Source organism: Dendrobates tinctorius, unplaced genomic scaffold (assembly GCF_039654945.1).
Source record: "Dendrobates tinctorius isolate UK_male_01 unplaced genomic scaffold, ASM3965494v1 ptg000060l, whole genome shotgun sequence".
NCBI lineage: Eukaryota > Metazoa > Chordata > Amphibia > Anura > Dendrobatidae > Dendrobates > Dendrobates tinctorius.
In genome coordinates this window covers 9,885,712-9,957,800 of record NW_027361728.1, presented here as the reverse complement: position 1 = coordinate 9,957,800, position 72,089 = coordinate 9,885,712, and the positions used below count along the sequence as shown (strand labels likewise).

General features: G+C 43.6%; 2 long non-coding RNA genes across 2 annotated transcripts; both read right to left on the bottom strand.

The window, feature by feature from the left end:
• Nucleotides 1–12,158: 12,158 nt before the first annotated feature.
• Nucleotides 12,159–18,266, bottom strand: LOC141092746 (uncharacterized). Its single transcript, XR_012232888.1, has 2 exons — nt 18,214–18,266; nt 12,159–12,757 (listed from the first exon to the last, which is right to left on the bottom strand). It is a non-coding gene; the product is annotated as an uncharacterized lncRNA (long non-coding RNA).
• Nucleotides 18,267–29,672: 11,406 nt separating this feature from the next.
• On the bottom strand, nt 29,673–53,996 carry LOC141092745 (uncharacterized). Its single transcript, XR_012232887.1, has 4 exons — nt 53,892–53,996; nt 40,185–40,300; nt 35,174–35,932; nt 29,673–29,807 (listed from the first exon to the last, which is right to left on the bottom strand). It is a non-coding gene; the product is annotated as an uncharacterized lncRNA (long non-coding RNA).
• Nucleotides 53,997–72,089: the final 18,093 nt, after the last annotated feature.

Genomic DNA, 72,089 nt, shown 5'->3' with positions numbered 1-72,089 from the left:
TGTCCATAGGATGTACCAAACGCCTATGGATAATATAGCAAGTTAATGTTGTGACGATGATAGTTATTACATATACATAACCCATTCCCCCTCTCATCCACTTTCAGAAGTCTGGTTTAGACTAGGACTTTGACGTAGGCTTAAAAGTTGCAATCAATAACAAGCTAGGAAATTATGGTTGGCTGTTAAATCATTGGACATTTTTAGACAGGGCAAAACTTGTGATTGATCAGTCAGTGGATTATCATGTAAAAAGCTCCTAAGTGTCCCGTGTTTATACACAAAGCAATAAATGAGCCACTGACATGTCAACATAAACCAGTATCTGCTAAAAATGGTCTTCATTCTTCCAGCTGGGTCTTGTCCACATCAAAAATTATCTGTATTATGAATGATAACACATTGGTCAATGGACAAAAGAGCGTATGGGCAGTTTGTGACTGCTTGGCTGAAATGAGGTTAAATTCTTGACAATGACCATGAACGCTTGGTAAGTCACATGGTAAACTTGCACAAGCCCATCTCTTTTCATTTTCAAACTAACAGTAGTTGAGGAGGTGGGATACAATGAGTGGGACATGGGGTCTTGTTTCATTACCAAAAGAAAACTCCATTCTGTGCTTTTCACGCTACAGTTCTTTGATTATTACTTTCAAGGTATCAAGAAGGAAAAATGAAAAAAAAAAAGTTGGCGTCATCTATCCTGCCTAATACGCTACATTCACACAGATAATCTGTCGAGTGAGTGAACAAACTATCTATTCTTGTCTGTGCTATTTTCCCATGTCAGAAACAGACTGTGCTGAAAAATTTAGGTTTCTTCTTTCATCTTCCCTTTCACGGACTCCCTGAACAAACTGCCTTTATTTCCTCTATTCACTGCAGAGATCTTGACTGAGGCAAGAGAATGAGGATCTTTCTTTTTTTAATATGTTTAGGCCCTGCCAGTGACATGGAACTGTAGAAGCTCTTAATTACCCAGGAAGTGACAATGTCAAGGGGCTTTGAATGCTGCTTCACTGCTCCACTCCATGGTTTCCCATCATTGTCGCCACTCCAGGCTTCTCTTCACAAAGCAGACGGTTCTCGCATTTACTGTTTGCACAAACTTTTTCTTATAATTAAGAATATAAATAAATCAATAAGTAATAAATTAAACAATGAAGTCACTTCATAAGTTGGAAATTAAGCATGTTTCTCTTAAAATGTAGATATTTTCAACCACTATGAGTATAGTATTAGTATTACTGTTAGGGGGCTTGTCTAGAGCTACATAAATCTGTATGTTCAGGGTTAACTGTAAATCAACCTAACCTTCTATTTGTTTCTCTAATGCTATTTACAATGGTATAGGGAGCTGAGATATTTCTTGCTATATGGAGGTATGATTTCTAGAACACAGCTGGATGAGACACCATTTCTTGAGGGCATTTCAATGGTGTATAATAAATAGAAGTGTAAGTTCAAAGAGAGTGGCAGAGTAATTAAGGTGGAACCTGTCTTACAACTCATTCTGCCCAAATCACGGACCAGAGCCTGGCGTCTCTCGATTACAGTTAGGTATATTCTTCTCTGAAATGTTTCATTGTTTCAGAGAAAATATAGTTGAAGGATTTGTCCGGGGACCATAGCCGCAAACCAGACAAGTCTCGTTATTGACAGGTTTCTCTCATACTGAGAGACCTGTCAATCACCTTGAGCAGGGCTGTTCTCCTTGCTCAATCACCTGCCTGTCCAATCTCCTGTCTCTGCGGCATGTTAGATATTACATTTTTGTGCCCATTTTACTTTTGTGACAAGTAGGTAATATTTGAATTTGCATTCAAAGTGTATTTAAAGTGATATTCCTAACTTGAAGATGAGTTTTTATGTGTCCATTTGAATACCACTGTAAGTATTATATGCAGGGTCAGCATCACCAGCCGGCGCACCCGGGGAAGGGTCGGGGCCCTGAAATGTGGGTGTACCTACTCGCGATCTGGGAACTGGTACGCCATGGGGGCCTGGTGCCTGTGCCAGCAGAGCAGTCGCCAGTGAGGAGAGGTGAGTATTTCATTTTTTTATGTTTGAAGCATTATATGAGGAGCATCATATGAGCCTATTATTGTGATGGTCAACGTGTGACTGGACACACCGCCTCCAGCAGGGCGAATTTCTATGGCACACGTGACCCTGGATACACCGCCTCCAGCAGGGCGAATTTAAATAATATACCGTGCAGCCGGATACACCGCCTCCAGCAGGCGAATTTCAGAATTACACATATAACGGGATACACCGCCTCCAGCAGGGCGAATTTAAATATTAAAGGGAAACACCAGGGAAACTGATACAATGGAGGGCCCTGCGCTAGGGAACGGGGACGTGGAGACCTCCTGCACTCCCCAGAGTCAGTGTCTCTACACTCCTAACGATCCCTAGGCCGGTTCCGCACCGGGCGCCGATCAGGAACCTAAAAACCCTAGCTTGCCCTGCACCTAGCCCTTTCTAGTGAAATGGACGGTGCAGAAACTAATCCCACCACTGCACTGAAACACACAAAAGGAGTCCACCACCAGAATTCAGCTTCCACCTAAAGCTACTACACCAGACCTCTGCCTGAGCTGCAAGTGATAATCACGTGCACTAAACTAAAGTAACCAGAGTGCAATGACCCTACCGGCCACCGGGGGCAAAACTAGAACTGAAATCACCATAGTGCAATGACCCTAATGGCCACCGGGGGCAAAACCAATCTTAAGCACACAGCTTAAGGAAAAAAAGGTTACATGTGCCTTTATCTGTCATCATCCAACCCGGATAATGACAATTATAAATGGAGAAACAAATGGGGCCCATTATATATGGAGCATTATATTGGCCCATCACACACTGGAGCATCATATATGGGGATCATCCTATACTGGAGCATCATATGGGACCCATTATATATGGATCATCATATGATGCCCATTATATATGGAGCATCATATGGGGCTTATTCTGTATGCAGCATTATTTGGGGCCTATCTGTATGGAGCATTATATGGGGACCAATATGTATGGAGCAATATATGGAGCCCATCATATACTGTATGGAACATTATATGGAACTCATTATATGGTATGGAGCAATATATGGGGCTCATTATACCGTATGGGGCCCAATCTATATTGTATGGAGTATTATATGGGCCCATTATATATGGTGCAATATATGGGACCCATAATATACTCAAGCATTATATGAAGCCCATTCTGTATGGAATATTATATGGGACCCATTATGTATGGAGAATTATATGGGGCTCATCATACTGTTTGGAGCATTATGTGGGCCCATTATACACTATGGAGCAATACATGGGGCTTATTATACTGTATGGAGCAATATATGGAGCCTATTATATACTGTATGGAGCAATATATGGGGATCATTATACTCTATGGAGCATTATATGGGGTCCATTATTCTGTATGGAGAAATATATGAGTCTCATTATACTGTATGGAATATTATATGGGGTCCTTTATTCAGTATGGGGCAATACATGGGGCTCGTTATGAACTATCACTGACATTGGTCTGCAGGCCACAGCAGACTGAAATAGCCCCATAGAACCCAAAACGAGGCAGAGAAGGTTAACTCCCACATGACCAGACCGGGGAGAGAATAACAAGAAACAAACCCCGCCTGGATCATGACAGCGGCCATTACACATCACACTGGTAACGATTACACATCACATTAGTAACTCCCCCTTCATGTAAAACAAACTCTGGGGGCAGAGTTATCTCGAGGCACCGTCCGCCCCATAATCTGGAAGAAGTTATTTACATAAAGTGATAAAAGATGATTTATCAGCAACAAGGCATCTCATATGAGAACACAGGGAGCACTGTTTTCAGCATTCTGTTACCTGTATGCCCTTATCAGTAGTTTAGATAGGTCAAATGTGGTGACAGATTTCATTTAAAACAGTTCATTGGTTATCCAAAGAAATAATATTTTATGCCTGGCCATATACAGGTCTAAATGATTGTGCTGTAAAGCTATGTCCTGGTACATCGTTATAGCCTAGCTTGTTGGGTATGTGGTGGTGTGATAGTATAAGGTTACATTACACCTGATACGATGATGCTTGCACTTTAGCATGTTTGTAGAATAGTTACCCTCCAGCCCCAATGATCATGATGAAATGAAAAGAAATGCTTATTTTATAGTCACATGCTCCAAATATGTCAGTTAATCTTGAAATGACCTTGGCAGAGTCACCGCATGGCATTGTTCTAACATTATGTTTTTCTCCTATTGTTCTATTGTTTGTCTGTTCTCCAGGCATGCGACTTCATCTAAATCAATGCTAACCTGCGATCACTTCAAAGACTTGCTGGACATCCGCATTGAATCTCTATATTTTAGTGAGTTGTTTATTTGTTAATTTTTGTAACTTAGTTAATTAATTTGGTGGACGTGGTATATACTTGTGGTTAGTTACATTTTGACATAAATGTGCACTTCTTTGTCACAAATGCTTGTGCAGATAAAAATGACCAAGTTCTGTTCCAAGGATAATTTCACACTTTTAGTTCAGCGAGAAATCTGTCACTCTTAGAGATGAGCAAATTGATTTGATGCAAATGGAATTAGTTTCAAATTTTTAGGAATTCACTGGACCCGACAAATTCAAACAATGGCAATTTGCTTTATACAAGCCGAGAAAAATGGCCCCTGCCATTTTACACATTGCAGAAAATTGCATCAGCCAGAGAAGGCTCATCTGACCTCGGACTTGAATTGGCAGTCATCCCCATAATGCCTTGCAGCTATCATTTCACATTGTATAGGACAGCTAAGGAAAAGGGTCTATCATAGCCTGAAAAAAAGAAGAGCCATTTTGGGATGAATCTGGATAGTAAGATAACATCCATATATACTGTATTTGTAGATTATTAGACAACAGCTAATTTACTTTTTGCAAGCTGAGTTCAGTCCAAATTTTCAGAATTCATTGAACTTTCTTAAACCGTATAATTGTCTATTTGTATTTTGGCCAAATCATTTAAATGGCCGTCGCAATGCAACAAACAGCATCAGACAGCTCACTTTGGGCATGGCCTTGCTTTTAATGCACCTTATATCACAATCATTCATGAGGGACTGTAGGTCAGAGGTCTTTGATTTCTAGTGGCCAATATAAAAGCCCAAGAAGAGCTCGGTCAGAGAGATATAGTACACAGAATGCATGTAGATTGAATTACAAGAAATTGATAGGGAAATAGAGATTGAGGTTCCTGACACTATGTTAAATAGGTAGCTGCTGCTGTCAGTGCCGCAATTCACTCAACCAGTCTACTAAAAAATGTCTTTTAATTTTTCGTACCTGTGCAGTGTTTGATTGGCTACATCCAATGTTGCTGTATTATATGCATCAAACTGCTGGAACTTAAACGTCACGCCATCAGTAATTCTATTTTAGCTTGTGACAAGTTAATGTGAGTGCCACAGCACTTATAATTGGACCTGTGCGTCATCTGCTTTTGCCGCATGCAATAAACACCCCACCATTCAGTCTGTTCAGTAAAACTCATATATTAGATAGAGTTATTACAAACAGTGAACTATTTTAAGTGTTTATTGTTGTTAATGTTGTTGAGTCTGTCCATATGAGCACAATAAGTCGTACACTCCATAGAGGTGGACTTTATGGGAGGGTGGCCATAAAAAAGCCTTCACTTGCAAAAATTGTAAGACTCATTTTGAGTTTACCAAAAGACATGTGGGAGACCTCACAAATGTATGAGGGAAGGTGCTGTGGTCAGATGGGACCAAAATTGAACTTTTTGGCCACCAAGGTAAAGGCTTTGTCGGGCCCCAAAGCATACTGATAAAGTAACGGTCAACAGTCGAGTGGTTTAAGGGGAAACATGTAAATGTTTCTGAGTGGCCTATTCAAAGGCCAGACCTTAATCCAGTTGAGAATCTGTGGTCAGATTTGAAGATTGCTGTTCACCAGAGGAAACCATGTAACTTAAAGCATCTCAGCAGTTTTGCCTTGAATTGGCAAAAATCCCAATGGTAAGATGTGGAAAGCTCATAGAGACTTATCCAAAGCGACTTGCAGCAGTATTTACAGCAAAAGGAGACTCTACAAAGTACTGACTTTAGTGGGATGAATAGTCATGCACACTGAAGAGCTGATGCAAACCTTAAAAAAACAGTGAAATTCCAGGTTGTAAGGTAGAAAAACGCAAAAAATACCAAGGGAAGGTGAATACTTTCACAAGCCACTGTAGGAGTCACTCACACTATATTAAGAAGGGAGTATGTGCTGCAATTTACTCAAACACTCTTGTATGGCACTCATTTTTTGCACCTGCACAAAGTCTTTTTTTACTGCATCCAATATTTGTGTATTTTCTGCAACAAACTAATAACAGTTAAAGGGGTTGTCTACTACTAGGACTACTAGGAATTTCCCACACAGCTTTTACCATAAAGTGAGACTAGGGACTTTTTTTTTAAGTGGCGGAGGAATACAGTGCGGAAGGATACCTACCTTCCGTCATTGGATTCCTGCAGCCCGTAGAGAGCGGCAGCATCAGCTGATGCTGCAGTTCTCTACCCAAGATCGTCGTGGGACACACTCGTGGACTGCTTCGGATCATGGGTGAGTATTTTTGTGGTTTGTTATGTTAATATTTATTCCGTAAAAGACAATGGCTTCGGGGAACAATGTGACAAGTATTGGTAAGTATGTTACTCTATGTTATATGTACTGTATGTCTATGTATGTCTTGTATGAATGTATTGTATGTAGCATGCATGTAGTATGTATGTAGCATGTATGTAGCATGTAGTATGTATGTAGCATGTAGTATGTATGTAGTATGTATGTAGCATGTATGTAGCATGTATGTAGCATGTATGTAGTATGTATGTAGCATGTAGTATGTATGTAGCATGTAGTATGTATGTAGTATGTATGTAGTATGTATGTAGCATGTATGTAGTATGTATGTAGTATGTATGTAGTATGTATGTAGCATGTAGAATGTAGCATGCATGTAGTATGTATGTAGTATATATGTAGCATGTAGTATGTATGTAGCATGCATGTAGTATGTATGTAGCATGCATGTAGTATATATGTAGTATGTATGTAGCATGTAGTATGTATGTAGTATGTATGTAGCATGCATGTAGTATATATGTAGTATGTATGTAGTATGTAGCATGCATGTAGTATATATGTAGTATGTAGTATATATGTAGCATGTAGTATGTATGTAGCATGCATGTAGTATGTATGTAGTATGTATGTAGCATGCATGTAGTATATATGTAGTATGTATGTAGTATGTATGTAGCATGCATGTAGTATATATGTAGTATATATGTAGTATGTATGTAGTATATATGTAGTATGTATGTAGCATGCATGTAGTATGTATGTAGTATGTATGTAGCATGCATGTAGTATATATGTAGTATGTATGATGCATATATATAGTATGTATGTAGTATGTATGTAGCATGTAGTATGTATGTAGCATGCATGTAGTATATATGTAGTATGTATGTAGTATGTATGTAGCATGTATGCAGCATGCATGTAGTATATATGTAGCATGTAGTATGTATGTAGCATGCATGTAGTATATATGTAGCATGTAGTATGTATGTAGCATGCATGTAGTATGTATGTAGCATGCATGTAGTATATATGTAGCATGTAGTATGTATGTAGCATGCATGTAGTATGTATGTAGCATGCATGTAGTATGTATGTAGCATGTGGTATGTATGTATGTAGTATTTTTTTTTTTTTTTTTTTTTTTACATTTAACACATTAGCCGGATGATGGGACTACTACTGTCCCATCATTGGCTAATGTGTCAATCACTGTCATGGTAGCAGGCATCGCCCGATGGGACTTGTAGTCCCATCGGACGATGCCTGCACAGACTACCGGAGCCTGCACAAACCCCCCGGCAGGCCGGCACAGCCCCCCGGCAGGCCGGCACAGCCCCCCGGAGCCTGCACAGACCACCGGCAGGCCGGCACAGACCACCGGAGCCTGCACAAACCCCCCGGCAGGCCGGCACAGCCCCCGGGCAGGCCAGCACAGACCACCGGAGCCTGCACAGCCCCCCGGCAGGCCGGTACAGACCCCGGGCAGTCCGCACAGCCCACCGGCAGGCCGGCACAGCCCCCCGGCAGGCCGGCAGAGACCCCCGGAAGGCCCGTACAGACCCCTGAGAGGCTGTACAAGGGCAGGAAAGGGTTTTTCCAATTCCGATACCGGAAGTCTCATAGACTTGAATGGGACTTCCGGTATCGGCATCGGCGATACCGATACTTTTTTTAAAGATCGGCCGATCCATTCCGATCCGATATTTTGAAGTATCGGACGGTATCGCTCAACTCTGGTGACAAATGATACCTAATCAGCATGATCTCAGTAGTGTTTCATTTAAAATTGACTGATAAAATAAAGAGTGTCAATGTCTAATGAGTGATGCAAAATAAAAAAAAAACACCCGTACAACGTCATATGCTAATAAAAATGTGGGAGACTATGGTGCCTAGTAGTGGCAGCAGCACTGTCAGCACTAGTCGTTCAACCACTACAGTATTAGCTGATGCAGACCATATTTGCCTCCGACAGGTGTATTAATTAATAAAAATGTAATATTTTAAAAAAATGTTCATTTTATTTAAAAAAAAATAATATTAATTTAAAATGTTAAAGGGAACCTGTCAGCTGTTTGGGCCGCTATAAGATGTGGCCGCTGCCTTTCAGGGCTTATCTACAGCATTCTATAATGCTGTAGATAAGACCCCAGTCCGACCTGCAAGATAGGAAAAATAAGTTTTATTATACTCACCGTGGGGGTGGTCCGGTGCGGTCCGTTTCGATGGGTGTCACAGGTCCAGGTCCGGCGCCTCCCATCTTCTTGCGACGCCGCCCTCCTGCTTGCTTCCTCGCTCCCAGCATTGCACTTCTGCGCAGGCATACTTCTCTGCCCTGGTGAGGGCAGAGCAAAGGACTGCAGTGCGTAGGCGCTGGGAAAGGTCAGAGAGGCCCTGCGCCTGAGCACTGCAGTACTTTGCTCTATCCTCAACAGGGCAGAGAAGTATGCCTGCGCAGAAGTGTGATGCTGGGAGCGAGGAAGCAAGCAGGAGGATGGCTTCGCAAGAAGATGGGAGGCGCCGGACTCGGACATGCGAAACCCATCGGACCGGACCGCGCCGGGCGGGCCCCTCCCCCTCCCGGCAGTGGCCCCCTCCCGGCAGTGGCCATATCTTATAGCCACTAAAACAGGTGACAGGTTCCCTTTAATATATTTATCTTTAAAGTGCAAAAAAAGTCCAACAATACAATCAAAGTTTAAAATCCATTTACCCGTAGCCATATACAGTGGGGAAAAAAAGTATTTAGTCAGTCAGCAATAGTGCAAGTTCCACCACTTTATTAGATGAGAGGCGTCTGTAATTTACATCATAGGTAGACCTCAACTATGGGAGACAAACTGAGAAAAAAAAATCCAGAAGATCACATTGTCTGTTTTTTTTTCATTTTATTTGCATATTATGGTGGAAAATAAGTATTTGGTCAGAAACAAGCAATCAAGATTTCTGGCTCTCACAGACCTGTAACTTCTTCTTTAAGAGTCTCCTCTTTCCTCCACTCATTACCTGTAGTAATGGCACCTGTTTAAACTTGTAATCAGTATAAAAAGACACCTGTGCACACCCTCAAACAGTCTGACTCCAAACTCCACTATGGTGAAGACCAAAGAGCTGTCAAAGGACACCAGAAACAAAATTGTAGCCCTGCACCAGGCTGGGAAGACTGAATCTGCAATAGCCAACCAGCTTGGAGTGAAGAAATCAACTGTGGGAGCAATAATTAGAAAATGGAAGACATACAAGACCACTGATAATCTCCCTCGATCTGGTGCTCCACGCAAAATCCCACCCCGTGGGGTCAGAATGATCACAAGAACGGTGAGCAAAAATCCCAGAACCACGTGGGGGGACCTAGTGAATGAACTGCAGAGAGCTGGGACCAATGTAACAAGGCCTACCATAAGTAACACACTACGCCACCATGGACTCAGATCCTGCAGTGCCAGACGTGTCCCACTGCTTAAGCCTGTACATGTCCGGGCCCGTCTGAAGTTTGCTAGAGAGCATTTGGATGATCCAGAGGAGTTTTGGGAGAATGTCCTATGGTCTGATGAAACCAAACTGGAACTGTTTGGTAGAAACACAACTTGTGGTGTTTGGAGGAAAAAGAATACTGAGTTGCATCCATCAAACACCATACCTACTGTAAAGCATGGTGGTGGAAACATCATGCTTTGGGGCTGTTTCTCTGCAAAGGGGCTAGGACGACTGATCCGGGTACATGAAAGAATGAATGGGGCCATGTATCGTGAGATTTTGAGTGCAAACCTCCTTCCATCAGCAAGGGCATTGAAGATGAAACGTGGCTGGGTCTTTCAACATGACAATGATCCAAAGCACACCGCCAGGGCAACGAAGGAGTGGCTTCGTAAGAAGCATTTCAAGGTCCTGGAGTGGCCTAGCCAGTCTCCAGATCTCAACCCTATAGAAAACCTTTGGAGGGAGTTGAAAGTCCGTGTTGCCAAGCGAAAAGCCAAAAACATCACGGCTCTAGAGGAGATCTGCATGGAGGAATAGGCCAACATACCAACAACAGTGTGTGGCAACCTTGTGAAGACTTACAGAAAACGTTTGACCTCTGTCATTGCCAACAAAGGATAGATCACAAAGTATTGAGATGAAATTTTGTTTCTGACCAAATACTTATTTTCCACCATAATATGCAAATAAAATGAAAAAAAAACAGACAATGTGATTTCCTGGATTTTTTTTTCTCAGTTTGTCTCCCATAGTTGAGGTCTACCTATGATGTAAATTACAGACGCCTCTCATCTTTTTAAGTGGTGGAACTTGCACTATTGCTGACTGACTAAATACTTTTTTTCCCCACTGTATGTCGATGTCACTTTGACATCATTAAGGCCGTGTCTGTGCTAAATAGTTAGAAAAGGATTGGACTCCGTCCTAGGAGACCTCAGACAGTCATACTCATCAAGGCAATTGGTGGCCTTGGACCACTCTCATTTTCCGCTGAACCTTTTTGGTCCAAATATTTTTTTTCTGCCTATTCCAACAAGTTGATTCCAAAACGACAAACAGTGTTGTTCATTTGCAAACTCTGTCCCTTCCCGACATTGGATGTATGTAGGAGCTGAGCCCACATCATTGATGACAGACGGTGGCTGTGTTTTCAGTCATCGTTTTCCTCTAACATCAGTGAGAGGAGCTAACTTCTGCCTGTTGCTGTTAACTCCTTAACTTCTACTGTCAATCTTTGACAGTAGCATTTACAGCATGGACTGGGGACCATGACAGGAGATCTGCTGAAAATGGCGCTTCGTTGAAGTCCAGTCTGTGGCTAGGCATTATAGGAGTCCATGATTTTTACTATATACTGCAATACTGTGGTATTACAGTATATAGTACAAGAAATTAGACAATAGCAGTTTGAAGTCTAAAAGGGGACTAACAAAAAATGCATTCAAAATAAAAAAGGGTTTTAAAAGGTAGAAAAAAATTACTTTTTCCCCATTAAAAATAAATAAAAATGAAAAATACACATTTTTGCCATTACTGTGTCTGCTAAAATCTGATCTATCAAAATGTAAAAATAAATAGGTTAATCAAACAAGTGAAAAAAACCCAAAAATGCCAGAATTGAATTTTTTGGCCCCTGCAACACTGCAAAATATGCAATAGGAAGCGATCCAAATGTTGTATGTAAACCAAACTGCTCACCATGCAAACATAAAGCTCTCACGCAACTCCACCGACTGAAAAATGAGAATGTTACTGGTCTCGAAAAATGGTGACAAAAGCAAATTGTTTTGTTCACACATTTTCAATTTTTTTCAGCACTATGCAAATTTGATATTGCTATAATTGTGCTAACCTGAGGAAACATATTGCCAGGTCAGTTTTACAGCACAATGACATAAAAACACCCCTTCCCCCACAAAAAAATTGCGGAAATGTGTTATTTTTACAATTTCACCATATTTGTTTTTTTTTTTTTTTCAAACTTTTCAGTAAATTGCATGGTAAAATGTATGGTTTTATTCAAAAGTACAACTCATCCCACAAAAAGCAAGCCCTTGTGCGACTATATTGATGGGAGAAGGAAAAAGTTATGGTTCTTGGAAGAAGGGCAGGAAAAAAAGAACGTGAAGAAAATGGAAAATCGAACTGTGGGGAAGGAGCTAATGTAATAAGATGTGTTTTTAGTGTGCAGTTTAGTTATGTGTATGTTTCCTGTATGTATTTCACCTAAAAAGGCCTTCTGAGATGCCAAAGCTCCCGGAACCTGCTACTCAGCAGCTCCCAGCAGCAGCTCTGTGCTGCCTTGACTCTTGGCCAAGCTTGGCCTGAGTCTGCCGGCTGTGGAATGTGTGAGAGCCATGTGTCACATCTCCAGACTGTGGGAAAGTGCTGCTCCAGTGAACTCCCAGCAGCTGTCCTGCCCCAGTTTGGTCGTGCGTCCAGAGAAACAGGAGCTCAAGTTTACAGCACTTGGAACGACAACTTCCTTCACTGGTTTCCGCACATCTTCTTCCAGCCACCACATCTGGGAATGACAAAGAACATCTGAACAGCTCTTCTTTGTGGGAGTTCACAGACTCTGCAGTGTTTTGCTGGCCTCCCTGTTAGTAAAAAAGGTTAAGAGCGTTTGTAAAAGAGCCAGTCACACCTAACAGACTGAAAAATCTTTTCGTTCTGGGAATCCTGCCTTCTTGAACAACTGTGTTCAGTTCCTCCATTAGCAGCTTCTTGATATGTTTTACAGAAGTGAATTTTTGTATAAATATGTGGAACAACTACGTTTTACCAATAAAGTTGAATATGTCATGTAGAAATCCCCACACAGACATACAGTCATATGTTAAAGTTTGGGCACCCCTATTAATGTTAACCTTTTTTCTTTATAACAATTTTGGTTTTTGCAACAGCTATTTCAGTTTCATATATCTAATAACTGATGGACTCCGTTATATTTCTGGATTCAAATGAGGTTTATTGTACTAACAGAAAATGTGCAATCTGCATTTAAACAAAATTTGACCGGTGCAAAAGTATGGGCACCTCAACATAAAAGTGACATTAACCCCTTACCTACAAATGACGTAATATTCCGTCCATGTGACCATGGACCTAATTACCATGGACGGAATATTACGTCATCGCGATCAGCGGCGCCCACGTGGTGAGCGCCGCTGATCGCGGCCGAGTGTCAGCTAATTATCATAGCTGACACCCGGCACAATGTGTCAGGGGCGGTCACGGACCGCCCCCGACACGTTAACCCCTTGCACACCGCGATCAAACACGATTGCGGTGTACCGGGGTTAAAGGGAAGCATCAGCAGGGAGGGGGCTCCCTCCGTGCTTCCCTGAGCCCCCCACGGCAGCGCAATGTGCAGCACTGCTGCGGGGGACTCCTTTCCTCCAGGCCCCCGAATCCAAGATGGCGACGGGGACCTCCGGGGGCCTGCAGGAAGCTGGCTTCCTCAGTGCCTGCAAAGCGCAGGCATGAGGAAGCCTGTGCAGTGCCTGTGACAGATTGAGGAAGCCTGTGCAGTGCCTGTGACAGATTGCTGATCTGTCACAGTGATCTGTGATGTGACAGATCAGCGATCTGTCACAGGACAGTGATGTCCCCCCTGGGACATTGTAATAAAGTAAAAAAAAAAAATACAAAAAAAGTGTAGAAATAATTAAAAAAAAAATCGCCAAATAAATTAAAAAAAAAAAAAAAATATTCCCCAATAAATTCATTTTTTGGAAATAAAAAAAAAAAAACCAATAAAAGTACACATATTTGGTATCGCCGCGTCCGTAACGACCGGCCCTATAAAACTATCCCAATAGTTAACCCCTTAAGCGAACCCCTTAAAAAATAAAAATAAAAAACAAAGCAAAAAATAATGATTTATTATCATACTGCCGAACAAAAAGTGCAATAACGCGCGATCAAAAAGACGCATATAAATATCCATGGTACCGCTGAAAACGTCATCTTGTCCCGCAAAAAACGAGCCACCATACAGCATCATCAGCGAAAAAATAAAAAAGTTATAGCTCGCAGAATAAAGTGATGCAAAAATAATTATTTTTTATATAAAATTGTTTTCATTGCATAAAACCGACAAAACATAAAAAAACGACCTAAATGAGGTATCGCTGTAACCGTACTGACCCGAAGAATAAAACCGCCTTATAAATTTTACCGCACCCGGAACGTCGTAAACGCACCACCCAAAAGAAATTCATGAAACGCTGGTTTTTGTAAATTCTGCGTCCCAAAAAACGAAATAAAAGCGATCAAAAAATGTCACGTGTCCGAAAATGGTACCAATAAAAACGTCAACTCGTCCCGCAAAAAATAAGACCTCACATGACTCGGTGGGTCAAAATATGGAAAAATTGTAGCTCTCAATATGTGGTGATGCAAAACTATTTTTACAATAAAAAGTGTCTTTTAGCGTGCGACAGCTGCCAAACATAAAAACCGCCATAAATAGTAAATCAAACCCCCCGTTATCACCCCCTTAGTTAGGGAAAAATAATAAAATTAAAAAAGTGTATTTATTTCCATTTTCCCATTAGGGTTAGGGCTAGGGTTATGGCTAGGGTTAGGGCTAGGGTTAGGGCTAGGGTTAGGGTTAGGGCTAGGGTTAGGGCTAGGGTTAGGGCAAGGGTTAGGGGTTTCCACTATTTGCGCACATCAGGTGCTCTCCAAACGCAACATGGCATCTGATCTCAATTCCAGCCAATTCTGCGTTGAAAAAGTCAAATGGTGCTCCTTCCCTTCCAAGCTCTGCCATGCACCCAAACAGTGTTTTACCCCCTCATATGGGATATCAGCCTACTCAGGACAATTTGCAAAACAACTTTTGGGGTCCTATTTCTCCTGTTGCCCTTAGGAAAATAAAAATTTTGGGGCAAAAATATCATTTTTGTGGAAAAAAAATGTTTGTTATTTTCACGCCTGGGCGTTATAAACTTCTGTGAAGCACTTGGGGGTTTAAAGTTCTCACCACACATCTAGATAAGTTCCGTGGGGGGTCTAGTTTCCAAAATGGGGTCATTTGTGGGGGGTTTCCACTGTTTTGGTACATCAGGGGCTTTCCAAACGCGACATGGTGTCTGATCTCAATTCCAGCCAAAAAAGTCAAATGGCGCTGCTTGCCTTCCGAGCTCTGCCATGTGCCCAAATAGTCATTTACACCCACATATGGGGTATCAGCGTACTCAGGACAAATTGCACAATAACTTTTAGGGTCCTGTTACCCTTGGGAAAATAAAAATTGGGGGTGAAAAGATCATTTTGTGGAAAAAATATGATTTTTTAATTGTACCGCTGTACATTAAAAACTTCTGTGAAGCCCTTGTGGGTTCAAAGTTCTCACCACATATCTAGATAAGTTCCTTAGGGGGTCTAGTTTCAAAAATGGGGTCACTTGTGGGGGGTTTCCACTGTTTAGGTACATCAGGGGCTCTCCAAACGCGACATGGCGTCCGATCAGAATTCCAGCCAATTTTGCATTGAAAAAGTCAAACGGCGCTCCTTCCCTTCTGAGCTCTGCCATGCGCCGAAACAGTGGTTCCCCCCCACATATCAGGTATCAGCGTGCTCAGGACAAATTGCACAATAATTTTTGCAGTCCAATTTCTCCTGTTACACTTGGTAAAATAAAAAAAATTGAACCTGAAGTAATTTTTTTTGTGAAAAAAGTTAAATGTTAATTTTTTTTAAATATTCAAAAAATTCCTGTGACGCACCTGAAGGGTTAATAAACTCCTTGAATGTGGTTTTAAGCACCTTAAGGGGTGCAGTTTTTAGAATGGTGTCACTTTTGGGTATTTTCTATCATATAGACCCCTCAAAGTGGCTTCAAATGTGATGTGGTCCGTAAAAATAAAATGGTGTTGTAAAAATGAGAAATCGCTGGTCAACTTTTAACCCTTATATCTTACTAACAAATAAAAATTTTGGTTCCAAAATTGTGCTGATGTAAAGTAAACATGTGGCAAATGTTACTTATTAACATTTTTGTGTGCCATATCTCTGTGATTTAAGGGCATAAAAATTCAAATTTGGAAAATTGCGGAATTTTCAAAATTTTCGCCAAATTTCCATTTTTCTCATAAATAAACGCAAGTTATATGAATTAAATTTTACCACTATCATGAAGTACAATATGTCACGAGAAAACAAAGTCAGAATCACTGGGATCCACGGAAGCGTTTCAGAGTTATGACCTCATAAAGGGACAGTGGTCAGAATTGTAAAAATTGGCCCGGTAGTTAACGTGCAAACCACCCTTGGTAGTGAAGGGGTTAATATTTCGTAGATCCTCCTTTTGCAAAAATAACAGCCTCTAGTCGATTCCTGTAGCTATTAATGAGTTCCTGGATCCTGGATGAAGGTATTTGTGACCATTCCTGTTTACAAAACAATTCCAGTTGAGTTAAGTTTGATGGTCGCCGAGCATGGACAGCCCGCTTCAAATCATCCCACAGATGTTCAATGATATTCAGGTCTGGGGACTGGGATGGCCATTCCAGAACATTGTAATTGTTCCTCTGCATGAATGCCTGAGTAGATTTGGAGCGGTGTTTTGGATCATTGTCTTGCTGAAATATCCATCCCCTGCGTAACTTCAACTTCGTCACTGATTCTTGCACATTATTGTCAAGAATCTGCTGATACTGAGTTGAATCCATGCGACCCTCAACTTTAACAAGATTCCTGGTGCCGGCATTGGCCACACAGCCCCAAAGCATGATGGAACCTCCACCAAATTTTACTGTGTGTAGCAAGTGTTTTTCTTGGAATGCTGTGTTTTTAGCCTCCATGCATAACACCTTTTTGTATGACCAAACAACTCAATCTTTGTTTCATCAGTCCTCAGGACCTTCTTCCAAAATGTAACTGGTTTGTCCAAATGTGCTTTTGCATACCTCAGGCGACTCTGTTTGTGGCGTGCTTGCAGAAACGGCTTCTTTCGCATCACTCTCCCATACAGCTTCTCCTTGTGCAAAGTGCGCTGTATTGTTGACCGATGCACAGTGACACCATCTGCAGCAAGATGATGCTGCAGGTCTTTGGAGGTGGTCTGTGGATTGTCCTTGACTGTTCTCACCATTCTTCTTCTCTGCCTTTCTGATATTTTTCTTGGCCTGCCACTTCTGGGCTTAACAAGAACTGTACCTGTGTTCTTCCATTTCCTTACTATGTTCCTCACAGTGGAAACTGACAGGTTAAATCTCTGAGACAACTTTTTGTATCCTTCCCCTGAAAAGCTATGTTGGATAATCTTTGTTTTCAGATCATTTGAGAGTTGTTTTGAGGAGCCCATGATGCCACTCTTCATAGGAGAATCAAATAGGAGAACTACTTGCAAGTGGCCACCTTAAATACCTTTTCTCATGATTTGATATACCTGGCTATGAAGTTCAAAGCTCAATGAGGTTACAAAACCAATTTAGTGCTTCAGGAAGTCAGTAAAAAGTAGTTAGTAGTGTTCAAATCAAGAAAATGATAAGGGTGCCCATACTTTTGCACTGGTCAAATTTTGTTTAAATGCAGATTGCACATTTTCTGTTAGTACAATAAACCTCATTTGAATCCAGAAATATAACTGAGTCCATCAGTTATTAGATATATGAAACTGAAATAGCTGTTGCAAAAACCAAAATTGATATAAAGAAAAAAGGTTAACATTAATAGGGGTGCCCAAACTTTAACATATGACTGTATAATACTAGTTTTAATATAAATACTTTTATAGTTAAATTGCTTTAATTCAGCATTCGGTATTTCAGAAAATCTAACAATCTTGGACATGTTTCCAGAACAGAATTGCATTATAAGGTGGAATTTCACACACAACTAAAAGCAAAAAAAATCAAGAAGCAGAACCATTGTGTAGGCCACAGTTCTCAGACTGTTCCCCAATCCTGTACCCTTACACTTTTCCCTAATTGCACAATTAATAATTTTATTTCTATAGCGCCAACATATTCCGCAGCACTATACATTTCAATTCTAACCCCTAAATAAAATTACAACCCAGACGAAACCTATATGTACTGACCTCATCACTTTCAGGTTCTTTTCAGTTTCAGGTACCTTGACCTGAAGAGGTGCCTAAGAAAAAGAGACAGCAAAGAACATGAAATGTGGCTCTGTGGGTGTTAGAAAGGAGAAAAAGCGTAGCAAGGCCTCTATGGGGCTTTATTACATACAATGCTTAAGGTTCTTGAAAGGGAGAAAGAATATATGAGAGTTTTATGGGGTAGGGACAGAGTAAGCATTAGAGAGTCAGACTAAAGAACTGAAAACAAAAATCACTCTACAGAAACTGCTGCCCGAACACAGACGGTAGCTTCACAAGCTCCCTGACCTCCTTCCCATGGAGAAGAGTTAGTTTAAACGTGCTTACTGTGTGACTGCATCCCTTCTTGCTGATGCTGCTCCTTTACTGCCTTTGGATTCACATTACTGCAACATCATATTCCTATGAGGAGGAGGGAAGAAAATTGTCAGGAATTAAAGGGAATCTGTGGTCTATACCCGGAAGTCTTCACATGCAGGACACACTTCCGGGGCATAGCCCGCGCTGGAAAATACAGGTGCATGCTCAGTAGCGATTATGGGCAAAGCATACTGCGCAGGCGCCGGAGGCCTTTACAATATGCAAGCGTGGAAAACAACATTATCTGTGATATTCACAGATGAAGATTACGTTCAGCAAGGCGAGGAGGGGGGAAAGAAGGCGACTAAGCCACGCCCATCGGACCGGACTGCGGCGATTTGCATCCATCCCCAACAAGATTAAAAAAGGTATTTCTGCCTCAAAGGTGCAGGGTCAGGGGGAATAAAAAATCCTAATAGAATCCTTATGGGATGCACAATTGGGTGATATCTTTACATGATATCACTATATATGGGTGACAGATTCCCTTTAAGATGCTCCATGGGCTGTGGGGCCTGGTTTAACTTTTGAGAATGTTAATTCTGAAATGTAATGATGGCTGGCTCCGAATTAGACTGAAATAGACTACGGTGCAAATAGTAAGCAATGGTAATTAATTTCTTTTATTTTCACTTAGCCTCCACCCAATCCATCTAAAAAATAATTCACTATAGGTATTGGTTAGAAGAATGCATTTTATTTTGTCTTCCTTGAGTTTCTCTACGCATTGAAGCAAGCTTAACATTTTTCTTGCAAATCCCATAATACAGAAGATTTAATAATCAAGCATCTATTTGATCCCATCAGTGCTGGCTTATAGCAGATCTGTCCCAAGATTTTCTATTACAAGCTGTTTAGATTATTAAACAGTTAACCTAGACATGATAATGCTGTTGTATACTTACTGTGAAAATCCAGAAAATCCATGTAAGAATAAATGTGTATAAAGAAATAAAAAATAATTTTAACAGTTCATTTGCAATCTCCTCTCACCTAGATTGACTGATAGTCACTGTCCCTCTTCCCTGGTGCTGCTGAAATTTCACACTGCTCAGTACAAGCTGCAACTGTCAATCAGGCTGAGTGGGTGAAGAGTGAATATACTTGGACTCATAACCTCTCTTATTTAGTTAAAATCGTTAAATGCTCATTCTAGTATGATAGTTATGCAACTATTTTAATACGAATTTTAAAAGTAAGTACAACAGCTTTATCGGGTAAAAGTGTTGTCCAGGGTTGTGTTTCAAGTTAACAGTCACTCTGTGTAACTGTAGACTTATGAATCCTCACAGAATGCCGGGTGCACTCTATTAGGATTCTCCCGTGCAGGGAGCAGACAGGCAAGAATGTGATTTTCATACATGAGGTCACATGCTGACTAGATGTGTGCAGCCTTGCTCAATACAAGTGAATTGAGCAATGCCAGACATGTCTAGTCACAATGTGGTCAGAAGTATGCAGATTGCAAACTTGCGGTCACATGACCACCCGCTCGCAGCATCGGCACGAGAGAATCCTGACAGCATCCAGTGTGTGTGATTTGAGGACTCACAAGTCTGCAGTCATATAAAGTGTGACAACCCCTTTTAATGCTTATAGTTTTTGTTGTAAAATCTGGTGATGGAGCTGCTCTAATGAGCTTACAAGCATTGGATGGCCTCCCTGAAGTCTCATGTGATGGGACAGACTTAGAAGGAAACAATTATTTACAGAAATGGACGTCGAGAAAATTGCTTATTGTTTAAATCAGGTTCATTTGTTAAATGATTTGTTTTAAAATGTGTTAAATTTCATACTGGACACTAAGTCTAATGCTAGACTTTTACTTCTTATGCTCTGCTAATGACTTTTCAGGAGTCTCAATATCATTACAGGAAGGATTACAATGTTGCAATGACAAATAACATCTCTACAGCATATACAGTCAATAACACAAGATCCACCATTCATAATAAGTGAAGATCATCACAACTTACCTCTTTCACCCTTTCTACACAAAAGAACTTTGCCCGAATTAGAGCATGCTTAGAAAGCTTTCCTGGAGAAGCCAGTCTACTTAACCAAATATCCACGTAGCTAATTTAAAATGTAGACTGAGATTCAATTGGCAGTATGCAAAAAAAAAACTTTCCCAAAGTGTTCAAATTCACATTTAACTGAGGATTTCAGGAAACTCAACCCAAACTTGATCCTCCAGTGATCCTTCCGCTCATCTGTAGTGACCACTTCCAACCTCTTGTTTGACAAACAAATGAAATTGGGTACCGAATGTTGCAGGAAATTGGACGTTTGGGGTACAAAATTCTAGAGGATGTGTGATGCTCAGAGAAGTCTTGAAGGTGATTTGGTGAGGAGCAGATGAGAGGAGGACTTGTGAGAACCTGAGATTATGTGTGAGAAGATATTGGGAGATTAGTTAAAAAATATGGAGGAGACAGATTATTGACAGCCTTGCAGGTTAGTGTTAGCAGTTTAAACTGTATCCGTTGGGAAATTGACAGTAAGTCGTCAGTAATTTTGATTATCAGGCAGTATCAGTGGAGTGGTGGGGTCTGAAGTCAGATTGAGTTGTGTGTATTACTAAAAAAATAATTTACTACAATTAAGGAAAAAATATATTCTATTTTAAAAAACAAACACCATAACCAGAAAAATAGGTTGCCGTATACACTTATGGCAAATAGTTTTGACACTGGTACAAATTTTGTTTTTCAAAAAATTTGCAGCTTTAGTGTTTTTAGTTCTTTTAGTCAGATGTTTCTATGGTATACTGGTATATTATATGGAATGTGATATATTTCCCAATACTGGTCCTCTGGAACTAAAAACTATTATTTCTTCTTCCTATCATTCCCCAGCTACTAAAAATCTCTGTAAACTCTCTAACCTAAAATCCATTCACTTGACCCTCGCTCCTCCACTCCCTCTCCCCGGAGCACTATGGAATGCTCACGCCATCTGTAATAAACTATATGTCATTCATGACCTGTTTAATCTACCCTTCATGGGCCTCACAGAAACATGGTTAACACCCTCTAACACAGCCTTCCCTTCTGAACTGTGTTATGGTGGCTTTCACTTCACCCACACTCCTCATCCTCAGCAAATAAACATAGTGTTTGAGTTGGCCATTCCCTAACAAATGCATTTTCAACCCAATCCCACCTCTACCCTTCCTTAACCTCCCTTCTTTTGAAGTGCACTCAATCCATATCCACTCTCCCTCTGAGCTCCATGTAGCCATCAAATATTCACCCTTGAGCCCTGCCACCTCCTTTATCAACCACTTCTACACCTGGCTTCTACACTTTATTTCTGCTGACATTCCCACTATATATACTATAATTATGGGTAATTTCAACTTCACCATTAACACCCACCAGTCCATAGGCTCCAAATTCTTGTCACTTGCCTAATCCTTCAGTCTAATAAAATGATCCTCCACATCCCCTCTTAAAGATAGACATACTCTAGATCTTATATTCATCTACCCGTTTCCTATCTAACTTTAAAACCTCATCTCTCCTCCTGTTTGACCATGGTGTACTTACCTTCTCATCCCTGTCCCCTGCAACTGCCTCCCAAGTCCAGCAGTTAGCACCTTTCTGCAGAAGGCAAGAAATCAATAGACAAGGCTGGTATACTAAACTCATAAAAAGGCTGTGACAAGTGTCCAGCATTGCAGGGTGGTGCTGAAAGAAGACTCACTCACAGGAAGACTCTACCACATTTAAATAACCAATTTTGTATTCAAAATGGTGCTCACTTCTGCTAAACAGGAATATTTGCAACTCTCATTTCTTCTGTATCCCATAATCCCAGACAGTTATGCATTACATTTAGTTTGAAACTCCATTCACAATTGCCCCCTCGGACCTCCATAATTTCTTCTGAAGACATTGCCTTATACCTCAAAAAAATCGACCACATCAAAGTTTTAATGTCCAACCACCAAAACCCCTATATATTCAATGTATCCCATCCCACCTCTTCCCTATTCTTATCATCATGCTTATCCCAGCCCTAGCCCGTCTCTTCAAAGAATCGTTAACATCTGCTCTCTTTCCTTCTGCTTTCAAACACATAGCAATCTCACCTTATTCTGAAGAAGACACCCATTAACCAAAACTCTGTGTCCAGCTATCAACCCATATCACTACTTCAGTTCACTTCCTACCTCCTCAAACTGCATGTTCATATTGAACATTTCTCCCAGTTCTCATCTAACACACTCTTTGACAATCTAAAATCCAGCTACCATCTTCACCACTGAAACTGCCCTAACCAAAATTATTAACAAAAAATGTTTTATACTCCTCCTTCTTTACCTGTTCTCTGCCTTCAAAACAGTTGATCCCTCCCTCCCTCCTACAACAGAACCTTGATACCCTTGACATCAGAGACCTTGTTATCTCCTGGATCTCTTCATACTTTACTAACCACTCATTTAGCATTCCAATACTGCATCCCTCTCCCATCCTCTCTCTGTTTGTGTCCCTCAGGGCTTTGTCTTAAGATCCCTACTTTCCTCCATCTATACCTTTAGCCTGGGACAACTCATAAAGTCCCGCTCCTTCCAGTACCACTCATATGCTGATGACACTCAGATTTACCTCTCTAGACCAGATGTCACCTATCTACTGTCCAGAATCCAAGAGTATACAATATATCAGCTATATCATTCTTCTCATTACGTTTTCTAAAACTGAATTTGGAAAAAAACAATCTCATAATATTTTCCTGCATCAGATATTATAATCACAGCTTCCTAGGCATTATTTATAGCCTGCATATAGTACTGGTTATGGTGGGACCATTATGCTGGCTGTGAATAATATTTTTTCAAATAGAAATTCTTTAAGTAGTGCTACATTTCATTTTACAGGTAACCTCTCTTCCACACCCACCCATATCATGCTCTCCCCTAGTGTGTAAAAAAAAAATAATTATTTTCCTGCACCACCTGAGTTATTGGAAAAGAGCAGGACTTGAAGCCAAGAGTGGCTTCCTGCAGCTGCAACTTCAATTTCCTACTGCAGGAAGTGGAGCTGCAGGAATACTCCCTGGCTAGTGATGCGTGCCGTTAATGGTGGCAAAATAGACTATAATAATACTAATACTCGCATTCACACTTCGAATAACGAGTATAATGGGAGTCAATGGTACAACAGAATGTGGCGCCCCCAGGAGTATGGTCACCACAGTGGCTTTGCCTTCCTCCAGGGGAGGGTAATGCCAGGCTTGGAGGCAATGATGGGTCTCTCTCGCAGTCAATCCATACATGCAACACAGTTCCACTCCAGGTCAGCAGGGGGAACTCTGAACCAGGAATGAAGAGGAGGGGTGCTCTCTGAGGGCCAAGAGGAATAAGTGGTCAGTGAGTCTGCAGAGGGTGAAGTGTGCAGACGTGTAGAGAGAAGCTGGAGGTTGAGCTGCGGAAGGCGAGCTCCCTCAGCTTGAGAGCGCACGAACTGGAGCCTGGTCTCCACGGCTGTATGGATACTAACGGTCCTGCAGCAGATACCAGAGGAGTAGGAGGCTGTAAATGCCCTACTCCCATCTAAGACTTGAGGCACAACAGCAGCTTGGATAGAGAGCCAGGACTCAAGAGTGGAGTCCCCGAGAGAGGTTACAGCTGTCTGCCGTGCAAGTAAGGTTCTTGGGAACATCTGACAGGAGGAACTTCAGAGTAACTTAGTACTGGAGTACTTCATTCAAACAAGCGCTAGGAAGGAGACTGCACAGCCCGTCTGCTGAGAGAGAATCCCTGAGTTGCTTCCAGGCTAACCTGCTCTGTTACCATCTGTAATCAGGACCCTGGACTGCAGTTATCAAGGAAAGGTACAGAAATTGCACCCCGCTGTGTCTTGTCTGCTTCCTACCTTTCCGGCACTGCTACATCGCTGTGCCAACCACATCTACACTGCCCTGAGACTATAGCTTCACCTGTGGGGAGCTATTACATCTTTGCTGCACCATACCATCAGTCCCAGCGGATCTGTCTGCAGCGTTGGCTTAACATCTCCCTTGCCAAGCACCACAGGTGGCGTCACAAACTATTCCATTCCATTAACTACATTTCCCCATTACTTGGGTGCCCAGGGCCATGACCCAGGTCACCGCTGCTGTGACACATCCCCCTGACACCGGCCCGGTACCGAGTACCCCACAGCCCTGGGAGGGCGACCCAAGTACGACAATAGTAAACTTAACTAGTTCTTTCCATCAGTCTAATCTCCTGAACCAGAAGTACATGGAGTCAGGCCTCACAGTCAGACTCGTCAACCATCCAGAACTTCCAATACAGATTGTAAAAATAAAAGACTTGCTGCCCTGTCCATAAAAATATTTAAGGCGTCCATGATTTTTTTGAAGCTAAAGCAATTTATACAGATTATTTCAACTAATTATCATCATTGTACAGTTTACAATGTATGCAGTTCATATCAAAATTATGGGCTGCGGATATGTATTACTTATAATCATAATGATTTTTTATGCTTTTTCAATATGTCTATAAAAAATATTGTCTGTCTGGGATTTTTTGATTAGCTATCCAAAAAAATAAAAAGTCAAGTTGGAAACCCTGATCACAGTGTCTGCCATAGAAAAGACACAGTCCATTCACAACTAAACCTGGCTGTCAAGGAGGTACACATCTGCTGAAATGCGTGATGTTGATGCAGTGGCAGATAAAATATCTTGTGTATTATGTCATGGATATTGTAATTGCTGCTGCTACTTTTTCTAGCTTTAGTGTTTAGTGCTGGCACAGACAGGGGGGCATTGGCTTTGCGAGGAGCCAAAAGAGGTCTCATGGTCAGATATGTGGTCACAAGGCGTCTACAGGTGAAAACTTCACTGAGCAGGGAACACAGCTTATTCTGGTAATGCACCAATTTTAATCCGCTTTCAGAAGCCAAAAAAAGATTCCCCTTTTTGGTTTTATAACAAGGGTCTAAAAACATGGCTATCAAATAAATATTCTTTACTTGCCGTTCTTGCCAACCGCGTTGGTTCACTTTCCACATCCCCTGCGATGTTTGATCTTTATGGCCAGCGTTGTCATCATCTTTATCAATTTCCCTCTAACTTTCTGCCTCATTCACTGCCTGTGCCAATTCAATACCCCCATCTACAGCTACTTGCTGTTGCTCCTCCTCATTAACCTCCTCCACATTCTGCCGCATGCAACATTGACCCCGAGGATCCCAAAAATCCCCAAGATAGTGATGAAAATGTGCAAGATTATGATATTCCTCAATTCCCTGTTGCATCCTTGCTACATTGGTAAGTACATGCTCGAAAGCAAAATATTGTCGTGATATGTACATTTGGCTAACTGGACTATTAAAACAGGTGTGGAAAAAGGTAAATATATATATATGTTTTTCTTATTTTCATAAGAAAAGTCAACATCCTTTTCCCAAAACATACATAATAGGAAATACTAGATAGACACATGTCCCAAAAGCCAGCTTCTGTAACAGTACATGGTATTGATCTGGTGTGCACTGATGTAAAATTTGACTAGTAAAACAAGGGTGCAAAAATAAGAAAAAATTGTGAGGTAGGCAAACAGGCATACTTAAATTTCTGTATTGTTGAAATTTTTTTTACCCCTTCACAAATGGAATTGCTCAACAAATACAAAAACTCAAATGAGTCAAGCTAGCAAGCAAACTTTCCCTGACTGGCACTGTTTTTTTTTTTAAAAATTTCCTTAGCAGAAAAAAATTGTGCTTGGGGCCTTGAACTGGCTTTCTTCTTTCTAGTGCTTCAAGAATTAAGAAAAATGTTCAATTTACAGCCACCTGCGCAAGATCCACTAAGTACTGTATATCTCTGATCAATCACAAAGTCCTCTGCTGTTAGAACTTCTCTTATATCTATTCCCCTATCAAAGTAATCTACAGTATGTATTATTCACAGACTACTCAGACTACTACTCCCATATTCTATCTTCAGCTGCACACAACACCTCATTTTCTGATGAAGGCAACGAAAATGCATGAAGGTGTTTCTGATATGCACTTCTACTTAGTATCTTGTATTTTAGTTTTGAATTGGTTGAAGGAGCATCACCATCTGATTTAACTTAAGAAGGACACATGTATAATTAAAGGATTATTCCCAAAATCATAATGTGGTGTTATAATAATGTACATATATATTTATTTACTTGTAACAATTTAACACATTTTTAATATGCCCCATTTTCAACTTCCTACCTTTCAATTGATGACTCTCTAGGCCCTATTAACCCCACAGTTGCCATTGGAACCGTTTTTCAATAGTTTCAATGGCCCTGCCTGATCATGCACAGTGCAGTTTCTCTGACCTTGCATCCTGCCAGCATAGCTGTGCTCTATGATGTATCTGAAATGGAACTTCAACTGTGAGGGATGATGTCACAGGGAGGGGATGAGCCTCCCACATTACAGTGCATAGAGCTCATACGAGGAAGCAGTGGTGTGCCCAAGTGCTGGTAACTTTAATGACATATATACTGCAGGATTGGTTCATACAAGTGGCTGAAAGTAGACATATACTGCTGGATGGGCTGTTTATAGAGTGGACAGAAAGGGGAGGTACTGTAGTATGGGGCTTCATATATAGGGTATCCAACAACATGTCCAATTATGGAAAATAGGTTAAAAACAACAATTTGATCAATTTAAAACCAATTAAAACATTTTATTGCAATACTCTTTATATATAGACATTTTCTGCTTGATACTGACACAAAGCCTTGACCCCTACACCGTCCATGGGATATGTTTGCATTTTGATATTGTATTGAGGATTAGCTGAGACAATTTTTATCTTTGTAGCATGGATCTATATACAGGTAATAGAAAGGAGAGATATACTGCAGGATGAGGTTCTGTATAGAGTGGCTAAAAAAGAGATGAAGGATATATATAGGAGCTGAAATTAGTTGAGCTGTGTTAGTTGTCTGCTACTGAGAAAATGCTGATGTGAAACTCCAAATTCTACTTTCTTGATGCATATGACAGAGGACTATCTTCTTCCATATACATCAATAGGACAGCCTTTGCACTGCTGTTGTGGAGAAGGGCAGGAGAATTGGCTTTGCTAGAACCAACTAAGGACAATGCAGCTACACTGATGTAGATGACAGAAAATAAGATGAGTTAGACAGGTTACTGTGCAAGAGTAGAAAGTGTACAGAATAATAAGGAGAATTCAGCACAAGAAAAAGGGGAGAGGGAGAAGGGGTCTGCAGCACTAAAGACAAGAAAGCACTGCTGGAAAATGTAGTTTTAAAAGATAACAGGAGGACTGCCCATTCAGCTATGTGAAGCTGGATGCATAGAGGGGTAGATAGGGGGGAGAAAAGACATAAAGCTACAAAAGAAAAATGTTATGTTGAGTTTATGTCTGTATATTACCAATAAGTATGAATTTAGAAGCTCAATTTAGATCATCTTTAATAATAACATCCCATAGCAGCACCTTACCTCCTCCTTGATGGCATCTGAATTCAAGTGGAGCTCTGTGCCCATTACTGATACAGCCACGGGCCCATCCAACTGGTTCGTCACGAGTCATTCTCATCTCAACAGTTCATAAAACCTTCAAAAAATCTGTCTTCAGATATTTCTTGGTCCAGTTTTAATGTTTCAAAGTATGTGTCTTGTTCAGTGGTGGTCATGTTCTGAGCACTGAGCACCTTGTACTTCTGGGCACTCCAAGGAGGTTGCAGCTGTGCAATATGACAGGACTGGGGGTTAATATTTTCCTAGTAATTTCATGCTTAATTTTTCTGAAATCTCTGGTAATTTATGTGCATCTTTTTTTTGCAACAGATTTTTTCTGACCCTTTTGACTATATGCAATAAAAGTTTTGATGACTCTGTTATCATGCCTCAATATCTTAACAATTTTAAGAGTGCTGCATCCCTGTAAGACTTTTAACAATATACTTTTTAGATTTGGCTAAATCTCTTTTTTTTACATATTTCTCCTCAGTTAAACAAGCTGTCTAATAATTATGCCCACCTTATAAAAGGTTTTGATATCCTTAGGTCACATAGTCCCTCATTAGACAGATACACATCACCTGATATGCTTCATGCCAATAAGCATTTAAGTATATACAGCTTGGAATCGAAAAATATGCACAGAAATTATGGTATGGTAAAAATACTCACTTGTCTAATAATTATGCATTTACGTGTATGTAGGGTCCTGTAAAATAGTCTGCCTGCCTGTTTATCTTTTTCCATCTGCATCAGCATATCTGCATACATGTTTTTACATAATTAATCTGTTAGTTGGCTTTCAGCAGAGCAAAACTCTGCTGCACTCCACTCTGCACTGACTCTATCACAGATATTACAATAACTAGGCAGTGCAGAGTTGAGCTGTTTTTGATGCCTACTGATGGCAGATAAGTTATTTGAAACTACAAATTCACTCTGTTGTTGCATATGGTGGTATATGTCAGAAGATAAGTGTCATGGGTTACCACGATAAAGCGGAGCCAGAAGACCCCAGTGTCTCATTTCTCCTACTCCTACACTGATTAGAAGCACTTCACCTTCATATTAAATGGTATACATATATTCTAGCAGTGCAGGGGTTAATCTGCTCAGTCTAGAGCTCCTGGAAGCTTTTCTGCCTTAAGGATCTCAGCTGTTCACTGTTAGCCACTCCCATCTCCTATATAATCTGGGCCCTGGCTAGCATTCAATATCAGAGTAGCTTTTGCTGCACTGCTGGAGGTTGTTAGTAGTTATTATTGTAGAAGGTGTTTGGTGGATTTATCTGTGACTGCTGCTAGGTTTTGATTGTGTGACAATTCCCTTTCTTCTTCTACTTTGGTTTAACCCTATCCTCCACTCCTCATTGCATTCCTCTGTTGTATGTGTGGGTATATTTGTATATTTGGTATTTTGGTTACCCCTGTTCGCATTACCTTGTTAGTCAGGTTAGTGTATTACGGTACACTACTTCCATGGGGGAGGGAAGGGTACAGACTGAGCGCAGATTCAGGAGCTAAGGCAAGGTACATGGCCCTTGGTGTCTTCACCATCAGAAGTAATCAGGGGAACAGGGCGAGCTAGGGTGCCCCTAGCATTAGCGACAGGGAAGGAGTCCTTGGTCCCATGATACCCGACAACAGAGTCGTGACAAAATTCTTCAAGCAGAGTTGTGTACTGGTCCATACAGTGCAGAGAAGAATTCTAAAGAGAGATTGAGCTGAGATCAGTATGGCATAGCTATACTAGAAGCTTGAGCTATTTTACACATTCATCAGTTAGTTGTCTTCTAGCACAGTCATCAATTGAAAGCGGTAGGAGAGGTGGGACTACAGGATCACCTAGGAGAAGGAGGGACATTTCAGCAACACCCACAAGATGCAAAATGCTGCTGAGAAGTAGTTTTAGCTGTTTAAACATAGGACCATCCATTCAGCTATGTGAAGTTAAATTAGTTTAAAAGTTTTTCAGGTTGAAGTTAGAGTTCATCAAGTTCAACACGTAGCTTAACATATTGAAGAAGAGGAAGTTGAAAACTCCATGTGGCAGACACTAATAGCTTCATATCAACTCTTTAAGGTGTTTTGCTTACCAAATGTCAGAAATGTTCCCCTATAGAATGTCAGAACCCCAGCTTGCTTTCTTGAAATGCTCAAGAAAAAGAAGCTGCCAGAAGAAGATTGCTGGCAGCCGCACAGCAACATTATCACTCAGTTCTCACAGTAAAATAAGATGAAATAATTTTTTTTATGCTTTTTCTATGCGTCCACCTGGATTTCATGTATTAAACATGTTGTGGAACATTCCAAGATAGCTGAGAGCCATAGCGAACTAAAAGAAAATGGTTTCCACATGTAGTCTTACCTTTTTCTGGAAATATAAGCCAGTTTTCAAGCCAAAGATAGATCAATAATTATCTAAAATAATGCTAGCACAAATTAATATAAATATGCATGGTAACACAAGACCCAGTTTAAATTAACACAACAGGCTAAGTTTTGGAATAAAATGGCAGTGGCATTTTTATTTTTGGGTTACTTCATTAAGTTGTTCTTTGATATAATAAATAATAAATAATCCAACCAAGAACTGCAATAAAATTGACCAAGACACCAATCCACCCGGAAATACCGGGAAGTTTTCCCACAAAATTAGTGCCATGACATAACAAAATACATTAAATTAGGGGAGGGAGGGTGGGATCTTCTTTCTTCTTGACAGGAATGACAAAACCGTTGAAACAGCTGTTATTTATACAACAAATTCTTCCGGCACTTTTTCAGATCAGCCAATCAGTAGTCCAGGAAAAAGCGGGAGACCAACTGTAAAAAACTGGTTTGAACCTGCTCGTGCATCGCACAACTTACTAAAGACAGCATTAACCCTTTCAGACTTCCAGCAGTATTTTCACCACATATTATCTGCTGACCACATAAAAAACAATTTTTAATAGGGGTCTATGTTCTCATGAGATCCCCCTCGTATTCACAAGGGGGGCTTGCATGGTAACACAAGACCCACTTTAAATTAAAATAAAGACACAACAAACTAAGTTTTGGAATAAAATGGCCGTGGCGTTTTTATTTTTGGGTTACTTCAATAAATTGAACTTTGATATAATAAATAATCCAATCAAGAACTGCAATAAAATTGACCAAAACACCAATCCACCCGGAAATACTGGGCAATTTTCCCAAACGCCATGACTAGCTAGGCATGGCCCCCCCAAAACGCCATAGCTATTTCTCCACAATAGCTTGGAGATCCAAATTAAAGATGTCCAAGCTAACCTCAGACAAATGGACCCAATCCCTCCTGTACATTCCAGGAATGACCTCCTCCAGTTCCACATGCCTAAAGGAAAAATCATTAAGTAACAGCATAAATTTCTCAATATTTCAATTAACTCTCTTGCGAATCTTTTCAAAAAAGAACAAATTAAGACGAGACCAAAGAAGCCTCGGTTTAAGCTCCGAAAAAACAAAGCAAGAATGAAAATACTCAGATTTTAAAATGGAGATATCCCTTTTCATGAAAGCAATTAAATCAAGGGTACCAATTTTTACAATATCGTTATCACCTAAATGGATAATAATTAGGTCCGGATAAGGCCATTTTTCTGCCAAATTACGCATCTCAGGAACCAGGTTCTTCCACAGCATACCCCACCTAGAATGCCAAAATATATTAACAGAGGAAGAAGGAAAAGAAAGGTTCTCTGTGTAAGACCTCACAATCGCTCTCTTCTCAGCCCAAAAGACATAGGAGTGTCCGATGATCCACACAGTAGCCGGAACTATGAAATGAAAAGATGTTAATAACCGGATAAATTAGGACGAACATATAGTCTAAAACTATTAGACTCCCACCGACGAATCCATTTTATATCATTGTCTTATAAGCCAAGCCTGGCTGCTTCTGTTGCTGCTCCTATTCTGAAAGAATGGGATGAAAATTTAAAACCTTCTAGACCAGTGGCTTTTAAACATTTCTTCAGCAAACTGAAAAATGGTAGCCGGCTCGCCATTAGAGTGCATAAAAATGGGCCCCCTCTAGCCGGTCTGAGAGCTGCCCAACGCTTTGCATTTGCTACTGGACAAACTGAAGTATCCGAAATGGGATTCAAACGTAAATTGGCTCCCCTACCCAACTGATCCGTTTTTGACTTTCTAATGAACAACAACATAAGTGATTCAAAGAAAGTCACATCCTCGAAAAACAAACCCGAGGGTAAAGATTTTTTAGAAGATACAATTTCACCAACCCTCAAAGCTGCAAAAAATGCCAAAGTAAAAGCCGATGAAAATAAGCAGGCTTCGCTAAAATTATCGCAAATTGAAAAAAGAGCTGCGCAAATTCTTTTTAGCAGATCAAAAGATATGGGGCGACGACTATCCGGCTTAAAATTCTGCCTCTTAAGACCCTTAAAAAACTGTCTAACAGGAAAAAGTTCAGAAATGGGGCTCTTGCCATGTATTTTCAGAAAAAACGAAACCCCTGCAAAAGATTTGGCTAAAGATGAGTACGATAAACCCAAGAAAGCTAAATGTTCAGTGAACGCTAAAGCAGAGTCAGGATGACACAAAAAACAATTATAATTATTCGCTGTACAAAATTGCGTCCACTGGTGCCAAGCTGCCGAATAATCTGTCCAAGTTCTTTTTGCTAAATATTGTCTAATTAAATAAGGCACTAAACTTGAAATATGTTCCAAAGATGTGGTGGGCAGAGACTTCCTCTGATGTCACCGTCTGGAACTTCCTTCCGAAACAATGACCACTGACGATGACAAACAAGCTCAGCATTACAAACATCAACAGTAGGGGAAAAAACAGCTTTGATCCAAATATTAAATTCTAAGCAAAGTAGCACTAAAGACCTAATAATCTGAGCAGCCCATTTATTCTTAGAAGACAGCGTATTAATAGCAAAGACCAAACCTTGGCTATTAGAATATAATACGCCTGTCTCTAATAAATGAACCCCAAAGATGAACAGATACAAGATTGCAAATAGATCCAAAACAACAGGACTTTTAGTCACTTTTACTGAAACCCAGGATTTGGGCCACTTGATCGACACCCATTGACAAGCAAAACATAGACCAAGGCCCACAGCTCCATCTGTATAAAACGATAAATTTAAAGTGTCTGAGGTTAAAAATGGGTGTTGCCAGACAGTCATACTGTTAAATTTTGTTAAAAACGACAGCCATGTTTTTAAGTCCTCTTTTGCCTTTCTACCCAATCTAATGTGGGATGCCGGTGATGAATGACGTGACGTAGCGTCATAAAGACGTCGTGAAAATACACGACCAATTGGAATGATTCTTAATGCAAAGTTTAACAATCCCAATAGAGATTGTAGCTTCTTTAGAGTAACCCTTTCCTTCTTTAGGAAGGAATTGATCATAAAACAGAGTTTTGAAACTTTATCTTGGGGAAGAGAAGAAGTCATTTCATTTGAGTCGATTAAAATGCCTAAAAATTCAATCGAAGCACACGGCAAAACAGTTTTCTCATCAGCCACAGGAACCCCAAAATGATGACAAATCCGTAAAAACTTTTGCAATAATAATGCACAAATGTCAGAATCGCTAGGGCCAATAAATAGGAAGTCATCCAAATAATGCAAAACGCCACTCCCAATACTGGCAGCTTCAACTACCCATTGCAAAAGAAAATTGCTCAAAATACAAACATGACAAAGAAAAACCCATGGGAAGGCATCTGTCAAAGAAGAATTTTCCTTCAAAAATAAAACCCAAAGAATTAAAACCAGCCGGATTAACTGGCAAAAAACGAAAAGCAGATTTAATATCTGACTTGGCCATTAATGAATTTTTACTGAATTTTTGCAAAAATTCTAATGCAACGTTGAAAGACGTGTACTTAACTGAGCAAACATCTTTGCTTATATCATCATTAAGGGACGATCCTAAAGGATTAGATAAATGATGTATAAGCCTAAATGAGCATTGCTCTTTCTTGGGTACAACCCCTAGGGGGAAACCCTAAAGTCCTGAAAAGGGGGAACATCAAAAGTGCCGGAAATCCTACCCGTTCCTAATTCTTTCACAATTTTTTCTTTAGCAATAAAAGGAAATTCATGCACTGAGGAAAGATTTTTTACCACCGTACACCCTATGCCCTTAAATGGGGGCACAAAAAATCCAAATTTAAAACCTTCATAAAGGAGGGAGCTGCTCTCCTGATCTGGATAAATTTCTAGCCATGGGACCATGTTATCCAAAGTCCCTGGTGTCAAAGCTTTTTGAAACGGATTCTTTGTTAACCCCTTGTTGACTAGATTGGATTTGCTTTCCGAAACACATCGACATGGGGTGGACACCTGCACAAAAGGAGCATTCATGCCGAAATCGACAATTAAAAGACCACATTCGTTAAATGAAAAACAGATGCCCTTTTATGCAGGAACACTCACGCCCTGTTTTGAGGAAGAAAATCTTTGAGGCAACATTAAGTTTAACCATAAACCCACAACTTTAGAACCCCAAGCTAAATTAGGGTACATGGCAATCTTTTGGCGAAATGCTTCATCATAATGAAGCCAAGCCATACCTCCGAAATTGCGGCATGCTTCTAATATAATATCAACGTGTTGAAAAAGGCCAGAACATAAATAAGGAAATTTTTCGCGAAGGACAGCCGCATAGATTTAAAACACCTGAAGCCAATTATTAAAGGATTTTACATTAGCTTTCTTTTTATCATCAATTTCATCTTTCTTATCATGTCTACCCGGCTGTTTCCTAGCAGATGGTAAAAGGGTAAACAGATCTACATATTCTCTGTTCCAAATAAGCTCTTTTGTGGAGGAGCTTAAATGAAAACATAACGGAGACAATTCACAATTTAGTGACTCTTTCAGGTGAATTTCAGGCAGTCCAGATTTTACAATAAGACTGCCTCTGCCAGAATTAATTGCTGAAGAAGCAGACCTGGGCAATAAAGCAGAGTCAGCACTGTTTAAATACTCATTAAAAACGTCCTAAATTTATTACTTTAAATTAAATTGGGAGATAGACAATGGAACATCATTATTCTCACCGCGACGTTGTGATGGATGCTCCTGGCTGATGGTACCACCAGCGCTCAAGCCCATAGCAATTGGCAAGTGTGGCTGCACAAAAACGTCAGGGTCTTCTTCTTGGATGGAGTCTGGGGAAACGACTCTCCAGGACCTTGCTGCAGCAAAGTCGGATCTTGACTGCGATGATACCTCATTGGGCGGCAAGGGGCATGATGCCGCCGGCAATCCCTGGGCCGCCGCGGTGCTTGTAAGACCGCAGCAGCTAGATGAGCTGTGAGGACCGCTGCCAGCCACTGCCACTTCAGCCGCCATTCTCACCGGCCTCAGTGCCGCGTCACCGGCGGGCCGAGATGACGATGGCCGCCCCGACACATGGCTTTGCCGGGAATCTCGTGGAGGACTGAGAGACTTCTGGCCTGCCGACCTACGGTCCCGCTGACTCATGTGTGGCCGACTGCCTTCACTCCTGGAAGCAGCTGAGTGAGGAGAATAAGTGACATGGGCTCGACGTCTTCTCCTTGAAGAACGGCTAGGCTGCCCACCAGCAGGCGGTTCTGAGGTAATTCCAGGGGACGATGGAGTATGAGGAACAGGCGCTGATAAAACCTCAGGGACAGAGGTAAAGTTCATAGCAGGTTGTATAGCCAGACAGCACTGTATCCATTCCATTCCGTCATCCCCTTGGGCCCGCTGGATCAGCTGTTATAATAACGGCTCCATCAGTTTGTCTTCAATCTTCTTTCTTCTTGACAGGAATGACAAAACCGTTGAAACAGCTGTAATAATAATAATACATTTTATTTTTATAGCTCCGACATATTCCGCAGCACTTTACATTTCAGAGGGGATTTGTACAGACAATAGACATTACAGCATAACAATAATCACATACAGTAGATTATAACAAAATACCAAGAGGAATGAGGGCCCTGCTCGCAAGCTTACAGTCTATGAGGGAAAAAGGGAGACACGAAAGGTGGGTGGTAACATTATGGCTGGTCCGTACAATCAGGGCAACTGTTAAGTGTGTAACAGTACAGACACAGAGGGCTGATGGATACATAAAGCATGTGGGAACATGATGCGGGGAACCTGGCTATGGTAAAACTTTTGGCTGTGCCACACAGGGATAGATTAGGTTAATGTGTTGAGGCGATAGGCCTGTCTGAATAAATGCGTTTTCAGGGCACGCTTAAAATTGTGGGGATTGGGGACCAATCGTATTGACCTGGGAAGTGCATTCCAAAGAATTGGCGCAGCACGTGTAAAGTCTTGGAGACGGGAGTGGGAGGTTCTGACTATTGAGGATGCTAACCTGAGGTCATCAGCAGAACGGAGGGCGCGGGTAGGGTGGTATACTGAAACAAGGGAGGAGATGTAAGGTGGTGCTGAGCTATGGAGGGCTTTGTGGGTGAGGGCAATAAGTTTGTACTGGATTCTGGAGTGGATGGGTAACCAGTGTAATGACTGGCACAAGGTAGAGGCATCGGTGTAACGATTGGTGAGGAATATGATCCTGGCTGCAGCATTCAAGACAGATTGGAGAGGGGAGAGTTTGGTAAGAGGGAGACCGATTAGAAGAGAGTTACAATAGTCGAGACGAGAGTGAATAAGAGAAACAGTAAGAGTTTTTGCAGAGTCAAAAGTAAGAAAAGGTCGGATTCTAGAAATGTTTTTGAGGTGCAGAAGACAAGAGCGAGCCAGTGATCGAATGTGGGGGGCAAAGGAAAGCTCGGAATCAAGTATGACCCCAAGACAGCGGGCCTGTTGCTGGGGAGTAATAGTGGAACTACACACGGAAATGGCAATGTCGGGTATAGGTGCATTAGTAGCGGGAGGAAACACAAGGAGTTCAGTCTTTGACAGGTTCAGTTTCAGATATAGTGAGGACATGATATTAGACACAGCGTTTAGACAATCGCCAGTGTTTTCTAGAAAGGCTGGCGTGATGTCGGGAGAAGAAGCGTATAATTGGGTGTCATCAGCATAGAGATGGTACTGGAAACCAAATCTACTGATTGTTTGACCAATAGGGGCAGTGTACAAGGAGAAGAGGAGGGGGCCTAGGACCGATCCTTGAGGAACCCCAACAGTAAGGGGAAGGTGAGACGAGGAGGAATCGGCAAAAGATACCGTAAAGGAGCGGTCGGAGAGATAGGAGGAGAACCATGAGAGAACGGTGTCCTTGAGGCCAATGGAACGGAGCATAGTGAGGAGGAGTTGATGATCCACAGTGTCGAATGCTGCAGAGAGATCCAAGAGAATTAGCATGGAGTAATGACCATTTGATTTAACTGTTAGTAGATCATTAGAGACTTTAGTGAGGGCAGTTTCAGTAGAGTGTAAAGAGCGGAAACCAGATTGGAGAGGGTCGAGAAGAGAGTTATCAGAGAGATAGCGGATCAGACGGGAGTGGACCAGGCGTTCCAGGAGTTTAGAGATGAAGGGAAGATTAGAGACAGGTCTATAGTTAGCGGCACAGTTTTGGTCGCGGGATGGTTTTTTAAGTAGTGGATGTATGATAGCATGCTTAAATGAGGAGGGAAAAATACCAGAAGAGACAGAGAGGTTAAATATTTTAGTTAGGTGAGGGGTGACAGCAGGGGAAAGGGACTGGAGCAGATGTGACGGAAATGGGTCACTGGTGCAAGTGGTTGGGCGAGAAGATGCAAGGAGCCTGCTTACTTCTTCTTCTGTGACTGGTTCAAAATCAGAGAGTGAGCTAGATGCAGTGGGGGAGGGAGGACAGTGCATGGTATGAGAGGATTTGGAGATAATTTCCTGTCGGATCTGGTCAATTTTTTCTTTGAAGTAATTGGCCAGATCGTCAGCTCGGAGCTCCGTGGTTGGGGCCTGTACTCTTGGGTTGAGTAGAGAATGAAAAGTGTCAAAGAGACGTTTTGGGTTATTGGACAGTGACGTGATGAGGGTGTTGAAATAGGCTTGTTTGGAGAGGTGAAGGGCAGTGTTGTATGTTCTAAGCATAAACTTAAAATGGATGAAATCTTCGTGTAGATTGGATTTTCTCCACAGACGTTCGGCGCACCTGGAGCACCGCTGCAGGAAACGTGTTTGCACTGTGTGCCAGGGTTGTCGCCGTCTGCGTTGTGGTGTTCTATTTATAGGGGGTGCAAATTCATCCAGGGCACTTTGAAGTGTTTCATTGTAATGCTTCAATGCAGTATCAGGACATGAGAGGGAGGAGATAGGGCCAATGAATACTGCAAGTTCTTCATAAGTTTCTGGGTATTAATGGCCTGTATGTTTCTATAAGTCTGGACAGTGGGGGTGACCTGAGCAGCCTGGCAGTTCTTGATAGAGAATGAAAGAAGGTTGTGGTCAGAGAGCGGGAGAGGGGAGTTTGCAAAATCATCCACTGCACAAAGCCAAGAGAAGACCAAATCAAGGGAATTTCCGTCTTCATGCGTTGGAGAATTAGTAAGCTGCGAAAGGCCAAATGAGGAGGTTAGAGATAAAAGGTGAGTAGCAGATGGTGAGAGGGGAAGAGCAATGGGGATGTTGAAATCTCCCATGATGAGGGTAGGGATGTCACAGGAGAGAAAATGTGGAAGCCAAGTGGCAAAATGATCCAGGAACTGATGGGAAGGGCCAGGAGGACGATACACCACCGCCACTCGCATGGAGAAGGGGGTGTAGAGTCTGATGGCATGGACCTCAAAAGAAGGGAAGACTAGGGAGGGTAGTTGAGGGATAACTTGAAATGTACATTTTGGTGATAGGAGCAGACCAACGCCTCCACCTGCTCTATTGTCTGATCTTGGGGTATGAGAGAAGTGTAGTCCCCCGTATGAAAGAGCAGCAGCAGCAGTAGTGTCTGACTGCTGGATCCAGGTTTCAGTAAGAGCCAGGAGGTTAAGAGAATTAGAAAGGAAAAAGTCATGGATGAAGGAGAGTTTGTTACACACTGAGCGAGAATTCCAAAGTGCACAATTAAGAGAGACAGATGGCAGGCAGGGAATATTGATAAGATTAGAGGGGTTTCTGAGTGTAGCAGATGGGGGTTTGACTTTCTATAACATGGGGGGACAGGGTTGGGAGCAATGTCTCCTGCGACTAGGAGAAGGAGGATAGAAAGAGTGAGCAGATGGTTAAGTGATTTGTGAGAGCGTCTCTGATGTTGAATGGTGGGACTGACTGGATCTGTGCTGTGTAGCAATGTGAAAAGAGCGTGAGTGCTATACATAGGGGAGGAAAGGAGCGAGGGGCTGACATGGATGGAGTGTAGAGAGTTAATGGCAGGGCGGTGGATGTGTGTGAATGCAGCGGCCAGGACATAAATTACACAAATGCATATGGTATATATTTGTTGTAATCCAAATGTACAGGGAGAAGTATATAAGTGTCTTACCTGTCTCCTGCCTTGTCTAACTGCCATGTTATAACTGCCAGTACTTTGATACATGTACTTAGATTACATGTGCATAAATGCCCTCCCCAAGCTATGTCTGAATATATAGGAGGTTAAGGCTAAGATTTTTTTTTTTTTGCTCTCTCCCTTCTCGTTAATCAATCACACTAAATTGAGACACCAGGACCCAATAAAATGTTGTGGTCAAATAAACACATGTCCAGCACTACATGGATCATAAAGCACTTTGAAATGTTTCTTGACCTCACAACATAAGGGGACAAGCAGAGTAAGTTGAAAAAACTATATACCAGAAATAAGCTTGCAGAGTTGAAAACACAGAGATAGCATTCAGGATTAACTGCTTGCTGACATTGAATGGAGACACAGGAGTGGATTCAGAGCAGAGATTGAAAAAGCTGATTACCAGAAATAAGCTTGCAGAGTTGAAAACACAGAGATAGCATTCAGGATTAACTGCTTGCTGACATTGAATGGAGACACAGGAGTGGATTCAGAGCAGAGATTGAAAAAGCTGATTACCAGAAATAAGCTTGCAGAGTTGAAAACACAGAGATCGCATTCAGGATTAACTGCTTGCTGACATTGAATGGAGACACAGGAGTGGATTCAGAGCAGAGATTGAAAAAGCTGATTACCAGTAATATGCTTGCAGAGTTGAAAACACAGAGATAGCATTCAGGATTAACTGCTTGCTGACATTGAATGGAGACACAGGAGTGGATTCAGAGCAGAGATTGAAAAAGCTGATTACCTGTATGAAGAGAATAGAGATGCATGTCACATTCATCCATGTTATAACTGCCAGTACTTTGATACATGTACTTAGATTACATGTGCATAAATGCCCCCAGCTGTTATTTATACAACAAATTCTTCCCGAACTTTTTCATATCAGCCAATCAGGAGTCCAGGAAAAAGCGGGAGACCAACTTTAAAAAACTGGTTTGAACCTGCTCCTGCATCCCACAGCTTACTAAAGACAGCATTAACCCTTTCAGACTTCCAGCAGTATTTTCAGCACATATTATCTGCTGACCACATAAAAACCAATTTTTAATAGGGGTCTTTGTTCTCATGAGACCCCCCTTGCAATCACAAGGGGGGGCTTGCATTCTCTTTGATGTGTTTATTTTCAGTCTGAGCTTCAAGGTCATATTCAGGACCTTTCTTTTTGGCACATTATATACATTTTGATACCAAAATGATCCATTCTTTATAATGTTTATGTGTTTTGGTGGTCATCTTATAGCATTCAACCAGGTTATGCTTAGGTATGCTCAGTCCTGGCAGCTTTGCCTTCAGAGGAACTTGCAAAGCTATCAAAACCAAATGTATGTACAACTAAAAAAGGTTGTCTATTTTTAAATACCCAAGTAGGGATTTTGTAAAGAGGTCTCCCATGAAGAATAACTGTCCATTAGCTATTGCAAGGAGTGGCTAGAAAGTCAATAGTTGGAATTCATTATGATTGACGTTTCTTAATGGTTTGGCGCACCTTCAGGCTGCCTGTGCACGAGAATTAGAACTTTATTACTGTGATGAGCTGAAGTAGATTCCTGCTATATTTCGAGAGCAAGACCTTTAGGTAATTCACTATACAATTTTCTGACATTGTGCACATTGTGTAAAAATTGTGTAAGAAGGCTTATTGGGAAAAGGAATGGCCAAGAATGGCTCTACCACTTTCTGAAATAAATTATAGTGACTCTGTTGAGCTACCCTTGGCCATACTTTCTTCCAATAAGCCTGTTCACAAATTATTTACCCAATGCCAGAAAACTGGTCTAAAGTGTGTAGATAATTCCCCATAGGTCTTGTTCTGGAAAGCACAACATATCTGTACATTAGACAGATAGAAAATGGCTTTCAGTTTAAACTATGCAGGGTTTTGTTCCCCCTGAAGAACAATTCAATGCTAGGGGACTCAGCAGAGGGATAGTGTATGATCAGTTTACCAATTTAGAATCTTTCTAGCAAAAAGGAGGTAGTCATTGTCAAGAGACAACCCCAGAGGGGATCACACACAGAATCACACAGCTGCCACCAGTTGTCAAAGATCGAAGCCTGCGAGGTCATGCGGATCCACCTTCTGTTATCTTTGGAGTGAACAGCTCTCTACTTCCCCTTATAGCTCGGACAATTACAAGATTCATCAACAGAGGAGGCCACAGGCTGTTTCCACTAATAGGCCGGTTATCAGGAAACTAACAGTGAGCGTATAGTGCATACCTCTGATACAGTGACTGAGAACTCCTTGATAACCCAGGACTACTCGCTTCCACCATTAGTCGTGTTTTATGCAGGCTGACTGGAGGCCTGGTTCTATTAGTATTGTGGTCTACAGTTTATAATTGCTCTGCCATTGTTGTAATAGAAATAATTTCTTGAGCAGTCACTTCCCATTGAGCCTGTGATATGCCTGTGTTCAGGGGGCAGAAAGCAGAAGCCTGAACCAATGCTGAGGCAAGAAGTGTGTCTCTGACTACTACAGGCTAATTGTAGGCACTATGAATAAACCACAGTTACCGATCGAAGCAAAGTCCTACTGGAATTGAAATAGAAAAACAGTGAAGCAGGAAAATTAATAGCTTCATTGACAGATAATAATTAGCAAATCATATTTAAGCTTTAAATATTGTTTCTTGACTGTGCAGGTGTGGGAGGAACGGCCCCCGTCGAGTGTCCGGGCCGGAACCAAGGGAGCCGTCATCTGGGTTCCAGGGGAAACTGTACCCGGGGGACAGAATTCGGGGACGAACCGTTGTGATAGACAGATGGGCTAGGGGAGGGACCAGTATAAAGGAGGCGGGGAATTCCCGGGACTATGAGTCAGCAGACTGGGACAGAGACAGCAGGAGACCGTGGGAGCGGCTGAAAGCTAGAGCGACTCACCAGTGCCAGGAAGGACGCTCACTGAGGACTCCAGAAGGACGGTACCGAGGTGATCATCCAAGACTTGCTGCCCCGCTCCAGCCCGCGGCCACTGTGGCCCCAGTTCAACCCGCGGCCGCTACCACCTCCCCTCAGCCCGCGGCGGCGGCCTACCCGCGGTCGCCCGCGGCCACTGCCATCTCGCTTCAGCCTGCGGCTGCGGCCTGTTTCCTGCCGCCCGCAGCCGCCCTGTTCTCACCAGTGGCCGTGGCAAGTACAGTGCCGTCGGCGGCCTCCACTGTCCCTCTCCGGTCCGCAGCAGGGGCCGGGCATCTGCTGACCGCGGACCCCCCGCCGCAGCCATTAGCTGCGCAGGTGGCCTGTCATTCACCACCACACATCGCTGCCGCTTGCCCAGTCCGGGGGCTGCCGCCCATCCGTCCAAGGACTCCGCCGGGGCCTGTGGGGCTCCAGTGTCATCAGCACGCCAGAGTGCGCGAAGACTTCGTCATTGCCTCAGCAACTGGGCCCAGCAACTACTACGCCGAAAGACCACCAACCCGAATGGCAAGGGATGTCTGGACGGTTAAGTTGACTTTATAATTAAGGACCCGTAGTCGGCCATACCGCGGCCCTATAGTGACCGGCAATTGCCGGAAGTAGTCGTGTTCTACCCGTTTGTGTTTGCTTGTATAGAGCCCCTGCAAGGGCAACCCTTGTTACCCCTTTTGGTGATCAGGCCGTGACTGAGGAAAGTTCCCTCTAGTCTTATAAACATTATTAGAGAAAGCACCAAATTGTCTTGCGACTCGTCACTGCATCCTCCGTACCTGCAAGTGCCACATTTGGAGTAGACGGCAGGATGCAGTCTCCGAGTGCAGACGGCGGTGCGCCTGTTCAGAGTGGGGCTGCGTGCGCTGCTGATGATTGGGGTCACCTCTCCAGCATCTCCCTGGGGGCTATGCTAAGTAACTTGCCCCGGTTTTCTGGCTCCAATACGCTGTTGTGGAGCTGGACAGAACATATGCGGGGCCTTTTCCACATGCACCCCATGACTCCCGATTTAGAGGCTGAGGTGGCCCTTATGGCGCTAGATGGGGAAGCCCGGAAGTTGGGAATGTTGAGACCCCCGGGGCGTCGCAACACCTTTGCCAGGGTCTTGCAGATCCTGGAAGAGACCCACGGGGATCCAACAGACGTGAGGGAGTTGAGAACCTGGTTGTTCAGTTGGATGCAGGGGGAGGGGGAGACCATCACCCAGTATATGAACGCCCTCCAGGAGCTACACACCACCATAGAAAGGAAGGACGGAATAGGGGTAGGGCCCGTCGACGTTACCCTGCGTGACCTGCTAGTGACAAGACTCCGGGACCCGCTAATCAAGCAGGCATTGCGGGAACAGGTCCGAGTGAACCCACGTTTAGCCTTCTCTGAAGTGGGGAGTCAGGCCCGGGTGCGAGAGCAAGAGCAGGGGATGACGGCTCCCGTGGGGAAGGCCCGGAGCATGGAGGCTTCCGTAAGTGTTGTCAAAGAACCTCAATGGATTGAGGAAATGAGACAAGAACTGAAGAGTATCCGGGGCGAGCTGGCTGAAGTAAAGAAAAGAACGGAGCCCGCGCCCGGCCGACCTGGCTACAATTCCGGGCCCTGGGGGCCTCGCAATACCCGGGGTGGCCGAGCCTCACTGCCCCGGTGTTATGAGGGTGGAGAACTGGGCCACTTCGCACGGGAGTGTCCGCGGCATGGGAAATACCCACCCTGGAGGACATTAAACTAGAGGACTCTGGGCATGGGGGACGCTGCTCGGAGCCAGAAGCCACAACAAGGGGTGGTGGAAGTCCCGAAGAATTGGTCGCTAAGTGCCCAATAGTATGGGCCAAAGTTGAGGGTCGTGCGGTGCGGTGCCTAGTGGATACAGGGTCGCAGGTAACGACCATGCCGGCAACGTACTTCCGGCAGCATTTCCCGGAAGCGGCAAGGCCCCAGTGGGGGCCCATGATACGACTAGTGGCCGCAAACTGCCGGTACCTGTCGCCGGAGTGGTGTGGCTTCAGATGACATTGTGTGGTAAATCCCTCGGCCGCCGGGGAGTGGTCCTGACCCAAGGAGAGACTAACGACCGTCATCAGATCATCTTGGGCATGAATATACTGCGGGAGTTTGGCAATCTACTCAACGATTCCACGCAGGAGACCCTAAGTCAGTGGGGTTCTCGCACGGCCCTGGGGCAGGTCTTCCTGCGGTTGGTGCTGGAGGCGTGAGTGCTCCAGGAATGTCAGGAGGGTGAGGCACTGAGCAAGGTCATCGTGCCGGCGGCCCCCCCGCTCATGCTTCCTCCGGGGCAGACGGTGGTGGCACTGCTGATCCGCGCCTCGATACCACTGGAGGGCGTGGAGATGCAGGTGGAACCATGTTACTCGGAGCGCCAGCACCCTGGCGTCCTGATGGCCCGCTCCCTGGCCACAGTGCGGGAAGGGACTGCCTTGGTACGTTGTGTCAACTTGGAAGATCAGGATATCGCCCCTGAAGCCCCGGGCCAAAATGGCCAAACTAGTCAGGCCATTGGAGGCGGTACTGCCGGACCCCGCAGTCCAGTTGAGGGTGCAACCCGAATATACCTAGGCAGTAACAGTACGAACCCAACAGGCTGCCGCATCCGTGGCCCAAGAGAAGGGTCAAGTCATTCTGGAGAGAATGCAGGCTGAACTTTCCGGCCTAGCGTCAGCCCAGCTTCTTCAAGTAGAGACGCTTCTGGGACAATTTTACAATGTATTCGCCAGCCACGAGGACGACTTCGGATGTACCACGGCCATCACGCATGGGATCCCCACTGCAGGAGCGGCCCTCATCCGGGAGCGATATCCGCAAATACCACCGCAGCTATACCAGGAAGTGAAAACTCTATTAGCCCAAATGCTCCGGAAGGGGGTCATACGAGAAAGCCAAAGCCCGTGGGTGGCCCCTATTGTCCTGGTTCGGAAAAAAGATGGCACTCTGCGTTTTTGTGTGGATTATCGGAAGTTGAACGCCTGCACCATCAAAGATTTGTATCCACTGCCCCGCATAGAAGAGTCTCTGTCCGCCTTGGGGAACGCAACGTACTTTTCAACCCTTGACCTAGCCAGTGGGTACTGGCAGGTGCCAATGTCAGAGGAAGACAGAGCAAAGACGGCATTCATCCTTCCCATGGGACTGTTCGAGTTCAATCGGATGCCGTTTGGGCTGGCCAACGCCCCGGGAACTTTTCAGGGGTTGATGGAGCGGTGTCTAGGAGACCTCAACTTTGAAGCCACGTTGATATACCTGGACGATATTATCATCCATTCCGCCACTTTCGAGGACCACCTGAGGCAGTTGGAGCAGGTGCTCGACCGGCTGCAGAAGTACGGGTTAAAGGTAAAGCCCCAGAAATGCCACCTGTTCCGCACCCAGATTGAGTACCTGGGGCATACCGTCTCGGCAGAGGGCGTACGACCATCCCTGGAAAAGGTCTCTGCCATCCAAGGGTGGCCTACTCCCGAGACGGTGAAGGACGTCCGGGCCTTCTTGGGGTTGGCCGGCTACTACCGTCGGTTCGTGAAGAATTTTGCAAGCCGAGCTCGAGCCCTGCAAAACCAGCTGAAAGGGGCTCCCGCTGGGGCGAATGGACGGGAGATCCAGTGGCAGCAACCACAAGAGGATGCGTTTCAAGATCTCAAAGCTGCACTCTCGGACGCCCCGGTATTGGCATATGTGGATTTTTCACAACCGTTCATCCTGCATACCGACGGGAGCTTCCAGGGACTAGGAGCTGTGTTGTCAAACTAGTCATCAAAAAGAGACTTTTATATCAAAAAGCCGTGTCACGAACCACGTCAACTACGATATGGCAGGTGATCGTGCCTGGAGCCCATCTCGACCAACTGGCCCGGGAAGCCCATGAGAAGGGGGCTCATTTTGGTGCTCAAAAGACTTTACAATGGTTGCAGCAGATAGTGTACCACCCACGCTTGCACGCTGCTGTAGAAGAAGTTTGTCGAACCTGCCGCCCGTGCGAGCTCGCTAAACCCTCCGCGCAACGAGCCCCGGTGCAAACTATTGTAACATCAGGCCCTCTGGAGCGTCTTACAGTGGACTACCTGACCATAGGTCCTGCCTATCCGGGGTATGAACATTGTCTCGTTATGGTGGACCATTTCACCAAGTTCGCCGTGGTCACCCCCACTCAAGACCAAACAGCGGAGTCGGCCGCCTATGCGATTTGTAAGAACTTTATTCAAATGTATGGCTGTCCGCAACGAATAGATTCAGACAAAGGAGCGTGCTTCCTAGGAAAAGTCATGGAAGAGCTACACCATCTTTACGGTATCGATAAATCGCGGACTACGCCGTACCACCCGCAGGGAAATGGAGCCTGTGAGCGATTCAATCGTATGCTAATCCAAATGCTGCACACCCTGGAGAGCGACCGCAAGACCTGCTGGCCTGAATATGTCCCCGAGCTGGTGTGGGTATATAACAATCGGGTGCATCGAGTGACTGGTTACACCCCCTACTCATTGCTGCTCGGACAGGAAGGCAAAGGAATTACGGAGGTGGAATTAAACCTGGAGGAACCCCAACCCTGGACCGGGATATCCTCGTGGGTCCGAAACCACCAGCACCGGCTGCAGACCCTCCACCGTATCGTCCATACTAAGCTCCAGGATCTAGAACACCAAGGCGGAGCACTGCCCCCACCCATTGACTTCCAGACTGGGGATCGAGTACTCGTACTTGACCAACGTCCCCAAAACAAGTTAGAACCACGGTTGGAGGTGAACCCGTACCGAGTGTTGTGCCGAATAAGTCCGGATGGGCCTGTGTACGAAATACAATCTTTAGGAAACAACACGGCTCTCACTCGGGTCGTGCACCGTAACATGTTACGACCTTGTACGTCTACTGATCCCCCTCGGCTCGAACCGGCCCTCCAGGTCCCCGACCCCTACCCACGGTCTGGGACCTGGATGACGAAGAGGACTTCCCTGTCACATCTGCGGGGCGCCCCAGTAGTGGCACTACAGTAGACCAGGAAATCCCACCAGAACCAACTATTCGACCACCCTCCATCACCCCAGAAGACTCCACTATACCCGAGCTTTGATGCTCCGAGCGGTCAACAGCTGGCAAATCCCCTGAAAGTTACGAACAGGACCAGATGTATGGCGACAATGACTGTCGTCCCAAAAAACTAACCCGAGTCTACGAAAACCCTCGCCCGAGGACTGGCGAGCATACAGGACGGGGGAGTGTGGGAGGAACGGCCCCCGTCAAGTGTCCGGGCCGGAACCAAGGAAGCCGTCATCTGGGTTCCAGGGGAAACAGTACCCGGGGGACAGATTTCGGGGACGGACCGTTGTGACAGACAGATGGGCTGGGGGAGGGACCAGTATAAAGGAGGCGGGAAATTCCCGGGACAATGAGTCAGCAGACCGGGACAAAGACAGCAGGAGACCGTGGGAGCGGCTGAAAGCTAGAGCGACTCACCAGTGCCAGCAAGGACGCTCAACGAGAAATCCAGAAGGACAGTACTGAAGCGATCATCCGAGACTTGCTGCCCCTCTCCAGCCCACGGCCACTGCGGCCCCAGTTCAACCCGCGGCCGTTGCCGCCTCCTCTCAGACTGCGGCTGCGGCCTACCCGCGGTCGCCCGTGGCTGCTGCCGTCTCGCTCCAGCCCACGGCTGCGGCCTGTTCCCCGCCGCCGCCCTGTTCTCACCAGTGGCCGCAGCAAGTACAGTCCCGCGGTGGCCACCACTGTCCCGCTCCGGTCCACAGTAGGGGCCGGGCCTCTGCTGACCACGGATCCCCCGTCGCAGCCGTTAGCCGCGCAGGTGGCCTGTCATTCGCCACCACACATCGCTGCTGCTTGCCCCAGTCCGGGGGCTGCGGCCCATCCGTCCAAGGACTCCGCCGGGGCCTGTGGGGCTCCAGTGTCATCAGTGCACCGGAGTGCGCGAAGACTTCGTCATTGCCTCAGCAACTGGGCCCAGCAACCACTACGCCGAAAGACCACCAACCCGAACGGCAAGGGACGTCTGGACGGTTAAGTTGACTTTATAATTAAGGACCCATAGTCGGCCATACCGCGGCCCTATAGTGACCGGCAATTGCCGGAAGTAGTCGTGTTCTACCCGTTTGTGTTTGCTTGTATACTTTAGAGTCCCTGCGAAGGCAACCCTTGTTACCCCTTTTTGTGATCAGGCCGTGACTGAGGAAAGTTCCCTCTAGTCTTATAAACGTTATTAGAGAAAGCACCAAATTGTCTCACGACTCGTCACTGCATCCTCCGTACCTGCAAGTACCACACAGGGACGTTCTTGAAAGAGGCAAAATAAAGAAAAACAACTACTTATTGTGTTTTGCCATCTTTCCAGAAATCAGAAAGTGTTGCTCAATTTTATAGATTTCAGATATGAATTGGTCAACAAATTACAATATGATGAGTGATCCTGATGCACTGGAGTGTTTGAAATAAATTGTAGTATATCATATTTGTTTTCTTGTGATCAAGATAAGATACCATTAAAGCAAAAAAGGAGACGAAACCAGTAATTCTATCTATTGCAGGCAATCACTGATCTCGTATGGAAACTCTTTTGTGTCCAACTTTCCAAGTAACTTGATAACTCTTGCAGAATTTCGTCTAATAGTTGCCTGGTACATGTCACTTTGAAAAATGTCTTCAACAATGTTATTTTATGATGAAATGCTTTCTACTGGGGTCAAAATAGTTTATAACCTTCTTGGGATTTAATGGAAGTCAGCTATGGCTTGTTATAGCATTTACAGCAAGTTTAAGTGTACTAGCCTAACTTCAATCGTACAATCAAATATTCTGATTTTTTCCATGCACCAGTTTACAGCGTATATCACTTGAAATGGTTTACAGCCCTGGATCTGTTTAGGAACACAAATTCCAAGATATACACCCCTCAACACTAAGATTGCAACATCAAGAAGGAAAAGTCATGGAATTCAGAAAATCACAGGATCGATAGAGTTGTAATGATATACACATGGATGAAAAAATGGAAGCAATCTTTTCAAACCATTTAGGTTTATTCATTATCAGGTATGACCCCTGTGTGAAGATATTCATGCACTTGGTGTGCTATCATTGAGGTATTGATGTTTCTATGAAGAATGTTCTGCCACTCTGAATGCACTTTGGCATGCAAATCATCAAGATCTACTGCTGGCAGCTCCCTTTTCAATTGACAACCATTGACGCCCCAAGTTTGGAGAGCCTGTAGGTTATGGCACTATGTTTAAATAAATAAAGTTGCACTCTGTAATGATATTACGTGTAAAGATAAAATACACTGATGAGCAAAAGGGTAACAATGTTTTGAACTTTTTACTTTCAGGCTCCATATCTCACCACCCATTTCTTCTTTGAATGTGAGACTACCATAATTTTATTGACAATCATCTTGGCTATCTCATACACAATTTTGACTTGCAACAGTTGTGCAGATTTTTGTCATGCCACTGCATTATTCCTGTTTTGCTCCTGGTGGGGTGGAGGAAAAATCTTTTTCTTCCTATATACCACAAAATACAACCATACAACCTATTCTTACATTCCTTAATTGCTCAGTGTATCATTAGGGTGACTCCCAAGCGAAAGGTCACTGGTTTGAATCGAAGAGCAGCCATGAAGAAGATTTCCCAAGAAAAGAAAAAGGGTACCATGCATCTCAACGACAACAGTCTCTCGGCCAAGAAAATTTCCAAACTACATCATGTGAGTGCCATGACAGTTGGAAGAATACGAAATGAAGTCCCCCCATCCATTCAAAAGGCGTCCAGGCAGACGTCCAGGCAAAATAACAGTTAACAAGACGGCTCATCTTCAGATCTATCCATTCTGGCGTGGCAAACATGGCAGTGAAGGTGGCTTGTACTGTTGATAATAGTGACATCACAGACTTCCATGGAAGAACAGTACAACATGTATTATGAAAGTCTGGAATAGTGGCGCTAAAAAAGGTGAAGAAGTCTCGACTTCAATATTGTCGTAACAAGTGTTAGCTCCAGTTTGCAAAAAAGTATGAAAAATGGAAAGTAGAAGTTTGGAAACTGATTATATGGAGCGATGAAATGAAAGTCAATAGACTAGGGTTGTCACGTGCCCCGCCCTGAGTGACACGGCCAGCAGGCCGGTAACTGATACAACAGGAAGCGGCACATGTAATTGTCCTATGTGACGTGGCCCGCAGGCCGGTAACTAATACAATAAGACAAAGGGAATAGGGAAAACCTGGGTAACAATAACAATGGTGGCCCTGCGATAGGGAACGCGGAAGTGGAGACCTCCTGCACTCCCCTGAGTCAGTGTCTCTACACTCCTAACGTTCCCTAGGCCGGTTCCGCACCGGGCGCCGATCAGGAACCTCAAAACCCTGACTCGCCCTGCACCTAAACCATCATTAAGGAATTGGTCGGTGCGGAAACTAATCCCACCACTGCACTAAACACACATAAGGAAAAGTGACAAAACAGGGGAACACCACTTAGCTTTGCTCTGTTGCTTACGCTCCCAGCAACAGAGCCCACCACCTGCATGCATCTTTTCCTCCACCGTGTCCGACATCTGGGTGCACTGTCCAGAAATAGATCTTCTCAGCACCATAGTGCAGCCTTGGAGCAAACAGAGTCCACACCTGCATGCAGCTGTCCAGGAACAGAGTCAGCAAATGAGTCCAGCTTTTCTGCCAAAGAGTCCAACATTTTGAGTCCAGCTTTCAGCAACCGAGTCCAGCATTCTGAGTGCAGCTCTACACCATAGCTGCCACTTCACTAAGCAATGCCAGCCCTCCTTGCAGACACCATAGCTGACACTCCACCAATCCATGCCAGCCCTCCTTGCAGACACCATAGCTGCTACACCAGCACTCTGACTGGGCTGCCAGTGACTCTCCTTCAGCTCCATTCTTTACCCAGGCTTGCTTGCAAATGAGGAACTTATCACCAACCTGGATCATGACAAGGGTCTGGTGGGTGCAAATGGGTCTTGAAGAAACAAGGGAAAAAGGGGCTAACAGATTGAGAACTTGAAGGAACTGTCAAGTTTGGTGGAGGAAGTCTAACGAGATGGGGTTGTTTCACAGCCAAAGGCATTGGATATCTGACCAGCATCAATGATGGTCTCAATGCTGAGCTATATGTGAGTATCCCACAAGATGAGGTACTTCATACACTTGAGTACTATGGGTATGAAAACAAAGACAGTGTTCCAGAAAGGCAACGACCCGAAGCACATGTTGAGATTGGCAAAGAAATGGTTCCATGACAATGAAGTAGAGGACCTGGATTGCGCCCCCCCAGTCAACCAAAGCAAGACCTCAACTCAATCAAACATTTATGATTAGAGTTGAAGAACAAACTGTATACAAAAATAAATGAGTCGACCAGTAAGCACCAACTTTGGGAATGTGTAGAAGAGAAATGGAATCAGATTTCGGTTGATTCATGTTTGAAGCTGCTCATGTTTAGAAGGATTCAGGCAATGTTAAAAGCCAAAGGTGGATTTATAAAATACTAACAAAATAATAAAAACTAAAATTTTTATTTTTATCGGCAAAACAGTAACGATGCAGTGACATGACAAGAATCTGCATAACAAATAATATGCTAAATAGCTGCAAGTCAAATTTATATAATAAATAGCCAAGATGAGTGTCTATAAAATGAAGATAAATAAAAAAAAACTGACCATCACATCCAAGCATAAACTAAATGTGAACAGGTGCTTAACCTAGAGTCACTAACTCATATACACTCAAACAAAATAGGAAGCACACTGTAGCGCCATAGCATGCAAACATAAAATATGAAAAATGAATTGCATTACTGCATTAGAAATATGAAAAATTGAGAAAGCTTAGTGCATAAAATGGCCAATCTATGTGTACCTGTAAACCACAGTAAGGCCGGGGTCACACTGGCGAGGAATACGGTCGAGTGAGAGGCGCTAAAAGCACGCATTAGACACGGACCAATGATTCTCTATGGGGTCCTTCGCATCAGCCGTATATTTCTCATCCGTATTCTATGGTCCGTGCCAATCGCAGCATGCTGAGATTGTCAGCGTACTACGCCCGTAATACGCCAATGCAAGTCTATGGGTGCGCAAAAAATACGGATTACACAAGGACCACACATGTGACTTGCGAGAAATACGCACCCGGTGTCTTTTAGCAAAGGCGGCAATTCAGTGCGCTATACAGTAAACTCACACTGACAGGTTTAATAAAGAAACGAAAGAATAGATATAGACACATAGAATACATACATATATATATATATATATATATATATATGCATTCTATGTGTCTATATCTATTCTTTGGTTTCTGTTTAAAAACCCTGTCATAGGGCTCCATTATATGTCCATTTTGCAAGCCTGCGAGAAAATCTCGCTATACGGATTACATACGGATGCTGACATGCGCAAAATACGCGACCACACCTTGCTTACGGATGACATACGGAGCACTATTTAGGGGCCATTCATCCGTATTACGCATGTAAAATACTGACCGTATTTTGCGTCGGTTAGTGTGACCCCGGCCTAAGGAGTTTTTCATTTTCCAGGACCCTAATCTTGCCAATCTTGACTTAGGCTGGTTTCACACTGTGTTTTTGCGCAAAAAAAACGCATGCTTTTTTCCCCCTATGCGTTACATGGGTGCGCATACACATGCGTTTGTACGCGTTTGTATGCGCATGCGTTTTTTTGCAGTGTGCGCCCGGGCTCACAAAATGCATCCTGTTGCATTTTTCGTGTGCCTGACTTGCCCCAAAAAAACGCATGCGCACGCAATGCGCACAAAATGCACTCAAAAACCCATTATAGTCTATGGGTGCGCTGACGTGCGCATGGTAATGCGCACGTCAGCTAAAAAAAAAAGCATGCATTTTTTTTAAAAACCTTGCGCAAAAACACAAAAAAATGCACACAAACGCATGATGAGTTTTTTATGTGCGTTTGTACTGCGCAGCGCCAAAAAACGCAAGTGTAAAAGTAGCCTTAGAGTAAAGTCTTCATCTGTTTGGGAACCTATGCAAATCCTCTCCTTAGACTGAAATCTATATCTCTGTGGAGGGGTAGTGGCCCTGCTGTGATTAAAAACGCCTGCGGCTAAGAGGTGGAGTGTTCAGTCAGAAGGTTAATGAATACAAATTTCAAAAAACTGACTGTCACATCCAAGCATAAACTAAATGTGAACAGGCGCTTAACCTAGAGTCACCAACTCATATACACTCAAACAAAATAGGAAGCACACTGTAGTGCCATAGCATGCAAACATGAAATATGAAAAATGAATTGCAGCATTAGAAATATGAAAAATTGAGAAAGCTTAGCGCATAAAATGGCCAATTTATGTGTATCTGGAAGCCACAGTAAAGCGTTTCTCATTTTCCAGGACCCTAACACCTTACCGTAACGTCCAGGTACACATCCGCATACATCCGCATGGCCTGCATACCCAATGTTAAAGATAGGTACGCAGGCCACATGCAGACATAGGCGAAGCTGAACAGAGGAGGTGTGACGGTGGGTGGAGCTTCACAGAGGAACTACGCAGCCCTCCACAGCTCTGACATCCGCAAATGTGAACCTTGCCAAAGCGACAGAGCCAATTTGCTACTTAATGATAGGGCCAATTTTTACAATTCTGACCACTATCACTTTATGAGGTTATAACTTTGGATCGCTTAAACGGATCCTGCTGATTATTAGTTTATTTTTTTCGTGACATATTGTACTTCATGTTAGTGGTAAAATTTCTTTGATATGACGCGCTTATTTATGAAGAAAACAGAAATATGGCGAAAATTTTTAAAATTTCACAATTCTCAAACTTTTAATTTTTATGCCCTTAAAACAGAGAAATATGTCACACAAATAGTTAATAAATAACATTTTCCATATGTCTACTTTACATCAGCACAATTTTGGAATCAAATTTTTTTTGTTAGGAAGTTATAAGGGTTAAAATTTGACCAGCGATTTCTCATTTTTACAACAAAATTTACAAAACCATTTTTTAGGGACCACATCACATTTGAAGTCACTTTGAGGTGTGTACATGACAGAAAACACCCCAAAGTGACACCATTATAAAAACTGCACCCCTCAAGGTGCTCAAAACCACATTCAAGAAGTTAATTAACCCTTTATGTGCTTCACTGGAACTAAAGCAATGTGGAAGGAAAAAATTAACATTTAACTTTTTTCACAAACATTTTACTTCAGAACCAAATTTTTGTTTTTTCACAAATGTAAAAAGAGAAAATGAACCACAATGTGCAATTTCTCCTGTATACCACCCAGGAAACTTATCTAGATGTGTGGTGAGCACTTTGAACCCCTAAGTGCTTCACAGAAGTTTATAACCTAGAGCCGTGAAAATAGAAAATCATATTTTTCCACAAAAATATTTTTGGCCCTAAATTTTTATTTTCCCAAGGGTAACAGGAGAAATTGGACCCCAAAAGTTGTTGTCCAATTTGTCTTGAGGACACCGATACCCCATATGTTGGGGTAAATCACCATTTGGGCGCACAGCAGAGCTCGGAAGGGAAGTAATGACATTTTGGAATGCAGACTTTGATGGATTGGTCTGCGGGCGTTATGTTGCATTTGCAGAGCCCCTGATGTGTCTAAACAGTAGAAACCCCCCACAAGTGACCCCATTTAGATGTGTTGTGAGAACTTTGAACCCCCAGTGTTTCACTAAAGTTTATAACGCAAATCTGTGAAAATAAAAAATCATTTTTTTACAAAAATGATTTTTAGTCCCCGATTTTTTTATTTTCACAAGGGTAACAGGAGAAATTGGACCCCAAAAGTTGTTTTCCAATTTGTCTTGAGTACACTGATACCCCATATGTTGGGGGTAAAGCACCGTTTGTGCGCATGGCAGAGCTCAGAAGGGAAGTAGCACTGTTTGACTTTTTCAACGCAGGATTGGCTGGAATTGAGATTGGACGCCATGGAGAGCCCCTGATGTGCCTAAACAGTGGAAACCCCCCCAATTCTAACTCGAACCCTAACCCCAACACACCCCTAACCCTAACTCCAACCATAACCGCAATCCAAACCCTAACCCCAACTCTAGCCCCAACCCTAATTCTTACTTTAGCCCCAACCCTAACCCTAACTTTAGCCCCAACCCTAACTTTAGCCCCAATCCTAACCCGATCTTTAACCCCAACTTTAATCCTAACGTTATCCCTAACCTTAAAACTCACTTTAACCCCAACTCTAACCTTAACTTTAGCCCCAACCCTAACTCTAAGTTTAGCCCCAACCCTAACCCTAACTTTAGCCCAACTCACTTTAGCCCAACTCTAACCCTAATAGAAAAAATGGAAATAAATACTTTTCTATTTTATTATTTTTCCCTAACTAAGTTTAATCACTGTGATAGAACCTACAACAGTGATCAAAGTGAACCAATAGGAAAAATCTCCTATTGTTGCCGGGTGCCGGCTGGCAAATCTCAGAGGGCGCACTGCGCATGCGCCCGCCATTTTCTTACTGGAAGAAGATGCTCAGGGCATGGGAGGAAGCAGGAGGGCTCATGGACACCAGGAGGTACTGGAGGGGCATCAGGAACCCTATTTCTCTCTCCTCTGATGTGCGATCACATCAGATGAAAGAGAAATTAAATGGTGGTGCCTCTTATAATCCTTGCTTACCGAGGTTGGTGGCTGCGGTGTAGCGGGGTCCCAGGCTCGCTGCTGGAGGAGGCAGGCGTGGAGTGATGCTGCAGGCCGCATTCAGGAATGAGGGGGGCTCCAATGTGTGCCGTTGCTGCTGCTGCAGGGTCTTGTGCTGCTGCCGGGTTTCTCCGCTTGCCCGGCGGTTGCTTGCCAGTGCTGCGGGTGTCTCCGGTGCCCAGCGGTGCGGTGTTGTGTGCCCGTCGATGCCCGGGGCTCTGCTGACATTGTGCGACAGGCCAGAGCCCCGGCATTTCCTCGGTTCCCTGTGTGCGCGCGCTGTGGTGCAGGTAAAAAAAATGGCCGCTGGCGCGTGCGCAGATGGGATCTCGGGACCCAGTTCTCGAGAGATGAGATCTGAAATCTCATCTCTCGAGAGCTGGGTCAAGAGATCCCATCTGCGCACGCGCGGCGGCATTTTTTTACCGGCACCACCGCGCGCACACAGGGAACCCAGGGAAAATGGCCACCGGTGCGTGCGCAGATGGGATCTCGGGACCCAGCTCTCGAGAGATGAGATTTCAGATCTCATCTATCAAGAACTGGGTCCCGAGATCCCATCTGCGCACCCGCCGGCGGCCATTTTTTTACCGGGACACAGGGAACCGAGGAAATGCCGGGACTCTGGCCTGTCGCACAATGTCGGCAGAGCCCCGGGCATCGACGGGCACACAATGCGTCACTGGAGACACCTGCAGCACCGGCCAGCAACCGCCGGACTCCCCCGATCACAGCCTAGGTAAGGCATGTCTGCTTTGTAAGACGCACCCCCGTTTTCCCCCCCAATTTGGGGGAAAAAGAGTGCATCTTACAAAGTGGAAAATACGGTAAGTATTTGGTCATTAAAAAAAGTTCATCTCAATATTTTGTTATATATCCCTTGTTGGCAATGACAGAGGTCAAACGTTTTTTGTAAGTCTTCACAAGGTTGGCATGCACTGTTGGTGGTATGTTGGCCCATTCCTCCATGCAGATCTCCTCTAGAGCAGTGATGTTTTTGGTCTGTCGCTGGGCAACACAGATTTTCAAATCCCTCCAAAGGTTTTCTATGGGGTTGAGATTTAGAGACTGGCTAGGCCACTCCAGGACCTTAATATACTTCTTATGAAGCCACTCTTTCGTTGCCCTGCTGGTGTGCTTGGGATCATTATCATGCTGAAAGACCCATCCACGTTTCATCTTCAATGCCCTTGCTGATGGAAGAATATTTGCACTCTAAATCTAACGATACATGTCCCCATTCATTCTTTCTTGTACACGGATCAGTCATCCTGGTCCCTTTGCAACAGAAACAGCCCCAAAGCATGATGTTGCCATCCCCATGCTTCACAGTAGGTATTTTTGTTCTTTGGATGCCACTCAGCATTCTGTCTCCTCCAAACACGACGAGTTTTGTTTCTACCAAACGGTTCTACATTGGTTTCATCAGACCATATGACATTCTCTCAATACTCTTCTGGATAATCCAAATGCTCTCTAGCAAGCTTCATATGGGCCCGGACATGTACTGGCTTAAGCAGGAGGACATGTCTGGCACTGCAGGATCTGAGTCCTTGGCGGCGTAGTGTGTTACTGATGGTAGTCTTTGTTTATGGTAGTTCCAGCTCTATGCAGGTCATTCACTAGGTCCCCCTGTGTGGTTCTGGGATTTTTTATCACCGTTCTTGTGATCATTTTGACTCCATGGGGTGAGATCTTGCATGGAGCCCCAGATCGAGGGAAATTATCTGTGGTCTTGTATGTCTTCCATTTTCTTATTATTGCTCCCACATGTGATTTCATCACATCAAGCTGCTTGCCTATAGCAGATTCAGTCTTCCCAGCATGGTGCAGGGCTACAATTTTGTTTCTTTTGACCTTCGACAGCTCTTTGGTCTTCATCATAGTGGAGTGTTGAGTGTGACTGTTTGAGGTTGTGGATAGATGTCATTTATACTGATAACAAGTTCAAACAGATGCCATTACTACAGGTAAAGAGTGGAAGAGAGAAGAGCATCTTAAAGAAGTTGCAAGTCTGTGAGAGCCAGAAATTTTGCATGTTTTTAGGTGACCAAATACTTATTTTCCATCATAATTTGAAAAATAAATCTTGCCAAATCAGACAAGGTGATTTTCTGGATTTGCGTTCTCATTTTGACTCTCATAGTTGTGATCTACCTATGATGTCTATTACAGGCCTCTCTCATCTTCTTAAGCGGGAGAACTTGCACAATTGGTGGCTGACTAAATACTTTTTTTCCACTGTATACTGCATGAGGCACATACAGCCTCCCTATATATACTGCATGAGCCCCACACAGCCTTCCCCATATATACACGTGATTAAAATTGTTGGTACCCCTTGTTTAATGACAGAAAAACCCACAATGGTCAGAGAAATAACTTGAAACTGACAAAGGTAATAATAAAGAAAAAAAGCTATGACATTGCTTTGCAACCATGCTTCCACAGAATTAAAAAAAATAAAACTCATGAAATAGGCCTGGACAGAAATGATGGTACCTCTGAAAATAATGTCGCAAAAGGGACATGTTAAATCTTGGAATCAATGAGTGGGCCTGTATAGAGGGCTGCAGATACTCACTGTGCTGTTTGGTGACATGTAAGGATGAGCGAGTAGTGAAATACTCGGGCTCGCTGTACTCGTTACGAGTAGCTCCTAATACTCGGGTACTCGTAATGAGTAGCGAGTCCAGTGTAAGTCTATGGGAAATGCGAGTAATGGGCTGTGTGTGTGCGGGGCTGTGCTGGCCTGTGCGGGGCTGTGCTGGGCTGTGCGGAGACTGTGAGGGGACTGTGCCGGGCTGTGCGGGACTGTGCTCGGCTGTGCGGGTACTGTGCTGGGCTGTGCGGGACTGTGCTGGGGTGTGTAGGGACTGTGCGGGGACTGTGCCAGGTTGTGCGGGACTGTGCGGGGACTGTGCTGGGCTGTGCGGAGACTGTACAGGGACTGTGAGGGGACTGTACCGGGCTGTACGGGATTGTGCCGGGCTGTGCGGGACTGTACTGGGCTGGGCGGGGACTGTGTCGAGCTGTGCGGGTCTGTGCTGGGCTTTGCGGGGACTGTGCGGGCTGTGCCGAATATTGCGAAGCGAGTAGTGAAATCTACTCACCAGGATTCGAGTACCGCGAGTACCGCATTACTCGCCGAGTACCGAATCATAACGAGTACTCGCTCATCCCTAGTGAGATGGTGTGTATAACACTCAGCATGGACCAGAGGAAGCGAAGGAAAGAGTTGTCTCAGGAGATTAGAAAGAAAATTATAGACAAACATGTTAAAGGTAAAAGTTAGAAGATCATCTCCAAGCAGCTTGGTGTTCCCATGACTCCAGTTGCACATATTATTCAGAAATTTAAGCTCCATGGGACTGTTGGCAACCCATGGTAACAAATGGTAACAAAAGAGCCCAGAAAAACTTTGAAACAGATTAAAGGTGAACTTCAAGCTCAAGGAACATCAATGTCAGATCGCACCATCCGTCGATGTATGAGCCAAAGTGGACTTCTTGGGAGACAACCAAGGAGGACACCATTGTTGAAAATAAATCATAAAAAGCCAGAATGGAATTTGCCAAACTACATGTTGACAAGCCACAAAGCTTCTGGGAGAATGTCATATGAGACAAAAATGGAACTTTTGGCAAGGAATATCAGCTCTATGTTCACTGATGGAAAAATTAAGTATATCAAGAAAAGAACACTGTCCCTACTGTGAAACATGGAGCAGGTTCTGTTATGTTGTGGGACTGCTTTGTTTCATCTAGCACAGGTTGTCTAGAATCTGTGCAGGGTACAATGAAATCTCAAGACTATCAAGGGATTCTAGAGAGAAATGTGCTGCCCAGAGTCAGAAAGCTTGGTCTCAGTCGCAGGTCATGGGTCTTGCTGCAGGATAATGACCCAAAACACACAGCTAAAAATACTCAAGAATGGCTAAGAAGAAAATATTAGACTCTTCTGAAATGGCCTCCTATGAGCCCTAACTTAAGTCCTATTGAGCATCTTTGGAAAGAGCTGAAACATGCCATGTGGAAAAGGCAACCTTCAAACACGAGACAACTGGAACAGTTTACTCTTGAGGAGTGGGCCAAAATACCTGTCGAGAGGTGCATAAGTCTCATTAACAGTTACGAGATTTGTTTGATTGCAGTGAATGCCTCAAAAGGTTTGCCTAGCACATTGGAGGAGGTGAGCACTAGGTTCCTATTCTAGAACCTTTTTCTCTGGAGTGTCATAATTTGTCTTGGCCTTTTTTAAATTGTTTTTAATCTAATTCTTGTCACTTATGTGTGTCTTTTTTGGTATGCTAATAAAATTTACTATTTTTATATATCATGTTATACTTTTGAATTTGGGGTTGATCGCGTCCATTATACACACTTCTTTTTCTCTATTTATGTACAGCATGAGCCCCACACAGCCTCCCCTATATACAGCATGAGCCCCACACAGCCTCCCCATGTACAGCATGAGCCCCACACAGCCTCCCCCATATACAGCATGAACCCCACACAGCCTCCCACATATACAGCATGAGCCCCACACAGCCTCCCCATCTACAGCATGAGCCCCACACAGTCTCCCTATATACAGCATGAGCCCCAAACAGTCTGCCACATATACACTGCATGAGCCCCGTACAGCCTCCCCACATACACTGCATGAGCCCCATACAGCCTCCCCATATACACTGCATGAGCCCCACACAGCCTCCCCATATACACTACATGAATCCCACACATCCTCCACATATACTGCATGAGCCCCACAGAGCCTCCCTATATATACTGCATGAGCCCCACACAGCCTCCCTATATACACTGTATGAAGCCCCCACAGCCTCCCGATATATACTGCAAAAAGGCCCTCCACGTATCATGTGCCATTTATAAAACTGAAGTTATCCTTTGTGACAAAAGGGACTAAAGCTAAATAATGAGTGTACATTAAAATATAAGAACCTTTTCCATATATGCCATTTCTTTGTTGATATTTGATTACTTGCTATTACAGGTCCAGCCCCAGAATATGCACTACTAAGAGATTCTGAGGACAACATGTCCCTGTTTGGTTTGATTGCAGTCATGTCATTGGGAGTTTATGTGAATCCATAGCTAACAAAATCTCTATCCTACCTGGATTGAATTACCATAGTTCTTAGACTATAAGATGAACCATAAGATGCACCTAGGTTTTAGAGGGGGGAATATAAAAAAAACTGAAGCAAGAAATGTGCTCATGACATACATTTATGGGGGGAGCTGCTACTGACACTGCTATAGGAGTAATATCCCACATCCTGGTATACCGTATATACTCGAGTATAAGCCGACCCGAGTATAAGCCGACCCCCTAATTTTGCCACAAAAAACTGGGAAAACTTATTGACTTGAGTATAAGCCTAGGGTGGGAAATGCTCCATAGATTATTCCCCCATATGCTGCCCCCATAAGAAGCTCCATAGATTGTTCCCCCATATACTGCCCCATAAGAAGCTCCATAGATTATTCCCCCATATGCTGACCCCATAAGAAGCTCCATAGATTGTTCCCCCATATACTGCCCCCATAAGAAGCTCCATAGATTATTCCCCCATATGCTGCCCCCATAAGAAGCTCCATATTGTTCCCCCATATACTGCCCCCATAAGAAGCTCCATAGATTATTCCCCAATATGCTGCCCCCATAAGATGCTCCATATTGTTCCCCCATATGCTGCCCCCATAAGAAGCTCCATAGATTATTCCCCCATATACTGCCCCCATAAGAAGCTCCTTAGATTATTCCCCCATGTGCTGCCGCTGCTGCTGCATGTAAAAATAAAAAAATGACATACTCACCTCTCCGTCGCTGGGTGTCAGATACTCACCTGTCCTGCGTCCATGGCTGCTCACTGCTATCTGCCATGTCATCGGTCAGTGACGTTCAGACTGCAGGGGGCGCAGCGCGCACTAATCACGTCACCGCGCCCTCTGCTGTCTGAAGTCACTGACCAATGACAGACAGGAGCAAGAAGCCATGGATGCAGGACAGGTGAGTATCGCTATACTTACCCGTCCTGACGCTGTCGCTTGAACCCCCAGCTTCTCCGCGCTCTCTCTTCCTGCGTTCAGCGGTCAGGTAATACCGCTCATTAAAACTCATGAATATGTGCATATTCATGAGTTGTAATGAGCGGTACCACGTGTCCGCTGAAGGCAGGAAGAGAGAGCGCGCAGAATCTGGGGGCTCAAGAGACAGCGTCAGGATGGGTAAGCATTACCTGACACCCCCGCCCCCTCTCCGACCCCCCGGTGTATATGACTCGAATATAAGCCGAGAGGGGGATTTTCAGCCCCAAAAAACAGGCTGAAAATCTCGGCTTATATTTGAGTATATACGGTATATATGTCCCCATCATGGTATGTATGCCCCCCCCCCGTCCAAATATATATTTCTCCATCCAGGTACACATGGCCCCCCTTCCTGGGATACATGGCTTCCCCATCCAGGTATACATGACCCCCCCATCCCCATCCTGGTATACATGGTTCACCATCCTGGTTTACATGGCCCCCATCATGCTGTACACATAAAAAAATGTAAACAATTCTACTGACCTTTTCTAGGCTCCTTCGCAGCGACATCTTGTTCTGATGCTGGCAGCTGTCTGCAGCGTGTAAGCAGCACGTGACGTCACTGACATGCACCCTCACACGCATAAGTCAGCTGCCGGAATATTCACTGCTCTCCATGCACGGGATTATGGATGTGGAGAACAGTGAATATTCATTTTCTTTAATAGCGGTGTAAGGTTCCACCATGTGAGTAGACGGGGATTGCTCACTTTGCAGGTCTTTGAGGTAAATACCGGCATGCTCAGGGTTCAAACGAGTCCATTTGGTTTATTGTTTAGACAGTTCCAGCAGCCATTACACTGTCCATTAAACATTCAGTTTTAACACATGAGTACAGTCTCTCACTGAATAATACTTCTCACTGACTCCGGTCAGTATAACACACGGTTGTCAAGATCGTTACCTGTTGGATCGCCACACAGGTTCTCGGATCCCTCTTATCCTCAAAGGTATCCGATAAATATCAGTTCACGCACAGTCTCTTTCTGACCCCGGTCAGTATCACACGGTTTTCAAGACCGTTACCTGTTGGCCATGCAGGTTCTCTGATCCCTTTTATCTGCATAGGTATCCTGTAAATCCTTCTCACTGACCCCGGTCAGTATCACATGGTTTTCAAGACCGTCCGCTCCTTTTGGCTCGGACTCGCCGGCACGGCTTCCCCAGGCTAAGCGATGTCTGAGCCTGGAACATGGGAGCTCTGTCCAGGCTGACAGACTCCTATGTAGTATGAAAAAGAACATAAGAGATGGCACTCACCGTTCTGAAGAAGTGAATTTATTTTCAGATAAAAAGCATAGGCTCGGGAGAGATGTGTGAACTGTGGACAACAGCCGTTTCACGCCAACTGCGCTTCAACGGGTCCTGAAGCGCAGTTGGCGTGAAACGGCCATTGTCCACAGTTCACACATCTCTCCCGAGCCTATGCTTTTTATCTGAAAATAAATTCACTTCTTCAGAACGGTGAGTGATATCCCTTTTGTTCTTTTTCATACAACGTAGCCATGCATGTTTTTCTTTGGATTGAGCACCCGTTCTGTGGGAAGCTGGCGTGCAGCCCAGGTGTGTGAGTTTGTACTGCACTATAGTGCACATCAAGGTGGTGGCAGTGGTGCCAAATTTTTTTCTTTCTACTTGGACATCTGACAGACTCCTAACACATTCTCTCACATGTGCAACACACCTTCCTTAGATAGCCTGTAACCACTCCCAGTTACCTATCACATGTTCATGACCTCATCACAGGTCCTCAAAATTCACAACCATACACATATCTTTAGACAACACGGGGTACAGTAAGCCTCCCTCACCACGGAGTGAGGCATATGGGTAGCCAGACCCTCCCAACTCTCATAGCTATCCGTAGCCCGGACCCAAATATGAACAACTACTTAAAAATGTATGTACACTTAAGAAAATACTCTGGGCTACATCACAGGGAGCTGCCATCCCTGTGATGCATACCTCCTATTAACCACATGACCACCAGTCACAACACAGCGGGCAAGCTGTTAGCTCCAGCCGCTGAGCGATCACGTGTGCCCGCTATTAAAGGGAATTAATATTCACTGCTCTTCACTCTCATGGGTGTGGAGAGCAGTGAATATTCATTCAGTTTAGTAGCCGGCACACGTGATCGCCATCAGCTGCAGTAAGTCGTCAGTGGCTAATAGTGTGCCCACTATTAAAGAAAATGAATATTCACTGCTCCACACGTCCATAGTTGCTCCCACCTCTCGGCGTCGGCTTCAGTGCATAGAGGTGGGAGGGTCTATGGTTGTTGGGGGCAGTGAATTTTCATTTTCTTTAACGGCGTGCACAGTGTGAGCTGCAGCAGCAGCTCCTGCCTCCTGTGACCCGCTCCTCAGCCATTGCTACTCCTCTCCCATCCACAGCAATAGGGGACATATGCATAAGGTACATCCGGATTATAAGACACATACCCTACTTTCCTCCAAAATTTTGTGCCTCTTATAGTCTGAAAAATTTTGTATGTGAAAATTCATGAATGTGGTCTTTATAATTCTGGATTGCAAACAATTCATCCATTGGTGATCAAATACACAGGAATCCACACAGGTCTGTAGAACACAAAGTACTGTAAAAGGAGTGAGAAATTCTTGCTGCCTAGACACAACTGGAATGTTAATGATTGTTTTCATATGGAAAAATGTACATTTATAGGATCTGTAACCCGACCATAAACGCATAGATACTCCACCCATTACATGTAAGTAGGGATGCTATGATGCATATACAAGTCATTTTTATTAAATTGCACACATATGTTTTTAAATTCTAATGATTTTGTTATACAGTAATATAGTAATATGTAATAGGGTAGTTGGAGAAGGCAATCATTCTTCTTACTTGAGATTTTAATTGGTTTTGTTCGGTGTTTACATCAATATTTGCAGCACATTACTAGTATATGACATAAACAGATTAGTAGGAGGTACAGTGGAGAAAAAAAGTATTTGGTCAGCCACCAATTGTGCAAGTTCTCCCACTTAAAAAGATGAGAGAGGCCTGTAGTTGACATCATAGGTTGACCACAACTATGAGAGTCAAAATGAGAAAAAAAATCCAGAAAATCACCTTGTCTGATTTTGCAAGATTTATTTTTCAAATTATGGTGGAAAATAAGTATTTGGTTATTAACAAAAGTTCATCTCAATATTTTGTTATATATCCTTTGTTGGCAATGACAGAGGCCAAACGTTTTCTGGAAGTCTTCACAAGGATGGCACACACTTTTGGTGGTATGTTGGTCCATTCCTCCATGCAGATCTCCTCTAGAGCAATGAGTAGTGTTGAGCATTCCGATACCGCAAGTATCGGGTATCGGCCGATACTTGCTGTATCGGAATTCCGATACCGACTTCCGATATTTTTTCAATATCGGAATTCGGCATCGGAATCGGAAGTTCAAAGTTGATTGACGGCCTGACGTCATCATGATGCGCGGTGTGTGCGCATCATGATGCGCCGTCATTTCGGGCCTTCCGGGGGTCTCTGCCGGCCTGCCGGGGGGCTGTGTGGACTGCCCGGGGTCGGTACCGGCCTGCCGGGGGGCTGTGCCGGCCTGCCGGTGGTCTGTGCACCCTGTGGGGGTCTGTACCGGCCTGCCGGGGGGCTGTGCCGGCCTGCCGGTGGTCTGTGCACCCTGTGGGGGTCTGTACCGGCCTGCCGGGGGGCTGTGCCGGCCTGCCGGGGGGATGTGCTGATGTCCGGGGGTCTGTGCAAGCATCGTCCGATGGGACTACAAGTCCCATCTGGCAATGCCTGCTACCATGACAGTGATTGACACATTAGCCAATGATGGTACAGTAGTAGTCCCATCATCCGGCTAATGTGTTAAATGTTAAAAAAAAAAAAAAAAAAAATACTACATACATACTACATACATACTACATGCTACATACATACTACATATATACTACATGCATGCTACATACATACTACATGCTACATACATACTACATATATACTACATGCATGCTACATACATACTACATGCTACATACATACTACATATATACTACATGCATGCTACATACATACTACATGCTACATACATACTACATATATACTACATGCATGCTACATACATACTACATGCTACATACATACTACATATATACTACATACATACTACATACATGCTACATACATGCTACATACATACTGCATGCTACATACATACTACATACATACTACATACATACTACATACATACTACATGCATGCTACATACATACTACATACATACATACTACATGCATGCTACATACATACTACATGCATGCTACATGCATGCTACATACATACTACATGCTACATACATACCACATACATACTACATACATACTACATGCTACATACATACTACATATATACTACATGCATGCTACATACATACTACATGCATGCTACATGCATGCTACATGCATACTACATGCTACATACATACCACATACATACTACATACATACTACATACATACTACATGCTACATACATACTACATATATACTACATGCATGCTACATACATACTACATGCTACATACATACCACATACATACTACATACATGCTACATGCTACATACATACTACATACATACTACATACATACTACATGCATGCTACATACATACTACATACATACTACATACATACTACATGCATGCTACATACATACTACATGCATGCTACATACATACTACATGCATGCTACATGCATGCTACATACATACTACATGCTACATACATACCACATACATACTACATACATACTACATACATGCTACATGCTACATACATACTACATATATACTACATGCATGCTACATACATACTACATGCTACATACATACTACATATATACTACATGCATGCTACATACATACTACATGCTACATACATACTACATATATACTACATACATACTACATACATACTACATACATGCTACATACATACTGCATGCTACATACATACTACATACATACTACATACATACTACATACATACTACATGCATGCTACATACATACTACATACATACATACTACATGCATGCTACATACATACTACATGCATGCTACATGCATGCTACATACATACTACATGCTACATACATACCACATACATACTACATACATACTACATGCTACATACATACTACATATATACTACATGCATGCTACATACATACTACATGCATGCTACATGCATGCTACATACATACTACATGCTACATACATACCACATACATACTACATACATACTACATACATACTACATGCTACATACATACTACATATATACTACATGCATGCTACATACATACTACATGCTACATACATACCACATACATACTACATACATGCTACATGCTACATACATACTACATACATACTACATACATACTACATGCATGCTACATACATACTACATACATACTACATACATACTACATGCATGCTACATACATACTACATGCATGCTACATACATACTACATGCATGCTACATGCATGCTACATACATACTACATGCTACACACATACCACATACATACTACATACATACTACATACATGCTACATGCTACATACATACTACATATATACTACATGCATGCTACATACATACTACATATATACTACATGCATGCTACATACATACTGCATGCTACATGCATGCTACATACATACTACATACATACTACATGCTACATACATACCACATACACTCACTGGCCACTTTATTAGGTACACCATGCTAGTAACGGGTTGGACCCCCTTTTGCCTTCAGAACTGCCTCAATTCTTCGTGGCAGAGATTCAACAAGGTGCTGGAAGCATTCCTCAGAGATTTTGGACCATATTGACATGATGGCATCACACAGTTGGCGCAGATTTGTCGGCTGCACATCCCTGATGCGAATCTCCCGTTCCACCACATCCCAAAGATGCTCTATTGGATTGAGATCTGGTGACTGAGGAGGCCATTTGAGTACAGTGAACTCATTGCCATGTTCAAGAAACCAATCTGAGATGATTCGAGCTTTATGACATGGCGCATTATCCTGCTGAAAGTAGCCATCAGATGCCTGTTCTTAGCTGAGAGGAGTGGTACCCAGTGTGGTCTTCTGCTGCTGTAGCCCATCTGCCTCAAAGTTCGACGCACTGTGCGTTCAGAGATGCTCTTCTGCCTACCTTGGTTGTAACGGGTGGCAATTTGAGTCACTGTTGCCTTTCTATCAGCTCGAACCAGTCTGCCCATTCTCCTCTGACCTCTGGCATCAACAAGGCATTTCCGGCCACAGAACTGCCGCTCACTGGATTTTTTTTCTTTTTCGGACCATTCTCTGTAAACCCTAGAGATGGTTGTGCGTGAAAATCCCAGTAGATCAGCAGTTTCTGAAATACTCAGACCAGCCCTTCTGGCACCAACAATCATGCCACGTTCAAAGGCACTCAAATCACCTTTCTTCCCCATACTGATGCTCGGTTTGAACTGCAGGAGATTGTCTTGACCATGTCTACATGCCTAAATACACTGAGTTGCCGCCATGTGATTGGCTGATTAGAAATTAAGTCTTAACACACAGTTGGACAGGTGTACCTAATAAAGTGGCCAGTGAGTGTATATACTACATACATACAATACATTCATACAATACATACATAGACATACAGTACATATAACATAGAGTAACATACTTACCAATACTTGTCACATTGTTCCCCGAAGCCATTGTCTTTTCCGGAATAAATATTAACATAACAAACCACAAAAATACTCACCCACGATCCGAAGCAGTCCACGAGTGTGTCCCACGACGATCTTGGGTAGAGAACTGCAGCATCAGATGATGCTGCCGTTCTCTACGGGCTGCAGGAATCCAATGACGGAAGGTAGGTATCCTTCCGCACTGTATTCCTCCGCCACTTAAAAAAAAAAAAGTCCCTAGTCTCACTTTATGCCATTGCTGTGTGGGAATTTCCCACGCAGCAATGGCATAAAGTGAGACTAGGGACTTTTTTTTTTTTTAAGTGGCGGAGGAATACAGTGCGGAAGGATACCTACCTTCCGTCATTGGATTCCTGCAGCCCGTAGAGAACGGCAGCATCATCTGATGCTGCAGTTCTCTACCCAAGATCGTCGTGGGACACACTCGTGGACTGCTTCGGATCGTGGGTGAGTATTTTTGTGGTTTGTTATGTTAATATTTATTCCGGAAAAGACAATGGCTTCGGGGAACAATGTGACAAGTATTGGTAAGTATGTTACTCTATGTTATATGTACTGTATGTCTATGTATGTATTGTATGAATGTATTGTATGTATGTAGTATATATGTGGTATGTATGTAGCATGTAGTATGTATGTAGTATGTATGTAGCATGCATGTAGCATGCAGTATGTATGTAGCATGCAGGTAGTATATATGTAGTATGTATGTAGCATGTAGCATGTATGTAGTATGTATGTGGTATGTATGTAGCATGTAGTATGTATGTAGCATGCATGTAGTATATATGTAGTATGTATGTAGCATGTAGTATGTATGTAGTATGTATGTGGTATGTATGTAGCATGTAGTATGTATGTAGCATGCATGTAGTATGTATGTAGCATGCATGTAGTATGTATGTAGTATGTATGTAGTATGTATGTAGCATGCATGTAGTATGTATGTAGTATGTATGTAGTATGTATGTGGTATGTATGTAGCATGTAGTATGTATGTAGCATGCATGTAGCATGTATGTAGCATGCATGTAGCATGCATGTAGTATGTATGTAGTATGTATGTAGCATGCAGTATGTATGTAGCATGCATGTAGCATGCATGTAGTATGTATGTAGTATGTATGTAGCATGCAGTATGTATGTAGTATGTATGTAGCATGCAGTATGTATGCAGCATGTATGTAGCATGTATGTAGTATGTATGTAGTATATATGTAGTATGTATGTAGCATGTAGTATGTATGTAGCATGTAGTATGTATGTAGCATGCATGTAGTATGTATGTAGCATGCATGTAGTATATATGTATTATGTATGTAGCATGTAGTATGTATGTAGCATGTAGTATGTATGTAGCATGTAGTATGTATGTAGCATGCATGTAGTATGTATGTAGTATTTTTTTTTTTTTTTTTTTTTTTTTAACATTTAACACATTAGCCGGATGATGGGACTACTACTGTCCCATCATTGGCTAATGTGTCAATCACTGTCATGGTAGCAGGCATCGCCCGATGGGACTTGTAGTCCCATCGGACGATGCCTGCACAGACCCCCGAAGCCTGCACAGACCACCGGCAGGCCGGCACAGCCCCCCGGAGCCTGCACAGACCACCGGCAGGCCGGCACAGCCCCCCGGCAGGCCGGCACAGCCCACCGGAGCCTGCACAGACCACCGGCAGGCCGGCACAGCCCCCCGGCAGGCCGGCACAGACCACCGGAGCCTGCACAGACCCCCTGGCAGGCCGGCACAGCCCCCCGAAAGGCCCGTACAGACCCCAGAGAGGCTGTACAAGGCAAAAACAGGGTTTTTCTTATTCCGATACCGGAAGTCCCATAGACTTGAATGGGACTTCCGGTATCGGAATCGGCGATACCGATACTTTTTTTAAAGATCGGCCGATCCATTCCGATCCGATACTTTGAAGTATCGGACGGTATCGCTCAACTCTAGCAATGAGGTTTTGGGTCTGTCGCTGGGCAACACAGATTTTCAAATCCCTTCAAAGGTTTTCTATGGGGTTGAGATCTGAAGACTGGTTAGGCCACTCCAGGACCTTCATATGCTTCTTACAAAGCCACTCCTTCGTTGTCCTGGCAGTGTGCTTGGGATCATTATTATGCAGAAAGACCCATCCACGTTTCATCTTCAATGCCCTTGCTGAGGGAAGGAAGTTTGCACTCAAAATCTCATGATACATGGCCCCATTCTTTCATGTAAATGGATCAGTTATCCTGGTCCCTTTGCAGAGAAACAGCCCCAAAGCATGATGCTGCCACCTCCATGCTTCACAGTCAGTATGGTGTTCTTTGGATGCAACAGCATTCTGTTTCCCCAGACACGACGGGTTTTGTGTCTACCAAACAGTTCTACTTTGGTTTCATCAGACCATATGACATTCTCCCAATACCCTTCTGGATAATCCAAATGCTCTCTAGCAAACTTCAGATAGGCCTGGACATGTACTGGCTTAAGCAGGGGGACACGTCTGGCGCTGCAGGATCTGAGTCCTTGGAGGCGTAGTGTGTTACTGATGGTAGCCTTAGTTATGGTGGTCTGTTGTGAATTCACTTTCTGGCCTCTCTCTGGTTACTACTGAAAGTAGTGGAGCTGGTCAAATTGACAGAGGGGTTGCGAGTTCTCTTTCTGGGCTCCCTCTGGTGGTTACTGGAGGTAATGGAGCTGATCTGATTAACAGAGGCTTGCCACCTGATAATCAGGATGACGATTGGAGATCTGGAGTTTCAGACTGGGATTTAAGACAGCCGACTCCCTCTATCCCTGCTGGTGATTTTCTTCCCGCCTCCTGAGGTCTTAGTTTCCAGCTCAGTCCCTGCATGTTCAGCTAAGTGTTCATTTGCCATTCTGTTTACATTTGATCTGGTTTTGTCTATTTCAGTTTTGTGTGGTCAGCCAGCTCTGGCTGGGGCTGTGCTGAATCACCATCCATATGTTACTGCTTGTGCCAGTTTGTTTTTGTCCCTTATTACATTGGCCTCTTTTTGCTCTGCTTTCAGAATATACCAGAG